The following is a 71,009-nucleotide window of genomic DNA, read 5'->3' as shown; positions in this document are numbered from 1 at the left end:
AGAATGTCCCTTACATTGGTGATCTGTGAGAAGAATGTCCCTTACATTGGTGATCAGTGAGAAGAATGTTCCTTACATTGGTGGTCAGTGAGAAGAATGTTCCTTACATTGGTGATCAGTGAGAAGAATGTCCCTTACATTGGTGATCAGTGAGAAGAATGTTTCTTACATTGGTGGTCAGTGGGAAGAATGTTCCTTACATTGGTGATCAGTGAGAAGAATGTTCCTTACATTGGTGATCAGTGGAAAGAATGTCCCTTACATTGGTGATCAGTGAGAAGAATGTTCCTTACATTGGTGGTTGGTGGGAGGAATGCTCCTTACATTGGTGGTCGGTGGGAGGAATGCTCCTACAGATCGCTACTCAAGTAACTCCTACCAACCTCTGGAGGAACATTGGGGTTCAGCATAGCCCTGATTGAGGTGGTTTGCTCTATACATTCCTATCCTGTTTTTGATACATTTATGCCTCGTTTCCACCGAGCGGATCGGTTCGGGTCGGTACAGTTTGGAAGGCCTAGAATGGTCTGGCCTATTCAGGCGAGCGTTTCCACTGCAAGTCGGACCGACAGGGGCCATACGTGGGTTTAGAAAAAATGCCTAGCATGGCGTCACACGTTTGCCAATCAGTGGAATGTATCGTAGCTCCGCCCTAACCGAACCGTTCCATTTTCTATGGCCCCACATCTGAAGCAGGACCCTGAATGGAATGGTTCGGTTCGGTTGTATGGGCCGCTTTCATAATGGAAACACCCAAAATAGCGTACCGAACCGAACTGATCCGCTCAGTGGAAACGAGGCATAAGTTTGAATTACATCTCCTGTATTCCCCTCACTCGGTATTGACTGATACTTTGTACTGCGCCATGGGAGATGAAGGTGCTATATAAATGAATATATAGAAGTGTCCATGGAGGGTGCCTCACCTCTATGAATGTACAGAGCGGTGGCGGTATTTGCGGAGTGTGATATTTTTATTTCCCCGGCTTTCTGCGATAAGCGGAATAAGTACAACAGCTCTCATGATTGGCTGGCAAACATTCAAGGGTATACCCTATACCGCAAGGATAGAGAGGGTAAAAAAGGGGGAGGGGTATGCCTATATATCAAGAATAATGTACAAGCGAATGTGAGAGATGACATCACTGAGGGAGCTAGAGAGGAGGTGAAATCCTTATGGGTAGAGCTCCAAAGGGATGAAGCTAAGGGGAAAATAATACTGGGAGTATGCTATAGGCTCCCTAACCTGAGGGAGGAAGTGGAGACGGATCTCCTATCACAATTTGGATTAGCAGCAAAGATAGGAAGTGTTATCATAATGGGGAATTTTAATTATCCAGACATAGACTGGGCGGAGGGAACCGCGCATTCATTTAAGGCTCGCCAGTTCCTTAATGTCTTGCAGGACAATTTTATGGGTCAGATGGTAGACGCACCAACTAGAAATTAAACATTACTGGATCTACTGATTACCAACAATACAGACCTGATCACAGATGTGGAAATACGGGGCAATTTAGGTAACAGCGATCACAGGTCAATTAGTTTCAGTATAAATCACACAAATAGAAAACATAAGAGGAATACAAAGACACTGAATTTCAAAGGAGCCAACTTCCCTAAACTACAAACCTTGCTAAAAGGCATAAATTGAGATAAAATATTAGGAACAAAGAATACGGAGGAGAGATGGGTTTGCTTTAAGAGCATATTAAATAAGGGCATTAGCCAATGTATCCCATTGGGTAATAAATTTAAAAGAGCGAACAATAATCCTGGATGGCTTAACTCCAATGTAAAAATGCATATAAAAGCTAAGGAGAAGGCCTTCAAAAAATACAAGGTTGAGGGATCATCCTCAGCATTCAGACTTTATAAAGAATGCAACAAGAAATGTAAGGGTGAAATTAGGACGGCTGAGATAGAACATGAAAGACACATAGTGGAGGAGAGCAAAAAAAATCCCAAGAAATTCTTTAAGTATGTAAACAGTAAAAAAGGGAGGACAGACCATATTGGCCCCATAAAGAATGAGGAAGGACATCTGGTTACAATGGATGGGGAGATGGCAAAGGTATTGAATTTATTCTTCTCCTCAGTCTTCGCGAGTGAATCGGGGGGCTTCAGTAACCAAAACTGCAGTGTTTATCCTCATGACACAACACAGGAAGCACCTCCATGGTTAACAGAGGACGGAATTAAAATCAGACTTGAGAAACTTAACATTAATAAATCACCGGGACCAGATGGCTTGCATCCGAGGGTACTTAGGGAACTCAGTCAAGTAATTGCCAGACCATTGTTCCTAATTTTTACAGACAGTCTATTGACTGGAATGGTACCAGCTGATTGGAGAAAAGCCAATGTAGCACCAATATTTAAAAAGAGCCCAAAATACATCCCTGGGAATTACAGACCAGTTAGCCTAACATCGATAGTATGTAAACTCTTGGAGGGGATGATAAGGGACTATATACAAGATTTTAGTAATAAGAATGGGATCATTAGCAGTAATCAGCATGGATTCATGAAGAATCGTTCTTGCCAAACCAATCTACTAACCTTCTATGAGGAGGTGAGTTGCCATTTAGATAAAGGAAGGCCCGTAGACGTGGTGTATCTGGATTTTGCAAAAGCATTTGACACAGTTCCCCATATATGTTTACTGTACAAAATAAGGTCCGTTGGCATGGACCATAGGGTGAGTACATGGATTGAAAACTGGCTACAAGGGCGAGTTCAGAGGGTGGTGATAAATGGGGAGTACTCGGAATGGTCAGGGGTGGGTAGTGGGGTTCCCCAGGGTTTTGTGCTGGGACCAATCCTATTTAATTTGTTTATAAGCGATCTGGAGGATGGGATAAACAGTTCAATCTCTGTATTTGCAGACGATACTAAGCTAAGCAGGGCAATAACTTCTCCGCAGGATGTGGAAACCTTGCAAAAAGATCTGAACAAATGAATGGGGGAGGGGCAAGTACATGGCAAATGAGGTTCAATGTAGAAAAATGTAAAATAATGCATTTGGGTGGCAAAAATATGAATGCAATCTATGCACTGGGGGGAGAACCTCTGGGGGAATCTAGGATGGAAAAGGACCTGGGGGTCCTAGTAGATGATAGGCTCAGCAATGGCATGCAATGCCAAGCTGCTGCTAATAAAGCAAACAGAATATTGGCATTAAAAAGGGGATCAACTCCAGAGATAAAACGATAATTCTCCCGCTCTACAAGACTCTGGTCCGGCCGCACCTGAAGTATGCTGTCCAGTTCTGGGCACCAGTCCTCAGGAAGGATGTACTGGAAATGGAGCGAGTACAAAGAAGGGCAACAAAGCTAATAAAGGGTCTGGAGGATCTTAGTTATGAGGAAAGGTTGTGAGCTCTGAACTTATTCTCTCTGGAGAAGAGACGCTTGAGAGGGGATATGATTTCAATTTACAAATACTGTACTGGTGATCCCACAATAGGGAAAAAACTTTTTCGCAGAAGAGAGTTTAACAAGACTCGTGGCCACTCATTACAATTAGAAGAAAAGAGGTTTAACCTTAAACTACGTAGAGGGTTCTTTACTGTAAGAGTGGCAAGGATGTGGAATTCCCTTCCACAGGCGGTGGTCTCAGCGGGGAGCATTGATAGCTTCAAGAAACTATTAGATAATCACCTGAATGACCGCAACATACAGGGATATACAATGTAATACTGACACATAATCACACACATAGGTTGGACTTGATGGACTTGTGTCTTTTTTCAACCTCACCTACTACTATGTAAGTATCTCCCGTCACAAATGCCGCCTTTTCAATTCAGCCCAGAAATGGGAACTTAATGGAATTGCACCATTACTTAGAGGAAGCTTAATAGACCAGAAAGCCTTTTAATTTAAAGTTGTCGATGTAATTTGTTATGCTTCTTAGCATTGAAAAGGGAAACATAAAAGGGATTCGGGAGATTTCCATGAAGACAGATTACCCCCGTTTGCTTGGGAAAGGCTGGTAACCCTTTGAGTTGCAGTTACGCTGAGCGTGGCGCAGCACATCCCGCTGGAAGCACGTGCCGTTAACTCACAGCGTTTCCCTTTTATTGTCCTCAGTTCCGCTTCTCTGAACTATATTAGAAATAAACAAACTGCACCCGTTAACTAAACCTCCAGCGAAACCGCGAAAGGAATTTTATAGGTTTTGGGGTTTTTTTGTTTGCTTTTAAATACATGTGTGAGTGGAGAGTTTTATTTCCAAGTCATAAACATATATAAATATATATATATATATATATATATATATATATATATATATATATATATATATATATATATATATATATATATACATACACACACACACACAGTGCCTGGAAAAAGTATTCACACCCCTTGAAATTTCCCACATTTTGTCATGTTACAACCAAAAAATGTAAGTGTATTTTATTGGGATTTTATGGGATAGACCAACACAAAGTGGAATATAAATGTGAAGTGGAAGGAAAATGATAAACGGTTTTCTACATTTTTTTACAAATAAATATGTGAAAAGTGTGGGGGGGCATTTGTATTCAGCCCCCTTTACTCTGATACCCCTAACTAAAATCTAGTGGAACCAATTCCCTTCAGAAGTCACCTAATTAGTAAATAGAGTCCACCTGTGTGTCATCTAATCTCAGTATAAATACAGCTGTTCTGTAAAGCCCTCAGAGGTTTGTTAGAGAACCTTAGTGAACAAACAGCACCATGAAGGCCAAGGAACACACCAGACAGGTCAGGGATAAAGTTGTGGAGAAGTATAAAGCAGGGTTCGGTTATAAAAAAATCTCCCAAGCTTTGAACATCTCACGGAGCTCTGTTCAATCCATCATCGGAAAATGTAAAGAGTATGGCACAACTGCAAACCTACCAAGACATGGCCGTCCACCTAAACTGACCGGCCGGGCAAGGAGAGCATTCATCAAAGAAGAGCCAAGAGGTCCATGGAAACTCTGGAGGAGCTGCAGAGATCCACAGCTCAGGTGGGAGAATCTGTCCACAGGACAACTATTAGTCGTGTTCTCCACAAATCTGACCTTTATGGAAGAGTGACAAGAAGAAAGACATTGGAGAAAGAAAGTCATAAGAAGTCCTGTTTGTAGTTTGTGAGAAGCCATGTGGAGGACACAGCAAACATGTGGAAGAAGGTGCTCTGGTCACATGAGACCGAAATTCAACTTTTTGGCCTAAAAGCAAAACGCTATGTGTGGGGGAAAACTAACACCGCACATCGCCCTGAACACACCATCCCCACTGTGAAACATGGTGGTGGCAGGATCATGTGGTGGGGATGCTTTTCTTCAGCAGGGACAGGGAAGCTGGTCAGAGTTGATGGGAAGATGGATGGAGACAAATACAGGACAATCTTAGAAGAAAACCTGCAAAAGACTTGAGACTGGGGCGGAGGTTCACCTTCCAGCAGGACAATGACCTGAAACATCCAGCCAGAGCTACAATGGAATGGTTTAGATCAAAGCATATTCATGTGTTAGAATGGCCCAGTCACAGTCCAGACCTAAATCACATTGAGAATCTGTGGCAAGACTTGAAAATTGCTGTTCACAGACGTTCTCCATCCAATCTGACAGAGCTTGAGATATTTTACAAAGAATAATGGGCAGAAATGTCCCTCTCTAGATGTGCAAAGCTGGTAGAGACATCCCCAAAAAGACTTGTAGAGAAAGGGGATTCTACAAAGTATTGACTCCGGGGGGCGCCATACAAATGACCCTCCCCCCACACTTTTCACATATTTATTTGTATCATTTATCATTTTCCTTCCACTTCACAATTATGTTCCACTTTGTGTTGGTCCATCACATAAAATCACAATAAAATACATTTACGTTTTTGGTTGTAACATGACAAAATGTGGGGAATTTCAAGGGGCATGAATACTTTTTCAAGGTACTGTGTGTGTGTATATATATATATATATATATATATATATATATGACTCAAGGTACTGTATGTATCACATCTTTATTATATATACAGGATTTATATTATATGGCCCCAACAGTTTCTGCAGCGCTTTACAACATGAGGGCAGACAGTAGTTACCATACAATTCCATACGGGGGGAATCGGATATCACAATATAAAAAGGAAACGTTTGTTTTCTATTTGTTTATTTTATACTCTGAGGAATAACAAATAAACACGATACAGACATCTCCTTCTTCTTCCTTGGATGGTAATTATCAAACTCGGCTTTATGAGGATTTTTATAAAACAAGGAAATATTTTATAAACAGAATGTCTTTATTTTCTACAATAAAAGAAAAAATAACCAGAAACCAAAAAAACGTTACTTTTCGGAAGGCTATATATCTATAAAAGACAAAACTAGTCCAAAGCGAATTAGTAGGGTCCTATAGAAAAGACCCTTAGATACGTTCACCTGCCGCGGTTGCACCGTCTGTCAATACATGAACACCAAATCAAATATTTTACTACCAAATGGAAAAGCATTCAAGCCTCAACACTTTGCAAATTGTAAGACTGCAGGTGTGGTATATATATATATATATATAAATGCTAAAGTGTCAATGTCAGAGTTTTTATGTCTGAAAAAAAAAGCTAGAATTCCAGGAAATAAGCAGGAAGGCGTATTACAAGTATGCTAACGGCCAATCCAGAGCTCTTGCTTGGAAGACATGTAAGGGATTACCATAATGGAAAAAAACCCCTAGAATTTGCTTTCTAATTCTGGATCATATCCATCCCAACACAAGAGGTGGAGATTGGAACAAACCCCTTCTCCAGCCAGAAACTCGCTGGATTATAGAGTTAGGGGCTACCCTCAAAATAACACGGGACTGATGTCACGTGGCTCCGGCCAGTCACAGAGCCAGAGTCCGCGGCCCCCTGGAAGGAAGAGGGGTGAGGATGGACGCGGCCTGCACAGGGGACAGCAATGGATTCATTTGCAGGTAAGTGTCACATAATGGGCTAGTATGCAATGCATACTAGCCCATTATGCTTTTAATTTGCAGGCTTTGCGGGGAGCAAAAAAGGAAGTAAAAGCCACCAGGGTTTACAGTACTTCCTCTTTAATACAAGCAATTGATTTGGGCGACTGATGTAATTTTGGGGATATGTCTGTATTAGCACTCAGCTGCTTATCAATACACAACAAATGGGCATTACTAACTCTGTCTGTCACTAGCCATGTAAATTCAGTTCTTTGATTACATTGCACCGATCTGACTCTATTATTATTATTATTATAATCATGATACATAACTATATTAGACATCTAATAGTTTAGTTAATACAGTAAAGCCTTGGATTGCGAGCAGAATTCCTTCCAGAAACATGCTTGTAATCCAAAACACTTGTATATCAAAGTGAATTTCCCCAACAGAAATAATGGAAACTCAGATGATTCGTTCCACAAACATTTATTCAGAAGTCCTTCAGTTTATAGTCCATATAAAAAGATTATAGCGATGTAGGTTGTGTAACCATAAAATGTCCATCCACAAATGGAATCCTCCACAAGGGGATTAGAAGCAAAATCCAGCAGGAGCTCCAGAGTATAAAAGAGAAGAGAGGAGCCTCTAAGTGTAGCAATATGTTGCTAAATGTTGTACCTTCATTAAATGTAACCATATTGCTACACTTCTCTTCTCTTTTATACCCTGTTGTGACATGACGCTACTTGTATATCAAGTCAAAGTTTATTTAAAAATTTTGCTTGTCTTGCAAAACACTCTCAAGCCAAGTTACTCTCAAACCAAGGTTTTACTGTATCTCAAGATATTCTATATAGTAAAACCCGAGCATCACTCTTAAAAATATATATATTTTTTTTTTGACATGATAAGTAAGTAGAAAAACTTTTTTTCCTCTCACAGATGCCCTTTTCATATATATGGCTTTTCCTATACAGATTTTCAGATCCGGTATGGAGCCATGGCGTGCAAATGTACATGTACAGTATACACGTGTGTTCAAGTGTGGACATAGCGCACATATAAATAGTACAAATAATTTGGATTGCCCTTCATTTTAAGTACTTATTCAAATGATTCCTCTTAATATAAATGAATATGGGGGAATTGGGACTTTAACCGCTTGCCGACCGCCTCACGACGATGCACGTTGGCAGAAGGGCACTTACAGGCAGAATCACGTACCTGTACGTTGCCCTTTGAGAGGCGGCCAGCGGGCGCGCGCGTGCCCGCGGCAAGCTCCGTAAGTCGGGTCACAGGTCCCGCGGACTCGATCGCCGCGGGGATACCCGCGATCGCCTCACGGGGAGGAAAAACGGGGAGATGCTGATCTAAACAGCATCTCCCCGTTCTGCCTAGTGACAGTGTCACTCGATCTCTGCTCCCTGTCATCCGAGCAGAGCTCAGTGATGTCATACACACAGCCCAACCCCCCACAGTTAGAAACACACCTTTAGGATACACTTAACCCCTACACTGCCACCTAGTGGTTAACCCCTTCACTGCCAGTGTCATTTACACAGGAATCAGTGCATTTTTATAGCACTGATTGCTGTATAAATGACAATGGTCTCAAAAATGTGTCAATAATGTCCGATGTGTCCGCCATAATGTTGCAGTCATGATAAAAATCGCTGATCGCCGCCATTTAAAAAAAAAATCTATATTAATAAAAATGTCATAAAACTATCCCCTATTTTGTAAACGCTATAACTTTTACGCAAACCGATCAATAATCGCTTATTGCGATTTTTTTTACCAAAAATATGTAGAAGAATACGTATCGGCCTAAACTGAGGAAAAAACATTTTTTTATATATATTTTTGGGGGATATTTATTATAGCAAAAAGTAAAAAATAATGCATTTTTTTCGAAATTGTCGCTCTATTTTTTTAGGCCAAAAAATAAAAACCGCAGAGGCGATCAAATACCACCAAAAGAAAGCTCCATTTGTGGGGAAAAAAAAGGATGTCAATTTTGTTTGGGAGCCACGTCGCACGACCGCGCAATTGTCAGTTAAATCGACGCAGTGCCGAATCACAAAAAAAGTGCTCTGGTCAGGAAGGGGGGTAAAATCTTCCGGGGGCTGAAGTGGTTAAATGAAGCACCATTAAGTGCCTCCATCCCGGTAATAGGTGAGTACAGAAGGGAGAGTGGGACTTTAAGATGAAGCGCTTGGGTAGTGGGGGTAAAATAGACCATGTTTGAAGATCATCATGAAATGTTTATTGGTTATAATAAATAACGGACAATAAAAAAAGAGTATTCATTTCATATGCGGTAAAGAATGTTCATTTCATACACATATAAGAGGCGTGCACATGGCATAAGCATAGTAAAGAATTACACGTATAACAACACATGATTTGATGGTAAATAAGTGAGATAGTAAAGCATAATATTGCTAGTAACAACATGCCCGATACCGACAGATGTACCCACATGGTAAATGGGCATTTGCTGAGTAGGAAAAAAAATGATGTAATTGAGTAAAACAGATCTATAATTACGTATGAGATGTAACTGGGGCATCAAAACAAAGCTCGACGCGTTTCGTGGATGTTTCTCCACTCATCAGTAGCTGATGCGGCCAAAATTCCTATGGAATGTATATAAAGAATATAATGAACCATGTTGTTGTCCATATAAAAGAGGAAAAAATAATAAATGAACACTTGGTGTGTATAGATGGTTGACCAAACACACTGTCCAACTCAGGGAGCGAACGCGGTGCGCGGTGGTGGGTGCAGGGTGGGCCAAGAGCGTAAATCTGTCGGTATCGGGCATGTTGTTGCTGGCAATATTATGCTTTACTATCTCACTTATTTACCATCAAATGTGTTGTTATACGTGTAATTCTTTACTGTGCTTATGCCATGTGCACGCCTCTTATATGTGTATGAAATGAACATTCTTTACCGCATATGAAATGAATACTCTTTTTTTATTGTCTGTTATTTATTATAACCAATAAACATTTCATGATGATCTTCAAACATGGTCTATTTTACCTCCACTACCCAAGCGCTTCATCTTAAAGTCCCACTCTCCCTTCTGTACTCACTTAATATAAATGACTACGATATATACTGTATGTGCCAAACTAAAACGTTTTGACTTATGTGCATGTGTGTTGTATGATTTCAGAACTTTTGGGTCTTCCTGTACATCGCGTCTGTCCTGATTCCAGCCACCTTAGGTCATCAATAAGCTGATCGCCATTTTTGACTTGACGCGCTCCTTCGGGATCCTCACAGAGCCAAACACCATAGCCACAAAGTTTCTCTGATCCGGTTGTTTGAATGATCATAGCGGGGGGGGGGGGGGTTCCCTTCAGTACTGATCCATCTGTACAAGTCTTACACATCGGTGTACAGTCATCTATATATATGTACACATACACTGAAAAAACATTGGCAGTGCAGAAGTGCAGTATTCGGCTGATTGGTGGGTATTTTTTTTTCCCCTTTTCCGTCTCCAATGATGCTCATTCTCTGCCCCATGGGGGGTTGTATATGTTCAGACCTCTATTATCTTTTATTATAGATCGTCATTTGTTTAATTTTTTCCTGAAAGAAATGCCCCTGATGAAAGGATCAATCCTGAAACGCGTCAGTGCGAACTACAGAGGCGACCACCAGTTCTCAACCATTTGTTTTCTATTTTTATTTTATGTCCTAATTGGTGATGTATGCATCTACTTTTTAATATTACCTCAATAAATTTTATTAATTTTTTACATATATTTTGACCTCTTTATCAAGTTGCCTTAAAAGTCCCATGTTCCTGGGGAGGGGGAGGGGGGGTACTCTTTTCCTTGTTGAATCTACTTTTGGGGATGTCAGCAACAATTCGGTCTTTTTAAGTGAAACCCCCTTTACAATGGAAGTGAGCAGAACGTTCCAACAGGAAACAGACAGGAATAAAAATGACATGTGATGTCTTTATATACAGTATATGATTCTGTGACATTCAGGGTTCTGATATCCCTGTTGATACAATTCTGGAATTCTTAGACTTTAGAATTGTTTATGATCACTGTGACATCTCACACCATGTCACTTACTAGTTTTGCTGTCTTTGTTCTATCAAGAAAAACAAAATAAACCCAGTTACAAAAGAAATACATTTGTAGTACATAAGGGAAGACTGAAACCATCCCCACCCCCGATGGCCGACTATGAGCAGTGCACGCCTGCGTCCTCGGCGTGGTTACAATTGTGCTTCTCCCAGTCAGATTTCCGACAATCCAGAATACTCAACTCATCTCCAGTACAATTCACATCATCCAGCCAAATTTTACCAGAGCCTGCGGAGAGAGAAACCCCCGAAAGATTATCCAGAGAACCACAAACTCCCAGAAATCAGAGAAACAACGTATCATTAGGCCCCTTTCACACTGGAGCGGTGGGGGCGTCGGCGGTAAAACTGCGCTATATTTAGCGCCGCTTTACCGTCGTTTTTGCGGCGGCCGAAAAAGGGTTAAAACCGCTCGCATATCGCCGCTACAGCGGCGGAATAGCCGCGCTGCCCCATTGATTTCAATGGGCAGGAGCGGTTTAGGAGCGGTGAATTCACCGCTCCAAAGATGCTGCTTGCAGGAGTTTTTTTTCTCTCCTGCCAGCACACCGCTTCAGCGTGAAAGCCCTCGGGCCTTCACACTGGAGAAACAGCAGCGGCAGTTTTAGGTCGGTTTGCAGGCACTATTTTTAGCGCAATAACGCCTGCAAACCGCCCCAGTGTGAAAGGGGCCTAAGAGTAACAACAATCTCTATGTGTAACAATGTATTACACTGATACAAATACATGTCCTATTATTTATATGGATTACATATACCGCAGTGCTGTACAGAGATCACTGAGCCAGTCACATCAGTCTCTGTACCGGAGGAGCTTACATTCTAATGTCCCCTCCCCCACAGTCACACACTATTATTATTATACATTTATATATCTCTGACATACACCGCAGTGCTGTACAGAGATCACTGTGCCGGTCACATCAGTCTCTGTACAAAGGAGCTTACACTCTAATGTCCCCTCCCCCACAGTCGCACACTATTATTATTATACATTTATATATCTCTGACATATACCGCAGTGCTGTACAGAGATCACTGTGCCGGTCACATCAATCTCTGTACAGAGGAGCTTCCACTCTAATGTCCCCTCGCAGTTTGCCTTGTTCTGAACCCCAATTAAACACGAATTACTCTGTATCCCAATACAATAAATGTATTATGTCCATCCCCTTTTCCACCCCATATGCGGGGCGATTCATAGAGAGCGCCCCCCATATACATATATAGAGTCCCCCCATATACATATATAGAGTCCCCCCATATACATATATAGAGCCCCCCATATACATATATAGAGCCCCCCCAAATACATATATAGAGCCCCCATATACATATATAGAGCCCCCATATACATATATAGAGCCCCCCCATATACATATATAGAGCCCCCTCCAAATACATACATAGAGCCCCCCCAAATACATATATAGAGCCCCCCTCCCCCCATATACATATATAGAGCCCCCCAAATACATATATAGAGCCCCCCATATACATATATAGAGCCCCTCTCCCCCCATATACATATATAGAGCCCCACTCCCCCCCAAATACATATATAGAGCCCCCCTCCCCCCATATACATATATAGAGCCCCCAAATACATATATAGAGCCCCCCATATACATATATAGAGCCCCCCTCCCCCCCAAATACATATATAGAGCCCCCCATATACATATATAGAGCCCCTCTCCCCCCATATACATATATAGAGCGCCCCCATATACATATATAGAGTCCCCCTCCCCCCGCCTCATCATCACTGGCATCAGGAAGGGCATGACGGCAAGAAAAGCCCAGGAGAGCGCAAGGTGACAGCGATCTCTTATTACCTGCAGTGGCGGTGAATGTTTCCACGGCCTGGGCGTAGCCCAGCATCCGACAGATGACTTTTCCATCATTAATATCCCATGCATCGTCACAGATCGTTCCCCACTCGTTGCTGCGTTGAATTTCCACTCGACCTCTACTCCCTCCAATGATCCGCACAAGATCTAGGAAAAGAAAAAAGGGGGTTATAATCCTCACCAGCAGGGCGGCAATATCCTCTCCTCTGTACATAGATGAGACTCTTGGAAACTTTTCCTTTTTTCTGAACCTGAAACTTTGGGGTCTATTTATAGAAAAAAAAGTATTTATACCCCATGACATTTCCCACATTTTGTCATGTTACATCTAAAAATGTAAATGTATTTTATTGGGATTTTATGTGATAGACCAACACAAAGTGGCACATAATTGTGAAGTGGAAGGAAAATGATAAATGATACAAATAAATATGTGAAAAGTGTGTGTGTGTGTGTGTGTGTGGGGGGGGGGGGGGGCATTTGTATTCAGCCTCCTTTACTCTGATACCCCTAACTAAAATCTAGGGGAACCAATTGCCTTCAGAATTCACCTAATTAGTAAATAGAGTCCATCTGTGTGTCATTTAATCTCAGTATAAATACAGCTGTTCTGTGAAGCCCTCAGAGGTTTGTTAGAGAACCTTAGTGAACAAACAGCATCATGAAGGCCAAGGAACACACCAGACAGGTCAGGGATAAAGTTGTGGAGAAGTATAAAGCAGGGTTAGGTTATAAAAAAAAATCTCCCAAGCTTTGAACATCTCACGGAGCTCTGTTCAATCCATCATCGGAAAATGGAAAGAGTATGGCACAACTGCAAACCTACCAAGACATGGCCGTCCACCTAAACTGACCGGCCGGGCAAGGAGAGCATTCATCAGAGAAGAGCCAAGAGGTCCATGGTAACTCTGGAGGAGCTGTGGTGGGGATGCTTTTCTTCAGCAGGGACAGGGAAGCTGGTCAGAGTTGATGGGAAGATGGATGGAGACAAATACAGGACAATCTTAGAAGAAAACCTGTTAGAGTCTACAAAAGACTTGAGACTGGGGCGGAGGTTCACCTTCCAGCAGGACAACGACCCGAAACATACAGCCAGAGCTACAAAGGAATGGTTTAGATCAAAGCATATTCATGTGTTAGAATGGCCCAGTCACAGTCCAGACCTAAATCCCATTGAGAATCTGTGGCAAGACTTGAAAATTGCTGTTCACAGACGCTCTCCATCCAATCTGACAGAGCTTGAGATATTTTACAAAGAAGAATGGGCAAAAATGTCCCTCTCTAGATGTGCAAAGCTGGTAGAGACATCCCCAAAAAGACTTGTAGAGAAAGGGGGTTCTACAAAGTGTTGACTCCGGGGGGCGCCATACAAATGCCCCCCACACTTTTCATATATTTATTTGTATCATTTATCATTTTCCTTCCACTTCACAATTATGTGCCACTTTGTGTTGGTCGATCACATAAAATCCCAATAAAATACATTTATGTTTTTGGTTGTAACATGACAACATGTGTGAAATTTCAAGGGGTATGAATACTTTTTCGAGGCACTGTACCAGACCTTCCATACACTCCGTTTGGTTGCTCAAGTTCAGTTTCTGGTCCAACTGTCCTGGTTCCTGGCATTTGGTCTTACCTGAAGGTCCAGCACCCTTCTGCCCAAGCTGCCCCTTTGGCCCTTGGGGACCAGGGGGTCCACTGTCTCCCTTGCTTCCCGGAGCTCCATTGGTCCCTGCAAAATGACAGTCAGTGGATGATGATGAGGTTGCAGTGGATGAAGACACAACGATTGATCACAACCAAAAACAAAACTGAAATCTCAATCTCGGGTCTCGTTCTGAAAACCATCAAATTCCGACTTCAAAAACTACGTCCAGCCAAAACTTTTTCTCTTAGTTTTAAATGGAATGGGGGAAAAGAGCCCCTTTTGGGTTCTTTCTTCTATCTTGAGCTCCATTAGGACCCGTTCACATCACAATGTTGTGGCGGAAAGGCGCAATTCCCATACCGCGCGGGGATGCTCTGTCCTGAAGCGTGCGGTTGGCAGCAATTCCTAATATCACCCCAAAAAATCTAACAAATACAAATGAAACAAAAAGGCTGTCAAAAACAGAATGCGCAAAAACGTCCGCATTCTAGTTGGAACCAGGCCTTAGAGAGACTTCTTCTCTGCTGATGGGAAGGAAGGAAGTGGGGGGGCTTATGAAAATCAGTAGGGGTGGGATGAATAAATAAATCTCTCTAACGGGACAAGCAGTAAAAACTCGACAGGAGATCTAATCCGACCCCATTCCATCCGAGACTAGGGAGAACGTTTTTGGCTTGACGTGCACCTCAGGATTCCTCCTTTTCTGGTGGGATTTGAGGACAGATATTTGAGTCACCAATCAGATGGACTCATACAGAGCGTGCGGACTCACCTGCCGGTCCGCGGTCACCTTTCTGCCCCGCATCTCCCTGCGTTCCTGGAAGACAAATCAGTGAGAAATTTACAGAACTCTTATCCCGAGGATTTCACTGCAGATGATGGACAGAATCTCCGGCCTGTTCCCGGAGATGGAATACAGTCACACAGCGTCACAGGATCCCAGAGATGTTTATAGCAAAATATTTTAGATGATAATAATAATAATAATAATATTATAAATAAATACATAAAAAAAAGCAAAATAAAAATAATAATAGCTATAGCTATTATTATTATTATTATAATAATCATAAAAAATAAAATAATAATTATAATTAAAAAAGAAATTGAAATAATAATAATAATAATAATAATAATAATAATATAAAAAATATATATAAATACAATACATTTAAAAACAAAATTAAAATCAAAATAAAAAAATTAATAGCTATACTAATAATAAAAAAGAAATAGATATAATAATAATAAAAAAAAAAATAACAACAATTATAATTAAACAAGAAATTGAAATAATAATATAAAAAATGTAATGAAAATAAAACATAATAGTAGTAAAAAAATAATAATTATAATAACAATAATAATAATAATACAAAATAAAATAATAATAATAATAATAATTATTATTATTATTATTATAAAAAAAAGAAATTGATATAATATTATTATTATTTCAATGTTATTATTATTATTATTATTATTATTTGTATTTATTTTGTATGCATTTCTTTTATTTCTTTTATATTATTATTATTATTATTAACAATAATAAAATAAAACAAATAACAGAAATACAAAATTTAAAAAAAAATAAAAAAAAGAGGGAGACCTGATCTATGGGGACACTCTGATGGGGAGGCCTGATCAGGGCCGTCTTTAATATTGATTGGACCCTGGGCAAAAATTTTCTTGGGGCCCCCCCATGCAGTTTTGCTCTCCACCTGCTCTGAGGCATACAATAAATAGCAGCTAGACTTAAAATCAGTTTACTGTAAAAGATCAGGCAGCAATTGCGATTGGTTGCCAGAGGTTATAGCATATCATTACTGCTTACTGACCGGTTGCTAGAGGTTACAACACACATTAAGGCTCACTGATTAGTTGCTAGAGGTTACAGCATATGATTTCTGCTTGTTGATTGGTTGCTAGAAATTACTGTACAGTAATACAGTTCACTGATTGGTTGTTATAGGTTACAGCACATCCTCCTCACTGCAGGGGGGCATGATATACATATGAATGCTGCCTTTATTTACATATCAATGCCGCCGGCCTCAGCTATTTACGTATGAATGCAGCTGCTATTTACTTATGAATGCTGCAATTGTTTACATATGAAAGACAGTTATTTACATGTAAACACAGGGTCTGCAGGTGAGTCATCTGTACACAACAATAGGGCAGAGCTGGGCAGCATTAGTAGCAGCACTTCACACTGAGATATCAGGACACAGCAAGGGACTAAAACTTCAAGGGACAAGGGGATTTAAACTGGGATAGTTGTCAAGTATGAGGCAGCTGCTTTGGGTCCCACAACAATGACAGGGCCCAGGGCAGCTGCCCCTTTTGCCCTGCCTTAAAGACGGCCCTGGGCCTGATCTATGGGGGCACTTTGATGGGTATGCCTGATCTATGGGGGCACTCTGATGGGGAGGCCTGATCTATGGGGGCACTCTGATGGGTATGCCTGATCTATGGGGGCACTCTGATGGGGAGGCCTGATCTATGGGGGCACTCTGATGGGCATGCCTGCTCTATGGGGGCATTTTGATGGGGACGTCTGATCTATAGGGGCACTTTGATGGGGACACCTGCTTTATGGGGACACCTGATGTAAAGGGGCACTTTTATGTGGACACCTGATATAAACGGGCACTCTGATGGGGGATATAGACTGTTGAAATGCTATGGAAATTTTGATTAAATACCCCTGATCTAGTGTTCCGTATGGGTATATATAATTTAAAGTGTACCTGTGTCTCCTTTCTGGCCCTTCTGTCCGATGGCTCCGGGTATTCCGGGGGGACCTGTGTTGGAGTAAAGCAGGTAAAGGTCACCTTACATGACTCATTGGGGTTAAATCACTAAAACTGGAGAGTGCAAAATCTGGTGCAGCTCTGCATGGGAGCCAATCAGCTTCTAACGTCAGCTTGTTCACTTAATCTTTGACAATAAAACCTGGAAGCTGATTGGTTTCTATGCAGATCTGCCCCAGATTTTGCACTCTCTAGTTTTAGTAAATCTTCCCCATTGTGTTGTAGCTCTGCATTGTGTTTATCATTGTGTCCTCATAGTATCATTACTTTATGGATATGGGACTGACCCAGCACCTCTATAGCTCCTGTATATGATGATGAGCTTCGCCAAGGTGCAATTTATAGCCAGGTTGTCATTTGGACACAATTTGTATCCAAGTCCAATATACAACGATGCAATTATAATATGGCGATAGGTCACCTTTATCCAGTAACTGAACAGGTTTATGATGGGATAAAGCCGAGAAGGTCCATGTCTAGTATCAGTTGGTCACATTCATCAAGATTGCCCATACCATTATGGATCCCCCACCAGGTTGGCAACAGCCATGAGGCTCCATTCACAAATTTTTAACACTTCACTGGACTCAACCGAAAATAGCTTAAAAAAATATATATATATCCTTATCCTAATGTGTGACTTGAGCTGTTTTGAGCTGTGAAGGTTCTCCAGGTCATGGTATATCTAGAAGTAGTTGCTCACATTCAACCCCAACATTTATATCCACAGATAACACCAATACCTTCATCCAGTTACTAATGAAAGACAGGTAATGGTGTTGGTGATACTTGTGTGGATATAAATGTTGGGGTATCTTCCAGATTTTCATCAGAACTGAAGAAGTGTGTTGGAGAAGCAGAGCAAGGTGCTACCTATAGGCAAGGTAAGCCTCGGCCTAGAATGCACATCAGTCGGGGGTGCCGCGCTGGTGTGCCGCTGGTGTGTTAAGCAAGTGTGCCAGTGCTGCTTGTCTTCCGGTTCTTCTGGCCGGGTCCAGAGGCACAGGTGCGGGCCCAGGGCCTACGGACCATGGCTGGGGAGAGAAAGCAAGCCGGTGCCGCCCCTATTTGTCTTTAGGCCGGGTCCAGAGGCGCAGGTGTGGGCCTGCAGACCATGGCTGAACAAATAGGTGGAGAGGCGCCGCAAAAATCTCCACCCCGCCACCTCCACCATATACATGGTCAGGGTAAAGGGGTAGGGGTAAGGGGTGGAGCCAAGGGGGGGGGCGGCAAAATGAGGTTTCGCCTAGGGTGTCAAAAATCGTTGCATCAGCCCTGTGGAGAAGCTACAAGACATCTTCAACATTGCAGAACAAGCCCAGTTGAATGTGATCAACTAATACTAGATCTTCCATGACCTGGAGAAGCTTCATAGACCAAGACAGCTCAGGTCACACTTTAGGATAAGGATGTTTAAAAAAAAAAGTTATCTTCAGTTGAGTCCAATGAGATTTAAAAAATTACAGTCACATGGCTAAAATAAAGCTACTTACACTAATGTTAATGCTTTGTGAGTAGACCCTCATGGCTGTTGCCAACCTCGTGGGGGGTCCATATTGATTTTTTTAATCTGTGTCCTCCATGCCAAGCAGCCTAGCCCGTCTTGTGCCTCGGTGTCCCTGTGCCTCCTGTGCTCCATGTCTTAAACTGCACTCCATGTTTGCACCCCGAGTCTCCAAGTGCACCCTGTGCACGACGTGTTTCCGAGGTCACCCTGTGCAACCCATGTCTCCAAATGCACTCCTGGACACCTCCATGACTACTGTGTCTCTGTGCAGCCTCTGGTACTACCCGCAGTTGTCTGGCCTGCTTTGCTCCCCCACCAGCCCAGTACCCACTACCACATCTCTACCTCCAGGCAGGGCTTTTTTTCTCAGAGAATAGGTGCAGGAACTCAACCGTGCCCGCCACACACACATACCTGACAAATGGCATCAAATAGTAGCTCTTCCCTCTGCATACAAACCCTCCCTCCACTGCCCTCATCTTCTCCCCCCCCCCCCCTTAAAAGCTCCACCATCTGCCATATTTCTTACTTTTGTTGCAATATTAAGCTGAAGCACCTATCCGGCTGTAGTACCTTCCAGCATACTATACTACAGTCACTTGCAAGGGAGATCATGCAGAAGGAGCATCAACAACTGGTCACCAGGGAAAAAATGGAGACCACAGAGGGTGCAGCCTACCACGCACCCTCTCCTGCCCATGACTGCACTGAACCCCGGTTATTTGTTCTGTATCTCCCTTGTCCCTGTCCGGCACTCAGTGGGATCTGCGCAGGAGATATGACCTGTGGGAGCTACTGGGAGATAAGCTATCACTTGTAAACGCAGAAGCTGGACTTCAGTGTTACCAAGTGATAGTGGTGAGCAGGGAGCAGAAGACCTGAGACTGAGTTCCCCCTAGTTCCTGCTGAAAAAAAGCCCTGCCTCCAGGTACCCTTCCACATTCACCAGGACTATCCTTTCTCTGTGGCCATGGACTGCTGTTCATGACTTGCAATTACACTGGAAAAACCCTGCTGAAGGGGGCGCTCTTGGACCTCCAAGATGCTTTTTTGGATTGTCCTCCTTACTTTTATTGGAATAAAGTTCTATCTGGACCTCTTAGCAGCGGTGTGGCCCTTCGATATAAATTTTTGTTACTATGCACATCGATCAGCTCTGAAGAAGGAGCTTTAAATGCCTGAAACATGTTGGGTTATTGATCGCGCTTCAGTAAAATCTCCTACATAATTAAAGATATCAGTGCTTCTACGGGTTTTGTCCCTCCATGGAGAGCAAAATGCTCAGGATTTCACTTTCTGTCTTATCTTATGTCTATACATAGATTTAGACATCGGATTACAGCTCCCCCAACACATAAAAATTAATATCTGCCCATTCTGGACCCTTGTCCATGAGATCCTCCTTACCTGACTGCCCATTACTGCCGCTGTCTCCTTTGCTTCCTTTCTCTCCTTGTGGGCCCTGGGGACCGGAGAATCCAGGGGCCCCCATACTTCCTGTAATACAAGGAGGATGATAACATTGTTGCAGTATAGCAATAAAAATGTGTTTCTGCCTCATAGGGTTTTGTTCTCATCTCTGCACCTTTCCTTTACATTCAGTGGGGTGATTCATTGTTTTCAGTCCTCTCCTGTCTATAACTCCAAATACAATGCAGGTCCCAGCTAAGAATTCTAGAACATTCTCTTATATGGAGCAGATAGAACAAGCATAGAGTGTAGTAGTGATCAGAGATCCAATCCACGAGGCATGAAGATGGACATCTCAAAGAGGATTTGACAGAAACAATTCTATTGCTCTTTAATTGATCATTTAAAGAGTAACTCCACCCAGAACTGGCATTCCATTGTTTAGTGTGTGCTAGAGAACTAAACTATCTGATGGTTTCTTTTATTGTTTAGGGACTTCATTTGTCTCACCTCTGAGTTCCTGGGTCTGTACATCTGCTGTGCCCATTATGAGGGGTGCCCATTATGAGGGGTTCCCACCATCCCTGTGCTGAGTTCCCGGGTCTGTACACCCATTATGAGGGGTTCCCACCATCCCTGTGCTGAGTTCCTGGGTCTGTACACCCGCTGTGCCCATTATGAGGAGTTCTCACCATCCCTGTGCTGAGTTCCCGGGTCTGTACACCCGCTGTGCCCATTATGATGGGTTCCCACCATCCCTGTGCTGAGTTCCCGGGTCTGTACACCCGCTGTGCCCATTATGATGGGATCCCACCATCCCTGTGCTGAGTTCCCGGGTCTGTACACCTGCTGTGCCCATTATGAGGGGTTCTCACCATCCCTGTGCTGAGTTCCCGGGTCTGTACACCCGCTGTGCCCATTATGAGGGGTTCCCACCATCCCTGTGCTGAGTTCCCGGGTCTGTACACCCGCTGTGCCCATTATGAGGGGTTAATTTTGTTTATTGAAAAAATCTTACAAACAACAACTTATATACAATAAAATCATAATAAATAAATAAAACATATTTACAAAATCATTGAATATGATTCTACAAAACAAGAACATAATAAATGGTACAAACCAAATTGCGCACAACACAATCCCTACGGGAGAGCCAGACTAAGGAACATCACCATCACCATGCATGGAGCCTTTTATCAAAAATATATTTGATCTTGAAAATCTAGGGGAGTGAATCAAGAATACACAGAAAAACCGCACACCCCGAGATCAACAGGCAGCAGCTACAGAGTCCTGATATTCCTCCACGCCCTTATCCAGGCCTCCTGCTGCCACCTGCCTTTCTCAAGACCCTGAATCTTCCCAACCTTACCCAGAATGTCCTGCACCACCACTTCCACAGGGAGGATTTTACTCCGTAAGGATACCTGACACCGTGCACTCCACGTGAAATAACGGACTACTAGACTAACTAAAAAAAGTGTTTCCAAATCATAATCCCGATGAGTCTGGAATGCCCCATACACCCACTCTGCATAACTCATATGGGGGAGGAAGGGTATACTCAGAGCCCTCCCAACCCTCTTGTACACCTCTATATTAAAAGGGCATTGAAGTAGAAAGTGATCCATGGACTCCACCACTCCTCCACACTCCACTCTCGGGCAGCCCCGATCACTCATGGAAAGAAACTTCAAGTTGCCCTTCACATATAGTTTTCCATGAAAGGCAAGCCAAGCCTGATCCCTAAACTTCATTGGGATTCTCTCCAAATTAATCAATCGCAAACCCACCCCCAAAACCAGGCTTGGGCAATCCCTCAAGGCCAGTGGCTTGCAAAAAAGCAGAATTCATGATCCGCTTCTCAAGAAGTTTCCTTGGAAGAGATTTGACTTCTCCTGCTGTTACTTGACACTGCCGAAGCATTTTCAAACACGGGGCAACATAAGCCGGGAGCTGTTCATGCTTGACCCTCAGGCTTTTCACTGGCCCACCATTTTCCCAGTCTCGCAGAAAGGGCCTAAACCAGGACTGGAAAATACCAACCCACCCAGGCGGTCTCTCTGCCAACATGTCACCAAGATTGTACTTCACAAACATTAGAGAGAAAAAGACTACAGGGTTGACCATCCCTAGACCACCCTCCCGCCTAGGAAGGTAAGTCACATTCCTTTTGACAAGGTTTATTCTGTTCCCCCATAACAGCTGGAAGAAACAACTATAGAACCTGGTATAGAGAGAAACTGGCAAAACGCAAACAAAACTGACATACAGAAAAATCGGAATTAGGTAAGTCTTGATCAGATCAACCTTTTCCCTCAAGGAAAGCTGCCAACCTTTCCAGCTTGCCACCTTGGCATCGGCATTCTCCAGCCTGTTCACCCAATTTGCATGACCATAGTCACCTGGGCCGAATTCAGTGCCTAGAACTCAAACTTTTTGTTGGGGCTCCGGGAAGTCATCCGGGAGAACAAAGCTCTCACCTTCCACACCCATCCAGAAAGCTTCACACTTGTCCTGGTTGACCTTTGAACCTGATGCCTCTGCATACTGCCCTATCACTGAGACCACCTCCTGCGCCTCCGCAGTCCCAGAGCTAAAAACAGAAACATCATCAGCATAGGCCACAACCTTCAAAGGAGGCTCACCAGCGATGCCCAAAGGTACCCCACACAATGGTCCACTCTCTAGCCTTCTAATGAAGGGATCGATTGCAAACACATATAGCAGAGGACTCAATGGACACCCCTGACGCACACCCGAGCCGACCGCAAAGGGCTGCCCGACCCAACCATTAACCAGAGGAAAGCTTTCAGCCCCTTTGTACAAAATCTTGAGCCAATCAATGAAACCCCCCTCCAGGCCATATTTGTCAAGAAGGAGCCACAAGTACTCATGATTAACCCAAAGGCCTTAGCCTGATCCAATGTCAGCAAAAATTTACCCCAACCAGCAGCCCTACAACGCTCCAAGGCCTCCCGGGCAGCTAACACCGCTGAGAAAGTGCTTCTACCTTTGGCCGAACAGTGCTGGTGGTGGGATAACAAACTGCCTGCAACTGGTGATAATCGCCAGAAGAAAATCTTTGCCAGTATCTTTCTATCGACATCAAGAAGGCTAATGGGGCGCCAATTCCCAATCATCGAAGGATCTTTACCCTTTGACAGAAGGATCACTGCAGATTGCCTCATGGAGGGAGGGAGAGAACCCTCATTCAAACAGCCATTAAAAACCTCTGCAAGGTAGGGATCGTCTTAAAACATTTATAGAACTCGGCTGTCAAACCATCTGGCCCTGGCGTTTTCTTGATGGCTAGTTTATCAATATCCTGGATTACCTCATCTGCAGTGATTTCATCTGTCAAATTCATCAAAGGAACATTACTTTCCAGTCCTGGTGTAGAGTCCAAAAAACCCAACATCCTTGTCCGATCAAGGTTCCTTCCTCCCAGGAGATCAGCATAGTATGACCTGACAACCTCCAGGATCCCTGACCTAGACTTCGTCAGAGAGCCCGTACTGTCCCTCAGGCCATTGACCGTCTTAACTGCTACACTCTGTTTACAGTTCTGGTAAGGGTCAGGCGAATGGTATTTACCGTAATCCCTCTCCTGAACCAAAGAGGTGTGCCGGTCATATTGATGTCTCCTAAGGAGGAGCTTCACCTCAGAGATCGCCCCAGAATCTCCTCCATTCGAAACAAGGCGGTCAAGTTTCCTCCGCAAATGCTGGTAGGTGATATACTTATCCTGCTGCTTCTTTCTTCCTATGGCCTTGAAAAGCCCAACAGTCCGCTGTTTAACAAGCTCCCACCATTCTGACTTGCTGTTGCAAAAGTCTAGGATCGTTACCTGTGCTTGAAAAAAATCCTCAAAGGATTGTCTTACTCTCTCGTCTTCCAGGAGAGCCGAATTCAATCTCCAGATACCCCTCCCCCTAGGTGGCATGTCTGGGGCATTCAGAGTCACAGATAGAATACAGTGATCAGAAAACTCCACTGCCCGACAGACAAGTGCCGAAAAAGCAGAGTCTCCCTTTAAAAAAAAACTATCTATCCTACTCTGACTATTACCTCGCTGAAAAGTGAACCCCGTGCTGTCTGGGCAGCGCTTAATGTGCGCATCTACCAGACCTGCTTCCCTAACTATCGCATTAAGAAAAAGGGTGTCATAGCCCAGCTTATCTCTGAAACCTCTCCTGTCCTTAGACCTAGTAATGGTGTTGAAATCACCTCCAAAGATAACCTGCTGGGCCGTAAAAAGAAAAGGCTTAATCTTTGTAAAGAGGCATTTCCTGTCCCACTTCGTCTGGGGACCATAGATGTTAATCAGGCGCAAGTCCTGCCCCTTCACAGAGACATCTAAGACCATGCATCTCCCTATCTCTACCTCAATTACCCGCCGGCACGTTACCATACCAGAAAAAAGGACTGCAACTCCGCTGTAAGGCTCGGCCGCAAGAGACCAAAATGAGGGACCACGTCTCCACTCCTTCTTTGCCAGATGTATATCGGCCAGACTACTCAAATGGGTCTCTTGCAAAAACAAAATGTCAGCATCAAACTCGCTGAGCAAAAATAAGGCCATATGATGAGCACTTACTGATCTTAAACTGGGAACATTAATGGTTGCCACTTTTAACGGAGTGGGAACTGCCATTAGGGTAGTTGAGGCAACCGTTTCTTAGCCTGACTACTCCCTCTTCCTGAAGAACCAGCGCGCTTCGTTGCACCCTGGCACTCATCCTCTATAGAGGACGCTGAACTGAACGAGTCCCATTCATCATCATCATCTGAAAGGACCTTAAACTTATTTTCTAAAGGCAAAAATTTAGGATTCAAGGTAACTGAACCCCCTTTTTTCCTTCTTTTGCCCCTCCTCCTCTTATCCTCCAACCACTCCATATCATCCTTAGACAAACCAGACTCAACAGCCTCCCCACCCCTATCCTCCCCTTCACCCCCCTCCCCCCCACTCCCCCTTCCCTTATCTACCACCAGGCCAGTCTCTCCACCATCCACCCCACTCCTCTGCACCCCACGATCCTCAATAGAAACCCTGCAGCGTCGGGGGAGGGGGGTTGGCACCACACCTGACGCACCTGCCTCAGCACCTCTTGCTGCCTCTGCAATTTTAGAAGACACAGAAGGATTGGACACATTTTTGGCAACTGATACCTTACCTACAGAAGACCCGGGCACACTAGGTAAACGCACAGACTGGGGAGACACAGACACATTAGGTATTGGCACAGACTGGGGCACCACAGACTGGGGAGACACATTAGGTATTGGCACAGACTGGGGCATCACAGACTGGGGAGACACATTGGGTATTGGCACAGACTCGGATGGACTCACAGGCACCCCAGCTGCTGAGCTCCGAGCATCCTCCATGTCCATGCGGAAGAACTCTCTCATGAGCTCAGGATTGTTGTGCATTGCCTCAGGACACTGACTGTAAGGATGTCCCACTGCATTGCACAGATTGCACCTGATGATATTACAATCCTTCAGCAAATGTCCTATACCCTGACACAGAGGGCACTTCATCACTGGACAGGAGGATGCAAGATGTCCTTTATCACCACACTTATTGCAGAGCTTTGGCTGGCCTGGGTAGAAGATGGTCAGCCTGTCCCTCCCCAGGAAAGCTGAGGATGGCAGATGCTGGACGACATTATCAACAACCTTTAATTTTACCTGCACAGACCATCCCCCCGTCCATATTCCCCGATCGTCCACAATCTTTTTTAGGGGGCTCAGGACGTCTCCATACCTCCTCAACCATACAGATAAATCCCCTTGTGGTATGGATTCATTGCAGACCAAAATTGTCACCATTTTAATGAGGGGCTGGCGTGATACAAGCTTTGGGATGAGCCCTTTCCAGTCCGGCAGGCCCCTACACACATGTTCATACTTCTCCCAAAATATGTCCAAAGACTCCGGACGGATAAAGGACAAATCATATTCATAGGAACCTGCAGGACTGATCAGGGCGAAGATATCTGTGGGTGTAAACCCCATTTGTAGAATCTTATCCACCGCTGTCCTCCTATGTGGGGGGATTCCACCGCCTTCCCATTTTAACTGCACAACATTCCTCCTTTTAAACAGGGAGGAAGATAAAACATTTTCACGCTCCCTCCCTGCTTGCTGTCCCTTCCCAGATCCTGTAGCAGCAACACCAGCATAAGTTTTTCTTACACCAGCAGCATTTGCAGTCTTGTCCTTAGACACAATCAAACCTGCTGGCAGAGAGTCTGAATCAGCTGGGATAGCAGTCTTCTGATTAGAGGCAGGACCCTCCCCCTCCCCCGAGCACATGGTTTCTTTTCTGGGATCAATCACAGTCATGGCTGCTGCAGACTCCTGGAAAGTTGTAGCACTACTGCACCCAGCATCTCTTCCACCATTCACAGGAACAGCCCCTGTGCCTGGTCCAGGCAAAGTCTCTGTATTGTCCATGGACCTCTCTGCAGACTGAAGCTGACCGTTATTAGCAGATGTTATTGCATGTTGTACATTGTCTATGGGTCTGGGCTGACTGCCTGCAGCACTACAACCCTCAGCAAGCACATTGTCATTAAAGTTCACACCATCATCCTGCACACACACTGTACCTGCACCTTGTCCCTCCACAGGTCTTTCTTCCACAGGGCTAGGAACGGTATCCATCTTCTCCTCATCATCCTGGGAAGCCACATCCGGAGGGGATTCAAGTTTATTGATGAAATCCAGCATGGCAGAACCTTCAACCTCCTGCTCAGATGTTCCACATTGCTGGGGAGTGAAGGGGACAGAGGCCTCCACCATTGAGGACTCAGCAGATGTCTGAGGTGTTGAAGAGCTGGGCTCATCCTCCGGGCCCACTTTCTCACTCTCTGCTGTCTGTACCGGCATCTCCTCACTGGTCTCCTCGCCCTCCATGCAGGAAGCGGCTCCTCTTCTCATTTGGCTGAATCTTTCTTCATTCTTATATTTTTCTTTAAATGCTCCACTACTCTCCTTCAGAGAACTCACCAGTTCTTTCTGCTTCCGCAGAGCTTGTTCCAGGTCTTTCAGCTCAGGCCTCAGAGCCGGTCTTTTCTTGCTGAACACTTTGGCACAAATCTGTTTTTTCTTTTTAAATTTATTTTTCAAAGCCACCAACTTCTCCTCTTCCTTCTCAATCCGCTTTAGCGTTTCAATAACCCTCCGTCTAAAGGCAGACAGGGACTCCTCTTTCCTTGGGCCAGGCCCAGTGTCGTCCACAGGCTGAGGCCTATCCAGGGGGCCTCCACCAGGGTCCTCCCCAGGATCCTGCATCACTCCTGGTGCAGAGGAGCAACTCTAGCCCCTGATCTCTGGAAGCACAGGAGCAAAGGAACCAGCAACCTCACACCTCGCTGTCAGGGAGTGGAATGGCAGTTTCCCACCATCCCTGTGCTGAGTTCCCGGGTATGTACACCCGCTGTGCCCATTATGAGGGGTTCCCACCATCCCTGTGCTGAGTTCCCGGGTCTGTACACCTGCTGTGCCCATTATGAGAGGTTCCCACCATCCCTGTGCTGAGTTCCCGGGTCTGTACACCCGCTGTGCCCATTATGAGGGGTTCCCACCATCCCTGTGCTGAGTTCCCAGGTCTGTACACCCGCTGTGCCCATTATGAGGGGTTCCCACCATCCCTGTGCTGAGTTCCCAGGACATACATATGGAGATGGGAATACCAAATTCCTCAGATGGACAGGAACAGAGCGGGGAATTGGCAGGGAGATCTCTTTTGTTGGAGCGCACAAAAGCCTAAAGTTTCACTTTTGGATGGACGGACCTTTTCAGTAATAAAAAATACAGCAAAACAATCATTATGCAACAAGGATAAAGACAGACCACCTTCTTTATCGCCATGTCATGGTATCCATTACACACACAATAAAAAAATGATGTTACCTTTCTCTCCAGGTGGTCCCGACATCCCCTGTATCCCCTGCTTACCAGGCACCCCTGCAGAATACACAATAATATTTATATCAGAGGAGATAATCTCCAATTCAACATAAAATGTCCTTATTGTCAACTCAACCACTCCCCTCCCCCAGCAGTACTTTGTTTTCACCACAAGATGTCCTCAGTCTTCTGCATTGAATGACATCCAGCATCATTCAACTCACTTCCTGGTCATGGACCCGCCCCCCAGCCTATGAATAGACAGTGAAGGAGCACTGTGAGGAGCCCATCATGCTGTCACTCTGTTCTCTCCTTCTATCAGCGTGTTCCTAGTCGGTACATTAACTGATCGGCTTCTTGTGTTAACAAAAAAAAAAAGAAAAATACATCTAACTATGTCATCCTGTTCCTGTTGAAAGCAGTATGGCAGGTAAGGCTTAATGCTGGGCTGTCCCCTGCCCAGAGACCTCCACAACCCCCTTACAGGAGACCCTTGCTCTCATCAATATGGGGGCAAGGTGGTTTGCAAGGGGGAAAGTCCCACCTGACAAGCCATCCACCTTCGTCAACCACCACTGACCATGCCCCCTCTTCTTCATCATCCACTCACCTTCATCGACCACCATCGACCACCCTCCCCCTTATTCATCATTCACCCACCATCATCAACCACCACCGACCATGCCCCCCTCTTCTTCATTATCTACTCTCCTTCATCAGCCACCCCACCACTGACCACCATCCCTTTTCTCATCATTCACACTCTTTCATCGACCACCACTGACCATGTCCGCCTCTTCTTTATCATCCACCTGCTTTCATTGGTCATCACTGATCATCCCCCTTTTCTTCGTCATCCAAATGTATTCATCAGTCACCACCGACCACCCCCCTTTTGCATCTTCCACCTGCCTTTATCAGCCACCACCTACCACCCTCCCTTCATCATTTACATACCTTCATCAACCACCGTGTTCCCTTCTTCATCATCCACCCACCCTTATCGACCACCACAACTGACCATGACCCCTCTTCTTCATCATCCACCTGCCTTCATCGACCACCACTGACCACACCTTTTTCTTCATCAACCACCATACCCCCCTCTTATTTATTATCCACCTGCCTTCAATCGACCACCACAGACCACCTCACTTTTGCATCATCCACCCGCCTTCATCAGCCACCACTGACCACCCTACCTTTCTTTATTTATCCACCTTCATCGGCCACCATGCTCCCTTCTTCTTCATTATCCTCCCACCTTCATCAGCCACAATCGACCACTCACCTTTTCCATCATCCACCCTCTTTCATCGACCACCACTGACCATGTCCTCCTCTTCTTCATCATCCACCTGCCTTCATTAGTCGCCACCGACCACCCCTCCCCCCCTCTTCATTGCCCACCCACCTTTATCGACCACCACTGACCATCCTCTCCTTCTTTATCATCCATCCATCTTCATCAACCACCACTGTCCCCCGCTTCATCATTCCCCCACCTTCATCAACCATCACCAACCATGTCCCTCTTCTTCATCGTCCACCACTGACCATCCTCTCCTTCTTTATCATCCATCCATCTTCATCAACCACCACTGACCCCCCCCCCCATCATACCCCCACCTTCATCAACCATCACCGACCATGTCCCTCTTTTTCATCGTCCACCTATCTTCATTGATCATCACTGACCATCCTCTCCTTTCTTCATCATTTACCCACCTTCAATGACCAAAACTGACCATGCCCCCCTCTTCTTTATCATTCCCTCACCTTCATCAACCACCACTGACCATGTCCCTCCCGCTCTTCATCATTCACCCACCCCTTCATTGACCACTGCTCTCCCATTACGCTGGGAAATCTCCAGCATGGACAATTTAAAAAGTTCCCAGGTTTGCTAGTGCGGCCCATCAGAGTTTGTCCTGCCCAATTGCTAAACATTGACACATTGAGGTCTATGGATACTCCACTATCTCTGCGTCATTGTAGGCGTTCTCAGATGCCTCACCTTTCCCACCGTGCCCCATCGATCAGGTAGATTTTCCCCCCTCTTTTTCCCCAGATAAAGCCCAAATCTTTGTAATAAATGTTTGCATTGGATGTAGTGGGAATGGTTAGAACTTCTGTCATTGTTTTTCGTTTTGGCGCTTGACTGTGGGGGTGGGGATTTGTTTTGCTGTCTTCTGGATGAACGTCAATCAAAGTACATTGAGTGGAGAGGATAATTGTTTTTTCTCCCCATAACACAACTTCTATATACCAAATCTCACCATGTGTGCCATCTGCGCCATTCCGGCCTGGAGGTCCCGCAAATCCTGGTGAGCCCGGCGATCCATCCGCTCCCCTCTCTCCCTTCTGTCCAGGAATACCTGAAATCAATCAATTCATCAACCAATTAGACACACGCAGAATGGAATCATTACTTTTGTTTTGATTCATTATTTAAATTATTTTGTTTAGTTAAATTTGTTAAATTCGTTTTTGGGGAAATCATTTTGTATATTTATTTTCGAATTCTATTTTCCAAATTTGTTTAAATTGAATTAAATATATTTAAATTAAATTATATCATATTGTTTTTTTTATATTCTACTCTTTTCTATTCCATTCTATTCTTTTATTTTGTATTCTTTTCTATTCTATTCTAAATTTATTTTGGAAAACGGTTATATTTTTTCTATTTTATTCTATTATATCGTTTTTTATATTAAATTGTTTTTTTTCTATTCTATTCTTTTCTTTTCCATTCTATTCCTTTATTTTCTGTTCTGATCTATTCAAATTTGAATTTATTCAATCCAAAATTAGACTTTCAGGAGATGGTTATATTCTATCTATTTTATTCTATTTTATTGTTTTTTTCTATTTTATTACATTTTTTTTCTATTCTAATCTTTTCTAATTGAATTCTAATTTATTCTATTCGAAATTTGGGTTTTGGAAGATGGTTATATTTTTTCTATTTTATTCTATTTTATAGTTTTTTCTATTTTATTCTATTATTTTATTTTCTATTTTATTATCTTCTGTTATATTCTGTTTTTCTCTTTTCTATTCTATTCAAATTCTAATTTATTCTATTTGTATTTCGAAAGATGGATATATTCTTCCTATTTTTTCTATTCTATTTTATTCTGATGTTTTTTTCAATTCTATTCTATTTCTTTTCTTTTCTTTTATGCTCTATTCCTTTATTTTCTATTTTATTCTCTTCTTCTATTTTCTATTCTGTTCTGTTATATTCTATTCCAATTCAAATTTATTCTATTCAAAATTCACATTTTTGAATACATTTACATTTTTTCTATTTTATTCTAGTCAATTATATTGTTTTTTCTATTCTATTCTTTTCTATTCCATGTTATTCTTTTATTTCCTATTCTTTTCTATTCAATTCTAATTTATTAAATCCAAAATGTGGATTTCAGAACATGGTTATATTCTAATTTTTATTTTTTCTATATTTTATTTTATGGTTTCTTCTATTTTATTCTATTCTTTTGTATTCTAATCTAGAATAAATTCTAATTTATTCTATTCAAATTTGGGTTTTGGAAGATGGTTATATTCTATTTTATTCTATTATATTTTATAGCTTTTTTCCATTCTATTCTTTTATTTTCTATTTTATTCTTTTCTGTTCTATTCTATTTTATTCTTTTCTATTCTATTTGAATTCCAATTTTTTCTATTTGTATTTCAGAAAACAAATATATTCTATTTTTTTCTATTCTATTTTATTCTAATGTTTTTTTCTATTCTATTTTATTCTTTTATTTTCTATTCTATTCTGTTCCACTCTATTCCTTTATTTTCTATTCTACTTAATTCTCTTCTTTTATTTTTGGTTAAACTCTATTCTATTCTATTCCTTTATTTTCTATTCTATTCTTTTATTTTCTATTTTATTCTTTTCTGTTCTATTCTATTTTATTATTTTCTATTCTATTTGAATTCTAATTTATTCTATTTGTATTTCGGAAAACAAATATATTCTACTTTTTTCTATTCTATTCTGTTCCACTCTATTCCTTTAATTTCTACTCTATTTAATTCTCTTCTTTTATTTTCTATTCGGTTAAACTCTATTCTATTCTATTTCTTTATTTTCTATTCTATTTTATTCTATATTTTTTTTCAAATTCGATTTTGAATTCGATTTTGGCTGAATTTCGTTTTGTTATTTTGAATTTACTTAAATTCATTACTATGGTAATTCAGGAATTTGGATATATCAGAATTTCCGAACAGCAAAAAACGAATCCAGGAATTCCGGGAACTAAACGGAACCGCCCATGTCTACAACCAATCAATAATTCAGTCAACTACACATAAGAATTGATTTGTTTTGCACGATTTAACTCCCTAAAGGTTGAATCTGAGGGGGTTAAATTTTGCTCAAGCCACTCAACGCGGAAGTGTGATTGGCCCCTCGGTGTTCTCTGTATTTGTGATTTATTTTTTCATTTTTGTATTTTTGGTGGGTTCTTTTTTTTTTTCGTGGATTGGTGCTTCATAGGTTTTATTTTTCCCTTTTTCTCCCCTTAAAAAACATGAAATATTGAAAGTAAATGAGGGCCTATTTTTGGTCCAGGATTGGTGAAAGGGGCTCCCGTAACCCTCAGGTATCTTTTGAATCCCATTGTACATGTAACCTGTTACCTCCCGCGGCACATATATGTGCATCAGCAAAGGGGGTGGGATCGGCTCCCTGTCATGTGATCACTGTGATAGCCAATCGTTCCTCGAGACCCTATTAAAAGGGACCCCGGGGCTGGTTGACCTTAAAGGAACCCCCCCATCACCAGAGCATTTGTTTTAACAACAAAGTTCCTATAAGATTCTATGTACAATTATTGTACTTTATTCATGTTTCCAGTAAAATCCTTCCCTTGTGTAGGCATCCAAAAGTCCTGAGACCGCTGCTGGGTGCCGCCATCTTGGATGCGATGTCAGCAGACTCGGGGGCTGTCACTCAAGTGACATTCTATAGCAGGGGTCTCCAAACTTTTTAAACAGGGGGCCAGTTTACTGTTCCTCAGACTTTAGGGGGGCCAGACTGTGGTCATAGGGAGTAGAGAAGAATCATGCTCCATCATTGGTGTCATTGGGCCCAATTGTTGGTGTCATTGAGAGGAATTGTGCCTCATCATTGGTCTCAGTGGGGGGGGGGGGATTATGCCCCTTTGTTGGTGTCGGTGGCAGGAGATGTGCCCCATCACTAGTGTCAGTGGAGGGGCAGACTGTGGCCAATGGGAGTAGAGAAGGTCCCAGTGTTGGTGGGAATAAACAGTGCCCCATCGTTGTTAGTGAGTGGGAGGAATTGTGTCTCATCAGGAGGAATTGTGCTCCATCGTTAGTGTATTTGGGAGGAATTGTGCTCCTTCATTGGTCTTAGTGGGCGGGAATTCTGCCCCATTGTTGGTATCAGTGGATGAAATAGTACCCCAAGGGCCGGATAAAAGCAAGCAAAGGGCTACATCTGGCCCCCCGAGCCGCAGTTTGGAGACCACTGTTCAATAGTATTTCCCTTCACTCCTCCCCTGGCTGTACATAAAAGGTTATGTATGGAGCTGTAGGGAGGGGTGGAGGAGCTGGGCCAGCACAGGCAGTAACTAGACACTCCTAAAAGTGACATGAAAGCATGGCGGGGGGCTGTGCTAGGTAGGGGATTGAGTCTGCCAGAAGTTCAGGGAATAAAACCCTCAATTTCCTAAGTCTCCTCTGTAATATACATTCACACAGGATGGACGGACAGATGGTCTCACCTGGCGGTCCAAAGCCTCCTTTCTGACCAGCATCCCCTTTGGCTCCTGGAAGATAAGATCTCAGTTAGGAAATGTTAGAAGGGTTCTCGGGGGGAGGGGGGGGACCTACAGCTGCTGTGCACTAAACCTAAGCTACAGGACCTTGAACCCCCAAATGTGAACATTGAAAGGTGCGGGGTTTGGAGCCTGGGGGCTACACAACACTCAGGTGTGAATGGGGAATTAAAAAAAATATATATTGTTTTGTTCTTTAGATTCATCAAAATCATACGGAAACACAAAATATGACAATTTTTTTTGAAGGCCTGAAATGCACAATGAAAGCGAAACGCGTCCAACTTGTTCAATCTTCACAATTGTACATGAAATTCCATAGACATATGTAGCACCCTCCTAGATAGGTCCTAGGATTAGGTAACTTTCATTTTGGCTCACTGGCTGTGTTGATTGTCCTGGCCAGGGGCGTACCTACAGGGGTCGCAATTGCGATCCAACCCCATTCCCCCAGGGGGGCCCCGTGCAGTTCCCCTGTACACTCGGAGAGGAGGGGTGGCGGAGGCGGCATGATGAAAGTGTAGTACATCGGTTCTTCTATATGCAGCTGCCCCCCATTGCCCCTCCTATCCTTTTCATGCTGCCCTCAAGCCCTTGTGTGATCTCCCAGCCTCCCTTGCCCCCCCCCATCACTGACAGGTTCCCCCCACCCCTATCCTGCCAGCTGCTGCAGGGGATGTGCCAAGATGGAGAGCGGGGTAAGGGACAAGTAAATGTGTCACTTACCGGCCCCTTCCTTTTCTGAATGGACATTCAGTAATCTGTGTCCATTCATAAATAGTAAATTGTGTTTACTATGTTTCTGTTTGTGAATGAAGTGGAAGAGCCCTTCCTGTCCATTCATTCTGTGCTGCTGAGGCTGCAGAGATGGAGATTGAGGGCTGCTGTCCTCAATCTTCTTTCTCTGTCCCAAAAGGTGAAGCGTTAGAGGTCTGTTTAGACCCCTGATATCTCAGCCAAGCCCCGCACCATGGGTCCTAAAAAAAATAGTACTAAAATAATAAAAAAATGATAAAAAAAAAGAAATATCAAAAATAAAAAAATACCAGGGTCACAAAGGTCGCACATGTGACTGGGCCCTGGCGCTCTGCCACCCTGGGGGGGCGCTGCAGAACATTTGAAAGGATATTGATGCAGGACCATAATAAAGGGTCCAACGACAGGAGTAAAGGGCCCTGGGATCAGCGGGAAGGGCCCTTACCAGGGTTCAGGGGTACCCTTCGTGGTTTCTTGCACCGGGGTCCTGAAGGTTCTAGTTACACCCCTGGTTCTGACCCGTTCTATGTTTCAGCAGCTGCAGAACTGACTGCTTCCCCCTGGTTGCTCCAGAAGTGTTCTGGAAGTTGGTGGGCAGGAAGAGTCTAATCAGCAGCTGAATATTCATACAGCCCTGGCCAAACCCTGGGGAGAGGTGCTCAGATGGTGACTGGGAGTCTGTATAAATACTCTGAGACTGAGAGCAGCCTTGTCTCTTTGCCTGAGGAGGAGATCACAGCCTAGGGGGGCTGCTAGCCCCCTAGGCCATTCTACCATGTGCTTACGGAGTGTCGAGGCCTCAGTTGGGCTAACCAAGGGTCTATGCTACTGAGAGCTGCTGAAGCTGACTGAAGGACTGTCATCTGAGGATCCAGTCTGGTATCATGGGTCACCAGAACTAGTGTCCCCATTGGAAGATTTCCCCTTTACTTTTCTGGGGAAAACTCAAAATTTGGGATTTTCTTTTTACTTTTCCTCTCAATGATAATAGTACACAGGACAAATAGAGAAGGGGAATTTACTTAATGGGGACACAGACAGCAATAAAAACTGACAGGTGTTCTAATCCCTCTCCACTCCATCCCAAACTAAAAAAAAGGTTTTGCCTTGAGTTATACTTTAAATACCAGGAGGGTGCTACCTACAGGGTGCAGAGTTCAGGAGGGTGCTACATACAGGGTTCAGGAGGGTGTTACATACAGAGTGCAGAGTTCAGGAGGGTGTCACCTATAGAGTGCAAAGCCCAGGAGGGTGCTATGTATAGAGTGCAGAGTTCAGGGGGGTGCTACGTACAGAGCGCAGAGTTCAGGAGTACTCTTTGTACAGAGTGCAGGGTTCAGGAGGGTGCTACATACAGAGTGCAGAGATCAGGAATGCACTTTGTACAGATTGCAGAGTTCAGAAGGGTGTTACATACAGCGTGCAGCGTTCAGGAGGGTTCTACCTACAGAGTGCAGAGTTCAGGAGGGTGCTACCTACAGAGTGCAGAGTTCAGGAGTGTGTTACATACAAAGTGCAAGGTTCAGGAGGGTGCTGTATACAGATGGTAGAGCTCAGGAGGGTGCTAAATACAAAGTGCAGAGTTCAGGAGGGTGCTACATACAGAGAGCAGAGTTCAGGAGTACACTTTTTACAGAGTGCAGAGTTCAGAAGGGTGCTATGTACAGAGTGCAGAGTTCAGGAGGGTGCTACATACAGGGTTCAGAGTTCAGGAGGGTGCTACATACAGAGTGCAGAGTTCAGGAGGGTGCTACATACAGGGTGCATAGTTCAGGAGGGTGCTACATACAGAGTGCAGAGTTCAGGAGGGTGCTACATACAGAGTGCAGAGTTCAGGAGGATGCTACATACAGAGTGCAGAGTTCAGGAGGATGCTACGTACAGGGTGCAGAGTTCAGGAGGGTGCTACAGAGTGCAGAGTTCAGGAGGGTGCTACAAACAGAGTGCAGAGTTCAGGAGGGTGTCGTGCTTTTGTGTTTAGAAGTGATAGTAGTAAGTAGAAAGCACAGGGCCAGGCAATGTTTCAGCTGAAAAAAAAGCCATACTGTATATACATATTAGAAAACTGCAACAATGTTGCACAAAACTACAAGCTGGGAAGTGGGAAGCGCCCAGTGTGGGTGTGATGTATCTTGGACTATACATGGATGGAGTGGGCTCAGTACAGGGAGCCGGTAATGATTGGTCTACCTGGGTCTCCTCTGTCTCCCTTCAATGCGCTAGATCCGGTTATTCCAGGCAGTCCTGTACAGGAGGAAACACACGAGGATTATCAATAGTGTATAGTAACTGAACATCCTGGACCCTCTACAACAGCCCTGACCCCAGACTCCTGATCAGACTGGATTAGAAGTTTACAGGCTCTGAATTGTGAATGGCAAAGTGCGCAATGATGTCATCAGACCGCATTCCTTAATCACACCTTTTAATTAGTCATTACTCACCTGGCAGTCCAATTTTCCCGCTGTCACCTTTGTCTCCTTTCTGTCCCTCGGGGCCCTGGGCACCAGATGGGCCGGAGACACCTGGAGCCCCCTTGTCACCTACAATGTGATAATAAACATATCCTGGATTACCACTAATAGTATATACACCATTACCATCTGTATACAAGATGGGCAGAATGAAAAAATGTGTTTCAATTTGATTTATTTACATAAATTTGTTTAGTTAAATTTGTTTTGTTTATTTGAATAGATTCGAATTTCCGAAATTCAGAAAATTAAAATCGATTCAAATTCCATTCAAATTCAATTCAAATTCAAATCGAATTGCAGTCAAATTGCATTCGCATCTAATTTCATTCGAAAAATGTTATTTATTCTATTCAATTTTCAGAAGATGGTCATATTCTCTCTATTCCATTCTATTCTATTGTCTTTTATTCTATTCTAGTCTCTTATTTTCTGTTCTATTCTTTTATATTCTATTTTTTTTTTTCTAAATTCAAGTTATATTCAAGTTATATGGTTATATTCTTTCTATTCCATTCTATTCTATTATTTTTTTTCTATTCTATTCTTTTATTCTCTGTTCTATTCTTTTATTTACTATTATATTCTTTTCTATTCTACTCTAATTTTAATCTATTCTAGTCAAATTTTCGGAAGAAGGTTATAGTCTTTCTATTTTATTCTATTCTATTGTATTCCTCTTATTTTCTATTCTATTCTTTTCTAGTCTATTCTTTTCTATTGTATTTGCATTTGAATTTATTATATTTGAAACTCCAATTTCAGTGGACGGTTATATTCTTTTTATTTTATTCTATTCTAGTTTTTATTCTATTCTATTCCTTTATTTTCTATTCTTTTATTTTCTTTTCTGTTCTGTTTTGCTCTATTCTTTTTTATACTGTTGTTTTATTTTCCATAATATCCCTTTATTTTCTATTCTATATTTTTCTGTTCTTTTATTTTCTATTCTGTTCTGTTTTACTGTATTGTATTTATTATTTATTTTCTAGTCTATTCTTTTCTATTGTATTCGAGTTTGAATTTATTCTATTTGAGATTACAATTTCAGTGGATGGTTATATTCTTTTTTATTCTATTCTATTTTTTTTTCTATTCTATTTTATTCTGTTCTTTTATTTTCTATTCTATTCTATTTTGTTCTGTTCTTTTATTTTCTATTCTATTTTGTTCTGTTTTGCTCTATTCTTTTCTATTCTGGTTTTATTTTTTATTCTTTCCCTTTATTTTCTATTCTGTGTTTTTATATTCTTTTATTTTCTATTCTGTTCTGTTTTACTCTATTATATTCTATTTTTTTTTTTAATTTTCTATTCTATTTCATTATCTTCAGAAATCCGAATCCCAATTCAATTAAAAAATGATTCCAATTAGAAAGCTATTGGATTTCGAAAACTATTTGAAATTGGTTCAAAAATGATTTGAATTTGATTAAAAAACTTTTCGAATTTTGTCCAAAATTTTGTTTCCTTATTTTTGATTCATTTAAATTCATTACTATTATAATTTGGACATTCAGACACATCCGAATTTTCGAATGACGAAAAATTCATCCGAATTTCAATTTGGTACCAAACGCACATATCTAGTTGCGGCCTAAATTGGCCCTAGTATGTGTATGTGTAGTATGGTATGTATTAGATTAGATTGTAAGCTCTGTGGGTACAGGGACTGATGTAAATGTACAGTTTATGAAGTACTGAGTACCAGGGCCGGTACAAGGGGTGGGCGGAAGGGGCAGGTGCCCTGGGCGGAGCAATTTATTGTAGGAAGGGGGCGCAGCGCTGGCAGGCAGTATGATATTAAACTTTCTGGGCAAGTGACTATCACCGACCGCCCCTATAACATTGCAGAGCTGCGCCTGCTTGCAAAGATGTGCAGAGGCGTACTAAGTGCGGGGCGGGCCGCCCCAAGTACCACACAACACACTGGGAGGGGTGTCAGGCTGCCCCCCCCCTCCGCTATTGAAGTGGTGGCAGTGCCGCGGGTTTAGGCAGCGGCGCAGTGACAGGCAGGGAGAGGCGATCTACATTGTGATGCGAGGGGGGGGTGTGTGGGGGTGCAGGGTGACACCGCTACACCTACCATCCCCTCCTCTCGCGGCCACGGGCTGTGTGTCTGTGCGATCCCGGACGTCACACAGGCACAGCCAAACAGAGTGAAGCCGTCTCCCCCTCCTCTCTGTTTATGGGTAAACAGGGGGAGGGGATCTGCTGAGCATGTGCCGCCGCACTGATCTGAGGTACTGAATGGGGGGAGTCTGCACACTGCACTGAACGGGGGGGCTACACTGAAGAGGGGGCTACACTAAAAGGGGGCATCTGCACTGAACGGAGGCTGCACTGAACGGGGGGCTACACTGAATGGGGGGGCTACACTGAACGGGGGGCTACACTGAACAGGGGGCTACACTGAATGGGGTGTCTGCACTGAACAGGGGGCTACACTGAATGGGGGGGCTACACTGAACAGGGGGCTACACTGAACAGGGGGCTACACTGAATGGGGGGTCTGCACTGAACGGGGGGGCTACACTGAAGGGGGGGCTACACTGGAGGGGGCATCTGCACTGAATGGGGGGCTACACTGGAGGGGGCGTCTGCACTGAATGGGGGGCTACACTGAAGTGGGGTCTGCACTGAACAGCGGGGCTATACTGAAGGGGGCGTCTGCACTGAAGGGAGGTCTGTGTAACATGCAGGGGGTCCAGAGGTGCAGGGTGATGTGTAATGTAAAGGGGCCCAGAGGTGCAGAGTGATGTGTAATGTAAAGGGGCCCAGAGGTGCAGGGTGATGTGTAATGTAAAGGGGCCCAGAGGTGCAGGGTGATGTGTAATGTAAAGGGGCCCAGAGGTGCAGGGTGATGTGTAATGTAAAGAGGCCCAGAGGTGCAGGGTGATGTGTAATGTAAAGGGGCCCAGAGCTGCAGGGTGCTGTGTAATATAAAGGGGCCCAGAGGTGCAGGGTGATGTGTAATGTAAAGGGGCTCAGAGGTGCAGGATGATGTGTAATGTAAAGGGGCCCAGAGGTGCAGGGTGCTGTGCAATGTAAAGGGGCCCAGAGGTGCAGGGGGCTGTATAATGTAAAGGGGCTCAGAGGTGCAGGGTACTGTGTAATGAAAAGGGGCCCAGAGGCGCAGGGGGCTGTGTAATGTAAAGGGGCTCAGAGGTGCAGGATGATGTGTAATGTAAAGGGGCCCAGAGCTGCAGGGTGCTGTGTAATGTAAAGGAGCCCGGAGGTGCAGGGTGATGTGTAATGTAAAGGGGCCCAGAGGTGCAGGGTGATGTGTAATATAAAGGGGCCCAGAGGTGCAGGGTGATGTGTAATGTAAAGGGGCCCAGAGGTGCAGGGTGATGTGTAATGTAAAGGGGCCCAGAGCTGCAGAGTGCAGTGTAATGTAAAGGGGCCCAGAGGTGCAGGGTGATGTGTAATGTAAAGGGGCCCAGAGGTGCAGGGTGCTGTGCAATGTAAAGGGGCCCAGAGGTGCAGGGGGCTGTTTAATGTAAAGGGGCTCAGAGGTGCAGGGTACTCTGTAATGTAAAGGGGCCCAGAGGTGCAGGGGGCTGTGTAATGTAAAGGGGCTTAGAGGTGCAGGATGATGTGTAATGTAAAGGGGCCCAGAGGTGCAGGGTGATGTGTAATGTAAAGGGGCCCAGAGCTGCAGGGTGCTGTGTAATGTAAAGGGGCCCAGAGGTGCAAGGTGCTATGTAATGTAAAGGGGTCCAGAGGTGCAGGGTGCCGTGTAATGTAAAGGGGTCCAGAGGCGCAGGGGGCTGTGTAATGTAAAGGGGTGCAGGGGGTGTGTATTGTAAAGTAGTGCAGGGGGCTGTGTAATGTAAAGTAGTGCAGGGGGCTGTGTAATGTAAAGGGGTCCAGAGGTGCAGGGTGCCGTGTAATGTAAAGGGGTCCAGAGGCGCAGGGGGCTGTGTAATGTAAAGGGGTGCAGGGGGTGTGTATTGTAAAGTAGTGCAGGGGGCTGTGTAATGTAAAGTAGTGCAGGGGGCTGTGTAATGTAAAGGGGTCAGTGCGGGGGATCGCTGGACTCCAGGTTAGCAGGACTGGGAGGGATGGGGAGGGGGTCCAATGTAAGTTCCCCTAACAGATTTTCTGTAAAGTGAACTTACAATTTAACCATTTGCCGACCTGCCGCAGTACATATACTGCGACGGGGCTGCAGCTAGAGTATTGTATTGTTTTAAGTGTTTTCTGGTTTTGAAAGGACACTGACTCTTTCTTTATACCCGGGGGGGGGGGGGGCAGTTTGCCATCTTCGCCCTGGGCACCAGATGGCCTTGTCCCAGCACTGCTGAGTACATTCCCAGCTCTATGTACTTCTATTGTCCTGTCTATATCTTCTTCGCTCACCACTAAAACTAAAATTCAGAGCTCTGAAAAATATGCAAATCAGTATGAGTTTATCAATAATTGTTCACTATATATTTTTCCCTATTATCTTATTTTCCCTGATGAAGCCATTGCATTGACGAAACATGGCGAGTCTTTGGGTTCTGATCGGTGTGTGTAGCCATCCGGCCTAAAGCAGGTATGTAGTCTTTAAATTTAGTGATTGCTAGGCTGTAGTTAGCCTGAGCTGAATTTAAAGTTTAACCTTCTTGGGTCTCTCCTGGGCTCTGCTTTTGCTGATGGGCAGTGTCCTTGGCAATGGTGCAGGGGGCTGCACTCATCACCCACTAGGAGACCCACTAGGAGATTGTGGTGCTGGTTGGAAGAGGGTAGAAATATTCATGAGTGACCCGATCAGGCATCCTGTCTAGGGGGATATAGGTGGCTGTTGAATCTTCCCTGGCCTCCTGTTTGGGGGAGGGGTGTAGCTGAGTGTTGGATATTCTCAGTCCTCATGCCTGGGGAAGGGACATAGGTGGCCAGTATATTTTCCCAGACCATCTGCTTAGAGGAGAGATGTAGGTGGCTGTTGGACCTTCTCAGCCCTCTTGTCTGGGAGAAGGATGTAGATGGCTGTTGGATCTCCTCAGGCCTGATTCATGGGGATGGGATGTAGGTGGCTGATGGAGCTTCTAAAGGCCTCCACTCTGGGGGAGGAATGTAGGTGGCTGTTGGGGCTTCTCAGGCCTCCTGTCAGGGGGAGGGGTGTAGGTGGGTGTTGGAGCTTCTCAGGCCTGCTCTATGGGGGTGGGATGTAGGTGACTGTTGGGGCTTCTGATGCCACCTGTCAGGACGAGGGGTGTAGGTGTCTGTTGTTGCTTCTCAGGCATCCAGTCTGGGGGAGGGATGTAGGTGAGTGTTGGATATTCACAGTCCTCATGCCTGGGGCAGGGACATAGGTGGCCATTATATTTTCCCAGACCAGCTGCTTGGAGGAGAGATGAAGGTGGCTGTTGGACCTTCTCAGCCCTCTTGTCTGGGAGAAGGATGTAGATGGCTGTTGGATCTCCTCAGGCCTGATTTATGGGGATTGGATGTAGGTGGCTGATGGAGCTTCTAAAGGCCTCCTCTCTGGGGGAGGAATGTAGGTGTCTGTTGGAGCTTCTCAGGTCTCCAGTTTGGGAGAGGGTGTAAGTAGGTTTTGGATCTTTCCAGGCCTCCTGTCTGGGGGAGGAGTGTAGGTGGCTGATGGAGCTTCTAAAGGCCTCCACTCTGGGGGAGGAATGTAGGTGGCTGTTGGAGCTTCTCAGGTCTCCAGTTTGGGAGAGGGTGTAAGTAGGTTTTGGATCTTTCCAGGCCTCCTGTCTGGGGGAGGAGTGTAGGTGGCTGTTGGGGCTTCTCAGGCCTCCTGTCAGGGGGAGGGGTGTAGGTGGGTGTTGGAGCTTCTCAGGCCTGCTCTCAGGGGCGGATCCAGGGGGGGGGCAACAGGGCAATCCCCCCCCCCCAAAATAACTCTGAATGTTATTGTATCCTCCTCCTGCCGCTCCGCTGCCGGCCCGAGTCTCTCTCTCACATGTGCTGATCAGCGGCGCCGAGAGAGAGACTCGCGTGTGGTACGGGCGGCGGCGGTCACCGTCTGACACTGAAGGAAGGAGGTGGGTGGAGCCCCTTCCCTGCACTCGTTGCTAGACGCCAGGCTGCCCTGGCGTTAGCAACGAGTGACATCAGTCACACTGCATGTGTGAGTGAGAGTCACGGCGTCACGTCGGAGGTCGGACTCGAGTCTCTCTCAGACTCAGAGCCGACCGACCCGGTCCCGACGTGACGGTGACAGTGTGACACAGCCTGGAGCGGCGCCTCCTTACAATACAGCAGACAGCAGTAACTACTAGTACTAACTAACAAGTATATAACAACTGAGAGTGCAATGCACAGCACAGCACACGTCCAGCCAGGCTGCCAGCCCGTCCAGCACAGGCTTTCTCTGCCCCTGACTGTGTTGGCCCCACCCACCGGCACCCTCCTCCTGGGTCCCTCCATGTTGTCCACACTAAAGTACAGGCCACCACGTGGCAGGCGACATTGGCAAGTGACAATCCGCATGTTGTGGCAGGCGACATTGGCAAGTGACAATCCGCATCTTGTGGCAGGCGACATTGGCAAGCGACAATCCGCATCTTGTGGCAGGCGACCTTGGCAAGTGACAATCCACATCTGGTGGCAGCCAACAGTGGCAAGTGACACGCTGCATCTGGTGGCAGGCGACGGTAGCAAGTGACACTCTCAGGGCTCCCAATGATTCTGCATTATGGTGAGTTGAACGATTTCATTTTACATTACAATGTAATAATATAAATAATGCGCTTCAATCATCCTGACACCACATCAACCATGGTGCTGTGATGATTGAAGCGCCAACACCAGCCTTTGCCCCGACAAATTGGCTGCAAAATTTTATGGCAGTGCCCCTCCCGAGACTAGGCTCTGGATCCGCCCCTGCCTGCTCTATGGGGGTGGGATGTAGGTGACTGTTGGAGCTTCTGATGCCTCCTGTCGGGGCGAGGGGTGTAGGTGTCTGTTGTAGCTTCTCAGGCCTCCAGTCTGGAGGAGGGATGTAGGTGAGTGTTGGATATTCACAGTCCTCATGCCTGGGGCAGGGACATAGGTGGCCATTAAATTTTCCCAGACCAGCTGCTTGGAGGAGAGATGTAGGTGGCTGTTGGACCTTCTCAGCCCTCTTGTCTGGGAGAGGATTGTAGGTGGCTGTTGGATCTCCTCTGGCCTGATTTATGGAGGTGAGATGTAGATGGCTGATGGAAATTCTGAGGCCTCTTGTCTGAGGGAGGAATGTAGGTGGCTGTTGAACTTGGACCTTCTCAGGCCTCCTGTATGGGGGAGGGACATAGGTGGTTATTGGGGTTTCCGAGGCCTGCTGCCTGAGGAGGGGGACCATTTGTCTGGACATAGGCTAAGGATGGATGCCAAGCATGCTAAACAATGGAACTGAAGTACCATTGAAGAACTTTATCTTAATTGGGGAACCTGAAATGCTGGGGAAGCTTGGTCCTCGACTGAAGTGTGGTGGCCTCTCCGTGGCAAGTCGGTTGCTGAACTAAGTGTCTTACAGTCAGTTTTTCGGTCTAGGTTTGGCCCCTTAGTCCTCCTCCCCATTTGAATTTAAAGTACAGAATCTACAGTATATGTAGTTGCCATATTTCCCCTGGAGACACAAACATTTGAAAATAATTTTAATTTAACTGAAACAAGAACGTTGAAACATGAAATTATTTTACCTTTCTGCCCATCACGTCCTGGGGCTCCTGCTTCACCTGTCATCCCTGAAGAGGACAGAGATTGCACTTAGCTCACGTTATGATCACTGGGAATGATTATGACATCACCAAATCCCCATCATGACATTTATAAAGACTATTCCTCACCATCTCTTCCACTGGGCCCAGGTGGTCCTGAAGGCCCGGAGAGTCCCCGAGGTCCCCGAGGTCCCTCTATGGTTAAACTTTCGCCATCAGCTCCAGGACGTCCTGTAACCAGATTCACAGATGCTCAGATGACATCACAAGTATTAGTAAGAAGAATCACGTATTAATAAGATTCACTTTACTGGCATTCAGTCCCAGGGGATTTGGCTGTGCACTTGGAATGGATAACCTCTGCCATGTGCACCTTAAAATGTAGCAGCCGCCATTTTTGTTTTGCTAATAAAAGAAAACGTCGGCAGTCCTTGTGAATCTGGATCTCTCCTGTGTTCCTGTACCTTTAGGAAGTTGTGGGGAAACCTCAAAGTAGCTTGTTGTTAAAGTTTACTTATATTTCGCTTATATTTCCTCCCCCCTCATCAACATGCTAATGGAATTTTTTTAATAAAACTTCCATTTTTATTGCATATTTTATGTTAGGCCGGGTGATGTTGTCACAGGGTCTTTGTGCTTCTTTATGCAATGCAGGCAGATCTTGGATGGTGGGAGGGGCCAGCATGGTGCTTCCATAAGTTTGGTCGGATTTGTGATCTTTAGTTGCTCGCTCCTTCATGTAATAATAGAACACTTTGTATTTTGGGACTTGTGATCTCACCTGTGTCCCCCTTCTCCCCTTTCACTCCTGGGGTCCCTCGCTCTCCGTTCATTCCCGGCTTTCCTAATGAAAAATAAGCAAACACAGAGGAAAAAAAAACTCATCCAGAGTGAAGGACAAAATATTCAGTGATCTGCCAGGAGAATCCAACACAGGAGACAAGATGACAATTTTACAGAATATTCTGCAACAATGTATCAATAACTATTTACTTTGTTACTCAAAGTATCAAGATCAGATCTGTATTTGTATCTGTGCATGTTCTGATTTGTAGGAATGGATGAGATCTGTACCTGGTATAAGGGTGATGCTGTTGATTCTCATGCTGAGCTGGATGTTTTGGTCTTTGATGAATTGGATTTCCTCCTTCAGGTCCTTCAGTCTCGGTGTGGCCTCTGGGGACCCTGCTGACTGCCATGTAGCATTTCTCATGGTTATATCTCCCTCCAGCCCAGAATAAGGGAGGGATTCCTGTTTTTCTCCAGTTACCTTATCACTGCTGATGGTCTCATGCAGGCATTTCATGTTGCAGATCTCATCCCTCAATGCTGAGAGCTCATGGCGAATGGACATATCTACCGGGGGGAGGAGGAGATACAATTATCAGAAACAATTGATGTGAATTTTTGTAGGGGTTAATGTATGGTGCAGTGAAGGTCAGTGTTTAGGGGTTTGGGTGTTAATAAAAAAAGTAATAGAACTAAGATTAGGGTGAGGGTAATATTTAGGGGTTTAGGTTGAGTTTAAGGGTTAGGTTTAAGGATTGATGAGCAAGGGCTAGATTGATGGTAAAGAGTAGAGTTAGCTTTAGGGGTTATAGAGTAGGGATTAGATAGAGGGCAAAGAGTAGGGTAAGGTTTAGGGGTTAAAGAGTAGGCATTCGATTGAGGATGAAGACTAGGGTAAGGTATAGAGGTTAGAGTGAGGGTTAATGTACAGAGGCTTAGGTTGAGTTTAAGGGTTGATTAGTAGGGGTTAGGTTGAGGACTAAGATTAGGGTTAGGTTTATAGGGTTGAAGAGTAGGGATTAGATTGAAGACTTAGACTACAGTGTGGTTTAGAGGTTAGAATGAGAGTTAATGTTTAGGGGTTTAGGTTGAGTTTAGGGGGTTAGGATTAAGGGTTGAAGAGTAGAGGCTAAAGAGAGACACACAAGTCCATGGTTTACTCTTAGATGTCCATCTTCACCATCTCTCTGGAACATCTATCATCACCCACCACCCAAGCCTGATTTGACCCATCTGGGCGTATGCCCTCCTGGGTCCATGAGATCTGGTAAGCCTTCCTATATTTGGTGGTGGTGTGCCTCTCCTGTCTTCACTTTGGATGTCATGTATTTGAATTGTTTTTTCACACGAAGTCACTACATTTATATGGACCATCAATTCTTATGAGTCATATAAACATTAAGGACTTTTTCCTTTTTCTCAGATGTTTTTTCATTATCAGTTGGACTTCATTGTTCCTATATTGAACTCTTTAGTTTTTTAGCGCTACACGTATTTTTGTTTTATTGTTATATGCCTATACCCTGTTGGTCGTGTTAGCTGCTTATACACTCTCTGGGCAGCGCAGAATTATTTATACTCTCTAAGGTATTATTGTAGAAAGTAAAGTTGGTTCTTCCATTAGACATCTCTATGCCCGAGGCCTGCTGTGTGTATGTGATCAGTTTGAATCCCCCAGCTAAGTCCAGGTGTGGTGTTAGGCCCCTCCCCCTTGTAGGTGGTCATTACCTCTGAAGGCCAGGAACACAAAACCGCAGGTCAGAAGGAGAAAAGATACCACCGCAATGACATGAGAAGTATGTTCTTTGCATTTTCCTCTCGGCTTGTGATCTGAGGAGTGAAGAAAACATTGGAAAGATCGGAGGTCAATTAGTTTCAGTATAAATCACACAAATAGGAGACATGAAGGGAACACAAAGACACTGAATTTCAAAAGAGCCAACTTCCCTAAACTACAAACCTTGCTAACAGGCATAAATTGGGATAAAATATTAGGAACAAAGAATACGGAGGAGAGATGGGTTTGCTTTAAGAGCATATTAAATAAGGGCATTAGCCAATGTATCCCATTGGGTAATAAATTTAAAAGAGCGAACAAACATCCTGGATGGCTTAACTCCAATGTAAAAATGCATATAAAAGCAAAGGAGAAGGCCTTCAAAAAATACAAGGTTGAGGGATCATCCTCAGCATTCAGAATTTATAAAGAATGCAATAAGAAATGTAAGGGTGCAATTAGGATGGCTAAGATAGAACATGAAAGACACATAGCGGAGGAGAGCAAAAAAAATCCCAAGAAATTCTTTAAGTATGTAAACAGTAAAAAAGGGAGGACAGACCATATTGGCCCCATAAAGAATGAGGAAGGACATCTGGTTACAAAGGATGGGGAGATGGCAGAGGTATTGAATTTATTCTTCTCCTCAGTATTCACGAGTGAATCGGGGGGCTTCAGTAACCAAAACTGCAGTGTTTATCCTCATGACACAACACAGGAAGCACCTACATGGTTAACAGAGGACGGAATTAAAATTAGACTTGAGAAACTTAACATTAATAAATCACCGGGACCAGATGGCTTGCATCTGAGGGTACTTAGGGAACTCAGTCAGGTGATTGCCAGACCGTTGTTCCTAATTTTTACAGATAGTCTATTGACTGGAATGGTACCAGCTGATTGGAGAAAAGCCAATGTAGCACCAATATTTAAAAAGGGCCCAAAAAACATCCCTGGGAATTACAGACCAGTTAGCCTAACATCAATAGTATGTAAACTCTTGGAGGAGATGATAAGGGACTATATACAAGATTTTAATAATAAGAATGATATCATTAGCAGTAATCAGCATGAATTCATGAAGAATCGTTCCTGCCAAACCAATCTATTAACCTTCTATGAGGAGGTGAGTTGCCATCTAGATAAAGGAAGGCCCGTAGACGTGGTGTATCTGGATTTTGCAAAAGCATTTGACACAGTTCCCCATAAACGTTTACTGTACAAAATAAGGTCCGTTGGCATGGACCATAGGGTGAGTACATGGATTGAAAACTGGCTACAAGGGCGTGTTCAGAGGGTGGTGATAAATGGGGAGTACTCAGAATGGTCAGGGGTGGGTAGTGGGGTTCCCCAGGGTTCTGTGCTGGGACCAATCCTATTTAATTTGTTCATAAACGATCTGGAGGATGGGATAAACAGTTCCATCTCTGTATTTGCAGACGATACTAAGCTAAGCAGGGCAATAACTTCTCCGCAGGATGTGGAAATCTTGCAAAAAGACCTGAACAAATTAATGGGGTGGGCGACTACATGGCAAATGAGGTTCAATGTAGAAAAATGTAAAATAATGCATTTGGGTGGCAAAAATATGAATGCAATCTATACACTGGGGGGAGAACCTCTGGGGGAATCTAGGATGGAAAAGGACCTGGGGGTCCTAGTAGATGATAGGCTCAGCAATGGCATGCAATGCCAAGCTGCTGCTAATAAAGCAAACAGAATATTGGCATGCATTAAAAGGGGGATCGACTGCAGAGATAAAACGATAATTCTCCCGCTCTACAAGACTCTGGTCCGCCCGCACCTGGAGTATGCTGTCCAGTTCTGGGCACCAGTCCTCAGGAAGGATGTACTGGAAATGGAGCGAGTACAAAGAAGGGCAACAAAGCTAATAAAGGGTCTGGAGGATCTCAGCTATGAGGAAAGGTTGCGGGCACTGAACTTATTCTCTCTGGAGAAGAGACGCTTGAGAGGGGATATGATTTCAATTTACAAATACTGTACTGGTGACCCCACAATAGGGATAAAACTTTTTCGCAGAAGAGAGTTTAATAAGACTCGTGGCCACTCATTACAATTAGAAGAAAAGAGGTTTAACCTTAAACTACGTAGAGGGTTCTTTACTGTAAGAGCGGCAAGGATGTGGAATTCCCTTCCACAGGCGGTGGTCTCAGCGGGGAGCATTGATAGCTTCAAGAAACTATTAGATAATCACCTGAATGACCGCAATATACAGGGATATGTAATGTAATACTGACACATAATCACACACATGGGTTGGACTTGATGGACTTGTGTCTTTTTTCAACCTCACCTACTATGTAACTATGTAACTATGAGTGAACTTTACTGAACAAGCCATAGCCAAGTGTACCTGTCACTGCCACACACAGCAATGACCGAGCTGAACTTGGTTTGATGACCAAACTTTGCATTGGTCTTTTTGAAAATATTTATTTCAAAACTTTTAAAACGTTTTATATCTATTTAGCAAGAAAGTCGGGAAATTGTTTAAACCCCTGTTGGGTTCCTTTTTGTTGTCTTTATCACATAAGGGGGATTTTCCTTCACTTCCTCCGTTAGCCAGTTGTCCCCATTAGAAGATTTCCCATCACTTCTCTTGTAGAGAATCTCCCCAGTGGGGACACAGACAACAGTACAAACATTACAGAGGTTCTAATCCAGGGGAACCCAAACTCTCGCAATCCTTTCTAGCTGCTTTTATAACCAGAGCTAGGGCAGGGGGTGGGCAAGAGGGAAAAGGTGCCCAGGGCGCAGCGGTAGAGAAGGGGTGTCCCCTCACTGCACGCTCCAGATCTGCTGTCAGACTGTGCTCCAACAGGCCAACTCTCCACCCACAGCTGACATGGAAAACGCACCCTGCATGTGCAACTGCCTCGTAAAGGCTAGAAAGCAAGCCACTGACCATGTGTGTGCAGTGCACACTCCACGTCAACCATGGGCAGCCAGAGCAATGGGGCAGAGAATGGGTGCAGGGCGGTATACCCATTCTATATTATGCATTAGCAGTGGGTGAGGGGGGTGCAGTTTCACATCCAACCAGTCCTGGTACTGAACCAATATGAGATTATCAGAGATTTAAAAAAGCCATTGCTATAGGCTTCAGAACAGGACCTTTTATACACTGTAAAGTCTTTTTTGGTCTGGCCTGAGTTCGTTCTATGAGCCCATGATATGTCCCTCCACCATGTGAAATCACTGGTATCAGTGGGAGGAATAGTGCCCCATTGTTGGTATCAGTGGGAGGAATAGTGCCCCATCATTGGTATCAGTGGGAGGAATAGTGCCCCATCATTGGTGTCAGTGGGAGGAATAGTGCCCCATCATTGGTGTCAGTGGGAGAAGTAGTGCCCCATCATTGGTGTCAGTGGGAGGAATAGTGCCCCATCATTGGTGTCAGTGGGAGGAATAGTGCCCCATCATTGGTGTCAGTGGGAGAAGTAATGCCCCATCATTGGTATCAGTGGGAGGAATAGTGCCCCATCATTGGTGTCAGTGGGAGGAATAGTGCCCCATCCTTGGTGTCAGTGAAGGAATAGTGCCCCATCATTGGTATCAGTGGGAGGAGTAGTGTCCCATCATTGGTGTCAGCGGATGCAAGAATGCCCAATCGCTGGTATCAGTTATCAGAATAGTGCCCCATCATTGGTATCAGTGGGGGGAACAGTGTGCCATTATTGGTGTCAGTGGGAGGAATAGTGCCCCATCATTGGTGTCAGGTGGGGGGGAATGGTGCCCCATCATTGGTGTCATTGGAGGAGCAATACCCCGTCAGTGGTATCAGGGGGGAGGAGTAGTGTCCCATCATTGTTAGTGGGAGGAATAATGTCCCATCATTGGTGTCAGTGGGAGGAATAGTGCCCCATCATTGGTGTCAGTAGAAGGAATAGTGCCCCACCATTGTGTCAGTGGGAGTCTCCCCTCCCCCAGTGATCAGACTGTACATTGCAACTTTGTTGCGAGTCACAAACTTAGAGGCTGCAGCAGGGGCTGATCTGTGTCAGACATTTGCAAACAGTAACTGCACAGGCACCAGGATTTACATGATTGTGTCATCTGTGAGCCACCACCTCAGTCCAAGAAGTAGATGGTGACCCTGGACGATCCCTGAAAAAAGATGGTAAAAGATGAAAGCATTGCCAGGGGAAGTCCTTTGATCTCTGTGAGAGGTAATAAATACCTGGAAGGGTCATACTGACACAATGTTGAGCATGTATGGACTTAACATGAATATATCTGATGACAGGTCCACTTTATGGGAATGAAGTCACGGTTCAACTAACTTTCCTGCACGTCACCTGAACTTTACACTTTGATAAATCATCCCCTTGGTGGAAGGGACAACAGTGTCATTCCAAAAATATTCCAACCCAGTTCACATTGGTCTTTTTTGGGGAAAAGGGGGGGGGTTATGTGCCGCCCTTTAGAGTTATGGCTGCTCTACTCTAGAAATAGCCCGACCACCCCAGAGGCCGGGGGATGGTATATCCAGATTGCGGGGGTGCCCCCTCTGTATTGGGTAATTCCCATCAATTAAAGATTAAAGAAGTGAAAGTTGCAGCCTCATCGTAATAATCGCTCGACATCTGCGATTGGACTTCAATTATAGAATTATTATCACATCCTCTCTCCCCCCCCGAGATCAGATTTCCATTATTTCATCATAGAGGACAACAGAGGAAATCTGAATCTTTCTCTCACTTCTTGTTTCTGCCATAAAGGAGATTTTATTAGATCAGCATTCTCGTGGTGAATTCTCCATCACATGGCAGAGAATCGGAGCTTGAGGAAGTGTGGTGACCCCCCCAGGTGTTTCTGGGTGAGGGAAGGGTGGGGGGCACTTCCTCCTGACAGTACTGAGGTCGCCTTTGCTAGCCTTGGTTTGTGAACATGCTCTCTGCCTGGCTGTGAAGATGAACCCGAGGTTTCAAAATCATTTCTGAGTGTCCATCACACCGGGGGTGATAGAACTGCACTGGGGGGGCTACAGAGCAGTCCCACCACAAGACAAAGCAAAGGCCTCATCCCCTACCTGGGCATTGCATGCTGAATAAAAGTCAAGCCGTAGTGTGCGGCAAAAAACTTTATTCCATCTCCATAAAGTCTGAGAAAACCCCCATTCCCGATCCTCCTGATTGGCTCCCGCTTTGTCCAATCACAGCGGGAGCAGGTCTCCGGTGGTGCGCGCCCCAGACCCAGAAGAAGGAATCACGTACAGGTACATGATTTCGCGCTTAAGGGCCTCCCTGCCACATAGGCATTGGGCTGCTACAAGAGCATTCCCGCCACAAGCAAAGCAAAGGCCTCGTCCCCTACCTGGGCATTGCGTGCTGAATAAAAATCAAGCAGTAATTTTTCCAGCACAGTGTGTGGCACAAAACTTTATTTTCCGTCTCCATAAAGTCAGAGAAAACCCCCATTCCTGATCCCCGTACTCCAAACACTGAACCGACCGGGACCAACCATTCAGATTTTTTTCTACTTTAAAATGACAAAATAAATGTTCTTAATCACTTCAGAAGGCCATTTTTTTGACATTTTTTCCCCACACAAATAGAGATTTCTTTTGGTGGTATTTAACCACTTCAATCCCAAGCCCTTTCACCCCCTTCCTGCCCAGGCCAATTTTCAGCTTTTAGCGCTGACACACTTTGAATGACAAACGCGCGGTCATGCAACACTGTACCCATATGACATTTTTATCATTAATAATTAGAATTTTTTCACACAAATAGAGCTTTATTTTGGTGATAATTCAATCACCACTGGGCTTTTGATTTTTTTGCTAAATTGAAAAAAAAGATAAAAAAATTTAGAAAAGTTAGTTTCTTTTATAAAATTTTGAAAATAAATAATCTTTCATCATAAATTTAGGTCAAAATGTATTCTGCTCCTTTTTTTTTTTTTTTGGTAAGATATAACCTAAATTAGTGTATATTATTTATTCTGTTGGAAAAGTTATAGAGTCGATCCTGATGTATTGACGGTCGATCTCATTTCCCGAAGCTTGAAAATGCCAGGACAGAACAGATACCCCCAAATGACCCCTTTTTGGAAAGTAGACAGTCCAAAGTATTTAGTAAGAGGCACGGCAAGTTTTTTTGAAGTTGTAATTTTTTGTCACAATTTTTTGGAAAATGAAGAAATTGAAGAAAACTTTTTTCAGTTTTTTTTTTTTTACATACTGTCACCAGTGCAGTACAGCATCATCATATACCTGGTGTGGGGGTGATCAGGAACACTGACTGGTGACAGTATGTATAATTTTTTATTTTTTTTTCAATTTCTGTCTTTTTTTTTCCATTTTTTTCTTTTTGTTTTGCTTTGTGCACTGGTCCAAATCATTTGTTGGAAGGGGGAGGGGGGGGGGTTATGGGGTGCGGTTGTTTTTCAGTGGTTGGGCTTTGCCCCTTAGTTCCAGTGAAGGGAACTCTTAAAGAGGAAGTAAACCCTGGTAGGATTTACTTCCTCTATTTCCCTGCAAGGGTAAAGCATAATGGGCTACTATGCCCATTATGTGTCACTTACCTGACACTGAAGCCAGCGCTGTCGCTGTTGTCCACATGAGCAGGGAGATTCCATCCTCGCCCCTCTTCCTTCGGGGGCCACGAACTCCGGCTCTGTGACTGGCCGGAGTCGCGTGACGTCACTCGCGTGGAAGCCGCCAGACACGGCATGACCCCTATTAGAAACCGCATGATGTGCCCTTTCTAAAGCCTTAATATAGGCTTACCTGTAGGTAAAAGTGGTTGTACAAGGTGTACAGGGTATACAGGGTATACAGGGTATACAGGGTGTACAGGGTGTACAGGGTATAAAGGGTGTACAGGGTATACAGGGTATACAGGGTATACAGGGTGTACAGGGTGTACAGGGTATAAAGGGTGTACAGGGTATACAGGGTGTATAGGGTATACAGGGTGTACAGGGTGTACAGGGTATAAAGGGTGTACAGGGTGTACAGGGTGTACAGGGTATACAGGGTGTAGAGGGTGTACAGGGTATACAGGGTGTACAGGGTGTACAGGGTGTACAGGGTGTGCAGGGTATACAGGGTGTACAGGGTGTACAACCACTTTAAGGCGTCAGTATACCAAGACATTTTGGACAACTTCATGCTCCCAACTTTGTGGGAACAGTTTGGGGACGGCCCCTTCCTGTTCCAACATAACTGCGCACCAGTACACAAAGCAAGGTCCATAAAGACATGTGCAATTAGTTTTGTTCAAATTCGTTTTTTTCATCAAACGCAAATCTAAAAATTCGAAAGAATGAAAGACATTCGGATAGTTTTGTTTTTCTTATTTTCTATTGTAATTAAATTATTAACCATTATTATAGTTTGTTTTAATTATTATTTAATAATAATAAAAACTATAATAATAGTTATAAACTATTAAATTGTATGTATTGGAATTTCCTTTGAAATTTGGCTAACTGTTAGTGAACGTAATGAATATGAATTTATCCGAAGTTACGAATGAGTGAAATAACGAATACCCGTGCCCACCCCCTTGTGTGACAATAGTGAATTAATATTTGCTATTGTCTTCCTGCTTCTCCTCCCGGCCAATCAGGAAGCAGGTCTTTAAGTGATTGTAAAGGTTTTTTTTTTTTTTTTTTAAATAACAAACATGTCATACTTACCTCCACCATGCAGCTCGATTTGCACAGAGTGGCCCTGATCCTCCTCTTCTGGGGTCCCTCGGTGGCTCTTGCGGCTCCTCCCCACATCTGATAACCCCCTCAAAGAAGTGCTTCTCCCGAGGGGGTTACCTTGCAGGAACGCTTCCGAGTCCAGCATACGGCATCCATAGAGGCCCAATGCTGGACTCGGCCCCGCCCCCCTGGCGCCCTCATCTATGGATTTGATTGACAGCAGTGGGAGCCATGGCTGCGCTGCTATCAAGCTATCCAATCAAGAGATCCGAGAACCCTGGGCAGAGAGAGGGCGCGTCCCCATGGGTCAAGTTCGAGGGTTCAGGTAGGTGAAACGGGGGCTGGGGGGCCGGTCACTGACTGGTGTTTTTTCACCTTAATGCATAGGATGCACGAGGGATCACAACCCCTTTAAGACTGACTGGCTGAGAGGAGAAGCGACCGTATTGGCCTGGGAGTGGGGGGGGGGAGTCGCCGAGGAGGAGACGCAGAGGGAAGACACCAAAATTGCCTGCGGCCTGGGTGGGGTAAATGCAGGGCTGATGGACGGACGGTCGAGCAACTGGGGGGGAGGGCTGGGGGGGGTATGGGGTTTGACTGACTGACCAATTGACCAAACGAACGGGGGGGCGTTAGTCGGGTTGCCGCCCCCTCCCCACAAAAGAATTAAGGAACCGGCCACCACCGTAACTATCAACTAGAAGAGCAGAGAGCCTGTTGGGCCCTTAGAATCACACTCTAGCGCAGGAGATTATTATTTAGGATTTATTTAGCGCCAACAGTTTGTGCAGCGCTTTACAACATGGGGGCAGAGAGTACCGTTACCATACAATACAATAGAGGAGGAATCAGAAGGCCCTGCTCATTAGAGCTTACTAAGAAGTTCCAGCAAGTCCTCAACTGAAAGCTCCCACATTTTAGTAGTGACAAGTACACTTTGAGAGCCCCGCCCACGCGGTGCAGGTGTGTCCATTTCAGGTTGGGAGTTCCAGGGGGCCACAAAAGTCAGAGTTATTGTTTGGGGAGATTTTTCACACAGTGAAATTTTGCCATTTTGGTAAAATCGTTGGAGAAGAAGGTGAAATTAAGGTACTTTGTTTTTGTTTTTAAGGATACAATGGGGTTCAAATGTCTCCAGAGGGTTATAGAAGCTCCTTCTTCCTCCCAACCCTTACTGCTCATCTATACCTCAAAAAATAATTTTTGGTAATAATGATGTTAAAAAAAAAATCAGGGAGCATTTTTTGTAGTCCTCGAAAAAAGCAGAAATGAGAACTTAAAAGCTGCAATACAAATACAGAGTTTTTATTTTTTTTCAAAATGCTAAATAAGTTTTATGTGATTTTAGATGACGGAAAAAAACAGAAACTTTCAATTCCCCTTAATAAACTGCTTAGACAAAAAAAATGCTTTGTTGTTTTGTTTTGGTTTTTATAAGGCAGCTTTATTGATTTCACAATTTTATTGATTCTTATTTTTTATTTAGTTATAGTTAAGTTTATAATTAACAATTGATAATAATTAAGTTTTATTGATTTTCATTTCATTAATTAACTGCAATCTTAGTGTTCTTTGTGTTTTACTTTTTTGTGTGTTTTTGATCATTATTGTGTATTTCCTTTTTTTATTTATTTTTTTTTTTTGTGTGTGTATTTGATCATTATTGTGCATTTCCTTTTTTTTTAATTTTTTTTTTTCTGTGTGTATTTGATCATTATTGTGTATTTCCTTTTTTTTAATTTTATTTTTTCTGTGTGTATTTGATCATTATTGTGTATTTCCTTTTTTTATTTTACATTTTTTGTGTGTGTATTTGATCATTATTGTATGTTTACATTTTTTTTATTGTATTTTTTTTTTTTTGTGGGAAAAAATGTAAAATAATAGGAATGATCAGGAGCTGCTTTTTTGCACAAAAACAAGTCCAGAAGAGGTGAAAGGAGCTTCTGTTACAGTTGCACCCTTAAAAAAAACACCAAAGACTAAGTTGTTTTGCCTTCTGCACTGACACCAATACATTTTGCCAAAATGGTCAAATTTGATGAAATCCCCTACATTTTGCTGAGATTTTGAGGAAAACAAAAATCTCATTTTTGACAATCCCTGCTTGTAATCTGCTTTATTTAAAAAAAAAAAAAATCGGATGGCAGACGGGTGTCAGCGGACACATCTCCGCTGACATCCGCCGGGACCATTGGAGTCAATGGATGGCCCACTCGGATTTGCGCCAAAAACAGACAGGCGAATCTGAGCGGGCCTGTCGTGTGAAAGGGGCCCAAGGCTGTGTTCACATATCTGCAGGTGGCCAGCGGTGGCCCGTCCATACAGGGCGCAGGGGCACCGCCCCCTATCCATGCGTCTAGCCCCAAATCTACATGCAGGGCACTGGACGCATGGATTCCAATGAGGTTTTTTTTTTTTTTTTTTTGGAGGCACATGATTAAAGCTTGAGGCTCTAATTGGCTTCAGAAAAGGGTGGACTTGGGGCGCAGAGCACTGCACCCTGAGCCTACCCAATTGTGTGACAATAGCGAATTATTATTCGCTAATGTCCTCCTGCTTCTCCTCCTGACCAATCAGGAAGTGAGTCTTAAGACCCAATTGGAGGAGAGGAGAAGCGACTGTATTGGCTGCTGAGGAGGAGGGGACGCAGAAAGGAGCTGAAGCTGCCCGTGACCTAGATTGGGTAAGTGCGGGACAGGCGGGTGGACGAGCGATAGGAAGGGGGAAAAAATTCCCCCTTCCTAGCACAAATCCTCTACCCCTCAAATTTTCCCTCCAAGCGCAAATCCCCCCCCCCCTCCAAAATCCCCCTCCTAGCACTGATTTCCCTCCCCCAATCTCCCATCCTAGCACAAATCCCAACCCCCCCCCCAATTTCCCCTCCTAGCACAAATGCCCCCCAATCATCCCTACTAGCACAAATCCCCCTCCCAAAATGTTTTCCCCCTCTTAGCATAACCCCCCCCTCCAAATATCCCCTCCTAGCACAAATGCCCCCCCAATCATCCCTACTAGCACAAATTCCCCTTCCAGTAAAATGTCCCCTCCTAGCACAAATCCCCCCCCCCCTTACAACAGTTCTTACCTCCTGCTGCCCCCCCAAATTCCCCCTCCGAAAACAAATCCCCCCCAATCTCCTTGTGCTGCACCACATGCAGTCCAGTGTGATTTTTCTTTTTTCTCCTCAAAAATGCACGGACAGTATACAGTATAGGTCACATGGGTTCCAAAGGCAAAGTTCACACCGTAGCAGAGCCTTCCAGTACAGTCAACAAAAATAGAAAAATGCTGCATTTATTTCTGCAAAGGAACTGTGCTGGAACAAGGCAAAATGCATCAAAAATGCAGCGCAGCGCACGACACCAGAAAATGAAGAAAAATGTGAAATATAAATAAATACATTTACAATTTTCAGCTTTCAGCGCTGTCACACTTTGAATGACAATTGCGCGGTCATGCAACACTGTACACATAGGACATTTTTATCATTAATAATTATAATTTTTTTCACACAAATAGAACTTTATTTTGGTGATAATTCAATCACCACTGGGCTTTTAATTTTTTTGCTAAATTGAAAAAAAAGACAAAAGAAATTAGAAAAGTTAGTTTCTTTTATAAAATTTTAAAAATAAATAATCTTTCATCATAAATTTAGGTCAAAACGTATTCTGCTCCTTTTTTTTTTTTTTTTGGTAAGATATAACCTAAATCAGTGTATATTATTTATTCTGTAGGGAAAGTTATAGAGTCGATCCTGATGTACTGATGGCCGATCTCATTTCCTGAAGCTTGAAAAGACTCCTAGCACAACTCCCCCTCCAAATGTCCCCTCCTAGCACAAATGCCCCCCAATCATCCCTACTAGCGCAAATTCCCTTCCCAAAATGTTTTTCCCCTCTTAGCACAACCCCCCCCCTCCAAATTTCCCCTCCTAGCACAAATGCCCCCCAATCATCCCTACTAGCACAAATTCCCTTCCCAAAATGTTTTTCCCTCCTAGCACAACCCCCCCTCCAAATTTCCTCTCCTAGCACAAATGCCCCCCAATCAACCAACTAGCACAAATCCCCCTCCCAAAATGTTTTTCCCCTCTTAGCACAACCCCCCCCCCTCCAAATTTCCCCTCCTAGCACAAATGCCCCCCAATCATCCCCACTAGCACATTCCCCTTCCAGTAAAATGTCCCCTCCTAGCACAACCCCCCCCCCCCTTACAACAGTTCTTACCTCCTGCTGCCCCCCCAAATTCCCCCTCCCAACACAAATCCCCCCCCCCAATCTCCTTGTGCTGCACCACATGCAGTCCAGTGTGATTTTTTTTTCTCCTCAAAAATGCATGGACAGTATACAGTATAGGTCACACAGATTCCAAAGGCAAAGTTCACACCGTAGCAGAGCCTTCCAGTACAGTCAACAAAAATAGAACAATGCTGCATTTATTTCTGTATGTAAAAAAAAATTTAAATTGTAAAAGAAAAAAAATGAGGGAAAAAAGGCATCTAGAATGCATCAAAAACGCATGTAAACATGCATGCAGACACACCTCTGGAACACATCAAGACTGCGTTTTTGTGGTGTGAACCGGCTCTAACAATGCATGGCACCGCAAGCGTGACACACACTTTGTGCACATCCATGGAACGCTCGGGACGAACCTAAACTATATAAGCCCAGCTTCACACTGAGCTGCGGGAATGAAGCCGAGCGATTTCATATCTCACTCCTGCATGTCAGTCCCGATTTCGGCTGCGATTTTACAAACATCTGTGAGAGTTTCTGAACAGATTCCCCCCCCCCCCCCAAAATCGCAAAAAGTAGTACAGAAACTACTTTTTGAAATCGGTGCAGCGTCGCACCGGTTAGGACGGTGCCATTGCCGGCAATTGCCACCGATTTGGCATGTAAAATCCCCTATGGCACCAAAGTGAACCAGGGCTTAAAGCCCATCACACCCGACATTCACATCACAAGGGCAGGTTGCTGCAAGTAGAGAGAAGTTGATGATTTTTTGTTTTCATCTTTTATGATTACAATGTTTCAGTTTCGGTAAAGAAAAATGTCACCAGAGAAATTCTTTGTATCCTCACTGCAATTATAAATGTATCTTTTAGGTTTCCAAATATTATCACACAGGATGAGTATTTGTAGCACATTAGCTGGAATATCTGCATCTCTAACTACACTATGATACAATTCTACAATATAATATACAAAAAAACTAAATATAAAACACCAAAAAATTCTACTATTATACAAAATGCTTAGCTCTAAAAATAATTATTATAACTAAATATTTATGAATAATAATTCCAATGTTGATATTATACTGAGAGCATTCCTTGGCCACCCCCTGATCTGCTCCTGCACTGATGAGCATTAAAATGCATCTTACAGGTTGTCACTCTCTATATATCTGGGAGGTGATGACTGATAATCTGTATCATTTTACAGCAACATGAAATAACAAAAAAACAAACAAAAAACAGATCTAGAACAAGATTACCATCCTGCTAAAATAAAACAATTTTTACCAGATATTTCAAAAGTGGCCATTGAAGGGGTCGCCATGTTGCTCGCCATGTTTAAGGACCTGAACTTTAAATCTTCATCAGGCTGAACATAGAGCGGGTTATCCATCACAAAACCAGGAATGGATCTGGAGGGCTCTGTGGCCACTTTCCCTCATTTATTCCCTCCACCCAGGAGGTTTCACAATGACAGATCAGCACTTTACAAAAATACTTCTCTATGGGTTATGATAATTATGAGTCTGTAGGACACTCCTTCCAACCCAGAGACTTCCTCCAACTCTTCCAACTCGGAGCAATGTCTGCACCCCACAAGTAGAATAATACCACTAAGTGAGGCAGAGCCACCAACTATTGAAGGAAATAAATATGAAGGATCCCGATTGTTTGCAGGGGATCGTCTGTTGATAGACTGTTGTCCTAAAATCCCACCATTAGTACGCTCCTTCTGACAATTACATAGTTACATAGTAGGTGAGGTTGAAAAAAGACACAAGTCCATCAAGTCCAACCTATGTGTGTGATTATGTGTCAGTATTACATTGTATATCCCTGTATGTTGTGGTTGTTCAGGTGCTTATCTAATGCCCCGTACACGCGGTCGGACTTTGTTCGGACATTCCAACAACAAAATCCATGGATTTTTTCCGACGGATGTTGGCTCAAACTTGTCTTGCATACACACGGTCACACAAAGTTGTCGGAAAATCCGATCGTTCTAAACGCGGTGACGTAAAACACGTACGTCGGGACTATAAACGGGGCAGTGGCCAATAGCTTTCATCTCTTTATTTATTCTGAGCATGCGTGGCACTTTGTGCGTCGGATTTGTGTACACACGATCGGAATTTCCGACAACGGATTTTGTTGTCGGAAAATTTTATATCCTGCTCTCAAACTTTGTGTGTCGGAAATTCCGATGGAAAATGTCCGATGGAGCCCACACACGGTCGGAATTTCCGTCAACGAGATCCTATCACATATTTTCCATCGGAAAATCCGACTGTGCGTACGGGGCATTATAGTAAAGAACCCTCTACGTAGTTTAAGGTTAAAACTCTTTTCTTTTAATTTTAATGTTTGATTTCAATTGTTGTCCAACTTTCAGCCAACAAATGTTGGATGACAGGCTAGTAAATTTTCGGAGGACAACGGTCTGTTGTCAGATTTTCGTATCGTCTGTACACAAGTCCGTCACACAAAAGTTGAAAGTACAAACACGCATACTCGGAATCAATGCTCACCAAACACAAAATTAGCAGAAGGTGCCCAAAGGGTGGCGCTCAAGAGCGGAAATTCCTCATAGTACCACTTTGTTGCCCGACAATTGTGTACCGTTACTATGCAAGACAAGTTCCTGGCACACTCCCTTCGGACAAAAATCAGACGCTCGGTTGGCCAACAATCTCATCGTGTGTACGAGGCTTAAAGTGATTGTAAAGGGTCATTTTTTTATTTTTTTAAAATAACAAACATGTCATACTTACCTCCACTGTGCAGCTCGTTTTTGCACAGAGTGGCCCTGATCCTCCTCTTCTGGGGTCCCCCGGCAGCTCTCGCGGCTCCTCACCGCATCAGATAACCCCCTCAGAGAAGCACTCTCCCGGGGGATTTACCTTGCGGACGCGCTCCCGAGTCCAGCATTTGTGTCCACAGACACGAATGCCAGACTCAGCCCCCCGGCACCCGCGTCATTGGATTTGATTGACAGCAGCGGGAGCCAATGGCTGAATGAAGGGGTTCAGGTAAGTAAGATGGGGGGGCTGAGGGGCTGGTGACTGTTAGGTGTTTTTTCACCTTAATGCATAGGATACATGAGGGATTACAACCCCTTTAAGAGTATGATCCACCCTTCCAACCATGAATCCCAACACTGGGAATTTACCTCCATCCTAAAATTATTTACCCATTGATTTTGTTTTTCGTTTTCACATCCTCTGCCTAAAAATGCTACAAATGGAATAAGAAGAGTGTAGGATAAAAAAATCCATAGGAGTTCAATCATTAGGCTAGGTGCACATCCATGTGGTTGCTGTGCGTTTTTGATGCATGTTTACATGTGTTTTCCATACATTTTACGTTTATTTTCTTTCTAATAGGAAAGTCTCCTTAACAAACTGTGAATAGCCGGTTGTTAAGGAGCAGGGTGGCCGCTGCATCCCTAACAACCGATGACTCATCTGCTGTCAGCAGGATTCCCCACTGACCGCTTAATGTAAAGAGAACTGCTGGCATTTAAAAAAAACGCCAAACCCCCCAAACTATACCTGGCCCTTCAGGTCTGGTACGGATTTAAAAGGGGAACCCCAGGCCAAAAAAAAAAGGCGTGGGGTTCCCCCCAAAATATACACCAGACCCTTATCAGAGCATGCAGCCTGGCAGGTCAGAAAAGGGGGGGGGAGTCCCCCCTCATGATCCATACCAGGCCGCATGCCCTCAACATGGGGCTGTGTTTTGGGACAGGGGGGCTCTGCCCCTCCCCCCCCCTCCAAACTACCTTGTCTCCATGTTGATGAGGACAAGGGCCTCTTCCCCACAACCCTGGCCCGGTGGTTGTAGGGGTGCGGAGGGGTGACTTATGAGATTCTGGAGGCCCCCCTTTAACAAGTCAGGCCCCCAGGTCCTGGCCCCTATGTGAATAAGTATGGGGTACATAGTACCCCTACTCATTCACCCAAAAATAAAATTGTAGTGTAAAAAAAAAAAAACACACAGGAGGTAGTTTTTGACAAGTTCTATATTAAAAAAAAAAAATTTTTTAAATGTCCGCCGCTCCAAGAGAAAAAAAAAAAATGCAATAGACATGCAAAAACGCTTTAAAAACGCAACACTTGCGTTTTTGGTGTGGGTCTATTGAAGTCTGTTACACGCAAAACACAACCTGCTGGGAGAAACAAAAGTCCCCGACCCTCTCCAAAATTGGAGCAGCTTAAAAACACATGGATGTGAATGTGTCCCATGGGAAACCATGTAAAATGGACTGTAGTGCGTTTCTGCAAAAAGCACTAAAAAAACGCATAGATATGAACAACAAGCCGGGTGAGGGGCGGGCTGTCCTTTGCCCTGCTTGTTGTAACCAGCTGAACGATGAAGACTATGGAGTCCAGCGGATTTTTCATCCGGTGCTCTTCTCTGACCCATTTCATTTGGATGTCTGATCTCGGGTGAACGTCCTCTCCTGGAGGGGGCGCCGTCTTTGTGGTGAGCCACTGAATACAGGCCAATGGGCCTCCAAGAAAGACTTCATCCACATGGTGAAAACCTGCGTCCCGATACCCCCCACCTCTTATATTCTGGGCTAAAAATCTTTTAGATATCTTATGTACAAAAGACATACGAGCCACTCCACTCCATTCCACTCCACGTCAGTCTTTGTATCCCTTTGTGTGCTTTCCTATTCCTTTGATTAGATAAGTTGCTTTTATTGATTCAGAATCTTCAGCACAGGGACTGATACAGCTCATAACCTTAAATTGTGTACCGGAGTTCCCCTTTATCCTATAAATCTCCAAACCTTCTAAACAAAGTGCCAGTTTACTCTCCTTTGGGGGGCCGGACTGTGGCCAATGGGAGTAGAGAATGTCCTGGAGTCCAGTGGGTGTAAACAATGCTCTCTCTATCATTGGTGTCAGTGGGAGGAATAGTGCCCCATCACTGGTGTCAGTGGGAAGGATAGTGCACCATCATTAGTGTCAGTGGGAGGAATAGTGCCCCATCATTGGTATCAGTGGGAGGAATAGTGTCCCATAATTGGTATCAATGGGAGGAATAGTGCCCCATCGTTGGTATCAGTGGGAGGAATAGTGTCCCATCATGGGTATCAGTGGGAGGAACAGTGCCCCATCATTGGTATCAGTGAGAGGAATAGTGTCCCATCATTGGTATCAGTGGATGGAATACTGTCCCATCATTGGTATCAGTGGGAGGAACAGTGCCCCATCATTGGTATCAGTGAGAGGAATAGTGTCCCATGATTATCAGTGGATGGAATAGTGTCCCATCATTGGTATTAGTGGGAGGAATAGTGTCCCATCATTGGTATCAGTGGGTGGAATAGAGCCCCATCATTGGTATCAGTGGGAGGAATAGTGTCCCATCATTGGTATCAGTGGGAGGAATAGTGCCCCATCATTGGTATCAGTGGAAGGAATAGTGTCCCATCATTGGAGTCAGTGGGAGGAATAGAGCCCCATCATTGGTATCAGTGGGAGGAATAGTGTCCCATCATTGGTATCAGTGGGAGGAATAGTGCCCCGTCATTGGTATCAGTGGAAGGAATAGTGTCCCATCATTGGAGTCAGTGAGAGGAATAGTGTCCCATCATTGGTGTCAGTGGGAGGAATAGTGCCCCATCATTGGTATCAGTGGGAGGAATAGTGTCCCATCATTGGTGTCAGTGGGAGGAATAGTGTCCCATCATTGGTGTCAGTGGGAGGAATAGAGTCCCATCATTGATATCAGTGGATGGAATAGTGCCCCATCATTGGTGTCAGTGGGAGGAATAGTGCCCCATCATTGGTGTCAGTGGGAGGAATAGTGTCCCATCATTGGTATCAGTGGGAGGAATAGTGTCCCATCATTGGTATCAGTGGGAGGAATAGTGTCCCATCATTGGTATTAGTGGATGGAATAGTGTCCCATCATTGGTGTCAGTGGGAGGAATAGTGTCCCACCCATCATTGGAGCACAGGTGTGTCAGGAGGAGGCTGTCTCTCTGGAGCTGCTGCAGATCCGTGTGAGAGGGGACTGGTGAGGAAATCTATCCCAGCTCTCCTGGCCCCTTTCTGGGGAAGCCATGGAGGCCAGCAGGGCCTCTCCTGCTGGAAGCTCACAGCCATCTCCTGGGCCGTCGGGTGACATGCCTGCCCCTGTACAAGCTGATCTCTCTACCCCTGGTGGGGATGAAGGTTCCGAAGCCATTCGGGAGCGAGTGGTGGCCGGGATTAAGGTCCTAAATAGGGAGAGGGATAAGCTTTACAAGCTACGAGCGGAGCTGAAGCGTCTGCGAAGGCAGCGTGAGGGCTTACACAGCCAGAAGCGTGGATCCATGGATCCGGAGATCCAGTTGGCCAAAGTCCGTGTGGACCATCAGGAGACCATTGTGGCCATGATGGAAGGCAGAGATGGGCCATTTAAGGAGAAGTTTGGAAATGACAGGAGGTTTGGAAGGATGACAAAGATGGAGGTGGAGGAGGAGACCCCCAGTTCTGACCCCCTGCCCCCTCAGGGAGAGGTAAGCAGCCCCATGCCTTCCCAGGACTCAGGAGGCATGCTCAGGGCCATCCAGGTAATGGAGTCTCCTATGCGGAGGAATCAGTTAATGTTTAATGAGGAGGACATTACGGATGATGTACCTGATAAGGTAAAGACTGCCAAGTCCCATGTTGTGGATAAGACTGTTTTTGTGCCTTTCAACACCGACAATGTGCCTAATGACAATCAGGCTGCTGATCCTGTGTGCAGCAATGTTGTGCCTGCTGATGCTGCAATGCAGCAAGAGTTACTTTTAAAAAATGTCATTTCTGTAGAAGAACCACAGGTGTCAGCAGAGCCCATTAACCCTTCTTTAGGTGAGTCCAAAACTGTTTGCCCCACTGCTGCTGAGGACTCTACAGCGCAGCATCAGGAGACAGCTGGTATTGCAGCAGAAACTGTGACCTTTCCTGATGGGAAATTGAATATTGCTGTGACTGATAACAATCACCCCAGTATCAGTGTGATGGACAATCGTCCTGCTATGGATTCTTTCAGTTCAGTTCAGAGAGTTGATAATGATGTACAGACTAATGTGACTTCAGTGTGGGGCCTTGGCCCTGATAAACCTACCTTTGCTCAGGTGGTACGCTCTGCTCCTGGTAGCTCTGCTCCCAAGCGGGGTTTTCCCCTACAGGCTACCACTTTGAGCACCCCAGGATCTGGTCTTGGGTCTCTGGCTTCTGCTGGGGGTCCCAGACGTAATGTTGTTATTCTGAAATGGGAAGGTGGTGCGATCCCTCCAGCACGGCGTGCAGTGGTGGATTTGATTTTGGAGATGGGTTTTGGGGCAAATGATCTGTATGCCTTTATACATGTAGCTGGGAGCCGGGATTATACAGTTAGCTTCACCAGGCCAGAGGGTCTTGACCTGTTCTGGGAGAGATATGAGGCTCGGTGCAGGTCAAGACCTGAATGGGAAGGTCTGGCCCCAGTTGCAGTTTCTCAGAGGTCTACAGTAAAAAAAATCACAATTATCCTCACTAATGAGAGTGTCCCTGCCCGGGATCTAGAGGTTTGGTTAAGGAACTATGGGGAGGTTTTGACCAAGCCCAATAAAATCCTTGATGAGCGTAACATCTGGACTGGGGGTTGGTCAGTTACAGTCAGGTTGGCCAGGGATGGGAATGTTGTCCGTCACCTGCCCTCCTCAGCTTTTATAGGGAGGGATAGGATGACTGTTTTTTACCCTGGTCAGCCGAAGCTGTGTCACCGCTGTGGAGAAAAGGGGCATTTGAGTTCCTCCTGTTCAGCCTTGATATGTTCAGTGTGTCGGGGTCAGGGTCATATGGCTAAGGACTGCACCGAAATGATCAGGTGCAACCTGTGCCTGCGCCTTGGCCACCCCTACAGCAGATGTCCTGAAGCCTGGCACAATATGGAGAAGGAGGTAATTGATGACATGTCAAGGTTGGACAGGATGGAGGGTGAGGCCCCTGGTGTACCATCCTCCTCTGCGGTGACCGACTCCCCTGGTCCTGCTCAGGATCCCTCTCCAGTTCCTGTGGCCACCCCTCATGTGTCTGTAAGTATTCCTTCTGTATCTGTATCTGTCTCCCCCCAGCCTACTGTACCCTCTCCTCATGTGTCAGAACCTTCCAAGTCTGTGCCCCCCGAGTCAGTTCCCCCCCAGGAGTCTACCCCTCCTAAGTCTGACTCAAGGGGAGCACCCCCCCCACCAGGAGTGGTAACATGTACTAAAAAGGTTGCTTCTTCCTCTGTAAAGAAGTCTTCTGTAAAGACTTCACAGAAAAAAGTAAGAGATGAGGGCATCTCTGAAGCTGACCTGCAGTACCTGGAGGAGAGAAGGAAGGTTGGGAAGCGGAAGAAGCAGGTGGTGAGGACAGAACAGGCTCCAGTGCCTGTCTCCAACCGGTATAGGTCCTCTAATTGGGATATCTCTTCATCTGGAGCTTCTTCGGAGCGAAGTTCTGATTCCGAAATGGAGTTTGAGGCGGCCTCAAGAAAGAGAGAGGCTTCTGGTGATGAGCAGCAGAGGGGAGCTAAGAAGCAATCCACCCAATAACCCAAATGGCGGTTCCCCCTCCGTTAAAAGTGGTGACAATAAATGTCGCTAGCATTAAGTCAGTAAGAGCTCGTTCTATGGCCTTCTTTTTGTTCAGCCAATTAGATGCTGAAATTTTATTTTTGCAAGAGACTAGGCTCACCTCCTTGGCAGATATTCATATGGCCAAGAGAGAGTGGAGGTATGGTCCATCTTACTGGTCTCTTGCGGCCGAGCCTTACGGCGGTGTGGCGGTGTTGTTTAAAACCGGCATGGTAACTGTCCGGCGGGTTATTGAGGTGGAGATTGGGAGATGTATGGTCTTAGACGTCCTTGTGGGAGGGCAGGACCTGCGCCTAATTAATGTTTATGGACCACACACAAAGTGGGACAGGAAATGCCTTTTTACAAGGATCAAGCCATTTCTTTTTACATCCCGGCAAGTGGTCTTTGGAGGTGACTTTAATACAGTAACTAGGCCCAAGGACAGGAAGGACTTCAAGGACAGGCTGGGATATGATAGCGTTTTTTTAAATAGTATGGTTAGGGATGCTGGTCTTGTGGATGTGCACATTAAGCACCTCCCGGATGACACTGGGTTCACCTTTCATCGAGGTAATAGTCAGAGTAGAATAGATAGGTTTTTTTTGAAGGAGACCTCTGCTTTCTCACCCCCAGTGGTGCAGGCAGTAGAGTTCTCTGATCACTGTATGCTATCTGTGGTCCTGAATGCTTCAGACGCCCCTCAGAGGGGCAAGGGCATCTGGAGATTGAATTCGACTCTACTCAAGGAAGAACATGTTAGACAATCCTTTGAGGAATTCTTTCAGGCACAGGTGACCATCCTGGACTTTTGTAGCAGCAAGGCTGAGTGGTGGGAGCTGACCAAAAAGAGGATTGCTGGATTCTTCAGGGGCCTAGCCAATAGAAAGCAGTTTAATAAATACATGACCTACCAACGTTTACGGAGGAAGCTGGATATTCTTGTCTCGAGAGGAGGAGATCCTGGGGCAATCTCCGAAGTGAAACTCCTTCTCAGGAAGTGTCAATATGACCGGCATGCCTCTTTGGTTCTGGAGAGGGACTATGGGAAGTACCACTCGCCTGACCCTTACCAGAACTGCAAACAAGGTGTAGCTGTTAAAACGGTCGTTGGCCTTAAGGACAGTACAGGTTCCTTGACAAAGTCCAGGTCAGGGATTCTGGAGGTCGTGAGGTCCTTTTATGCTGACCTTCTTGGGAGGAAAGAGCTTGACCGTGACAAGATGGAAAGCTTTTTGGACTCTACTCCAGGTCTAAATGATGAAGATGTCCCATTGATGAATTTGACAGAGGAGATCACAGTTGAAGAGGTGATAAGGGCAATTGAACAGCTTGCCATCAAAAAGTCACCTGGACCGGATGGCTTGACGGCTGAGTTTTACAAAGCTTTTAAGTCTATTCTGGCCCCACATTTGGTAGAGGTTTTTAACAGTTGCCTTGCTGAGGGGGTACTTCCCTCTTCCATGAGGCACTCAGCTGTGATTCTTCTTTCAAAGGGTAAAGATCCTTCGATGATTGAGAATTGGCGCCCCATCAGCCTTCTTAATGTCGATAGAAAGATACTGGCAAAGATCATTTTCTGGCGCCTATCGTCAGTAGCAGAGTCTTTGCTTTCTCGCCATCAGCACTGTTCGGTCCAGGGTAGGTGCACCTTCACAGCAGTTTTAGCTGTCCGGGAGGCCTTGGAGCGGTGCAGGGCTGCAGGCTGGGGAAAGTATTTGCTGACATTGGATCAGGCAAAGGCTTTTGATCGTGTTAACCATGAGTACCTGTGGTTGCTCCTTAGTAAGTACGGTCTGCCGGGTGGTTTTGTCGATTGGTTAAAAGTCTTGTATGAGGGGGCAGAGAGCTTTCCTCTTGTTAATGGTTGGGTTGGGCAGTCCTTTGAGGTTGGCTCCGGGGTGCGCCAGGGTTGTCCCCTGAGTCCCCTGCTCTATGTGTTTGCAATCGACCCCTTCATCAGGAGGCTAGAGAGCGGCATGTTGTGTGGGGTGCCAGTGGGGCTTCCGGGTGAGCCGCCTTTGAGGGTTGTTGCCTATGCGGACGATGTGTCGGTGATTGTCACTGGGGCGGATGAAGCAGAGGAGGTGGTCTCTCTGACATCACGGTATTCTGAAGCATCAGGCTCCAAGATCAATCAGGAAAAGAGTGAAGTTTTCTGGATGGGAAAGGAAGGTGAGGGGTTTGATCTCCCGGACACCTTTCCAGTGCCCCAGGAAAGAATTAAGATTTTAGGCATTGAATTTGGACCTGGCGATTATGGCCTCAAAAACTGGGAAGGCAGACTGGAAATTGCCAATACTAAGGTGGTCAGCTGGAAGAGATGGAAGTTATCTATGAGGGAAAGGGTTGATCTGATTAAGACTTACCTGATTCCGATCTTCTTGTATGTCAGCTTTGTCTGCATCTTGCCAGTGTCTCTCTATGCTAGGGTCAGTAGTGTGTTCTTCCAGATGTTGTGGGGGAACAGACTGAACCCCATCAAGAGGAATGTCACCTATCTATCCAGGAGGGAGGGTGGCTTAGGTATGGTCAACCCAGTTCTTTTCTTTTCACTGCTTTTTCTCAAGTTTAATATTGGTAATATGCTTGCAGTGGAACCTCCTGGATGGGCAGGCATATTTAGATCTTGGTTTAGGCCTTTTCTACGACTTTGGGAAGAAGGTGGCCAAGTGAAGAATCTCAGGGGTCATCGTGGTCAGCTACCAGCCTATGTCGCTCCGTGCCTGAAGTTACTACGGCAGTGGCGATTGTCGGCTGAAGATCTCAGATCGGTTCCGAGGAAAGTCCTTATGAGTCGAGTCTTGAGCGAAGTCTTTCATGACCCACTGGCCTTAAGGGATTGCCCAGGCCCAGTTTTGAGGGCAGGGTTGAGACTTATTAATTTGGACAGAGTACCCCCTAAATTCAGGGATCTGGCCTGGTTGTGCTTCCATGGGAGACTCTATGTTAGGGGCAATTTGAAATTCCGCAGTGGGGTGGATCGT

At 44.7% G+C, this 71,009-nt stretch overlaps 1 protein-coding gene across 1 annotated transcript; it reads right to left on the bottom strand.

Annotated features, from left to right (window-relative positions):
• Positions 1-10,307: 10,307 nt before the first annotated feature.
• Positions 10,308-60,918, bottom strand: LOC141147285 (uncharacterized). The gene is made up of 17 exons (XM_073634494.1): positions 60,726-60,918; positions 47,461-47,562; positions 46,018-46,299; positions 45,725-45,787; positions 45,073-45,174; positions 44,926-44,970; positions 37,260-37,358; positions 37,006-37,059; positions 34,006-34,050; positions 30,508-30,606; positions 28,232-28,285; positions 20,297-20,386; positions 17,320-17,373; positions 15,336-15,380; positions 14,552-14,647; positions 12,898-13,059; positions 10,308-11,289 (listed from the first exon to the last, which is right to left on the bottom strand). Exons 1-17 carry the CDS (start codon positions 60,829-60,831, stop codon positions 11,159-11,161), a joined length of 1,629 nt encoding a protein of 542 aa, XP_073490595.1. The 5' UTR covers positions 60,832-60,918; the 3' UTR covers positions 10,308-11,158.
• Between the last annotated feature and the right edge of the window lie 10,091 nt (positions 60,919-71,009).

Source organism: Aquarana catesbeiana, linkage group LG06, assembly GCF_042186555.1.
Source record: "Aquarana catesbeiana isolate 2022-GZ linkage group LG06, ASM4218655v1, whole genome shotgun sequence".
NCBI classification, from domain to species: domain Eukaryota; kingdom Metazoa; phylum Chordata; class Amphibia; order Anura; family Ranidae; genus Aquarana; species Aquarana catesbeiana.
Note: the sequence above shows the minus strand (reverse complement) of the source record. Positions and strands in the feature narration are given on the sequence as shown.

Coding starts and splice junctions, on each gene's coding strand:
- LOC141147285 (XM_073634494.1), bottom strand. CDS start 60,831: ATGGATAACCCGCTCTATGTTCAGCCTGATGAAGATTTAAAGTTCAGG. Junction 46,300..47,460: donor TGTGTTCCTGGCCTTCAGAG/GTAATGACCACC, acceptor TCCCCCCGGTAG/ATATGTCCATTCGCCATGAG. Junction 37,060..37,259: donor CGGGAAAATTGGACTGCCAG/GTGAGTAATGAC, acceptor CCTCCTGTACAG/GACTGCCTGGAATAACCGGA.